Source organism: Heptranchias perlo, chromosome 3 (genome assembly GCF_035084215.1).
Source record: "Heptranchias perlo isolate sHepPer1 chromosome 3, sHepPer1.hap1, whole genome shotgun sequence".
NCBI classification, from domain to species: domain Eukaryota; kingdom Metazoa; phylum Chordata; class Chondrichthyes; order Hexanchiformes; family Hexanchidae; genus Heptranchias; species Heptranchias perlo.
In genome coordinates this window covers 141,927,405-141,999,493 of record NC_090327.1, presented here as the reverse complement: position 1 = coordinate 141,999,493, position 72,089 = coordinate 141,927,405, and positions in this window count along the sequence as shown.

The window sequence follows — 72,089 nt, the reverse complement described above, 5'->3', positions numbered from 1 at the left end:
TCCCTGTCGGGGTACACTTCAGCAGTCAAGGACATTCAGCCACCGATCTTCGGGTAAGCGTTCTCCAAGGCGGCCTTCGAGACACACGACAATGCAAAATCGTCGAGCAGAAATTGATAGCCAAGTTCCGCACCCATGAGGACGGCCTCAACCGGGATCTTGGGTTCATGTCACGCTACACGTAACCCCACCAGCAAAAAAAAGTTATCTGTTTTTAATACAACCGGGTCATTCTCTGTCTTTCTCTTCCTTTTGGATGTTTCTCTCTCTCTCCCTGTCTGTCTTTTGTTCTGACCGTTTGTGTATTCAGTGGTCCTGTCGGTAACATCTCTCTGTCTGAACACTTTGATTGCCTTGACAACGGGCCGTTGGAAAGATTATCTGTAATCACCAGGTATTGTTCTCTGACTATAAATGCGGCAACATTCCATGGAATCCGAATCCCACACTCACCTGACGAAGGAGAAAGCCTCCGAAAGCTTGTGATTTTCAAATTAAACAGTTGGACTATAACCTGGTGTTGTAAGATTCCTTACATTTGTCAACCCCAGTCCATCACCGGCATCTCCACACCAACATAATATGTGGTGAGTTGATCAGAAATTAAACATAAGTAAAAACCATGACAAACCCTCAAACACCCTTGTGCATCCCCTTCATGCTCACAACACGTTTGCCTTACGCTGCCTACTGCACATATGTGATGCATGTCCTGTGGCTGCAGCACAGGTAGTGGCAGGTTGAGTGAGGCTGACCGTGAAAGAGATGCATGAGAGGGTGAGTATGAGATAGAGCCATGAGAACAGCTGAGAGGAGCCGAGCGGAGGGAGCGTCCGATAAAAGGCGGGATTTCAGAGCGCTGAGAACAGCTGAGAGGAGCCGAGCCGAGCGGAGGGAGCGTCCGATAAAAGGCGGGATTTCAGAGCGCTGAGAACAGCTGAGAGGAGCCGAGCCGAGCGGAGGGAGCGTCCGATAAAAGGCGGGATTTCAGAGCGCTGAGAACAGCTGAGAGGAGCCGAGCCGAGCGGAGAGGAGCTGCGACCGAGTTCGAAGTGACGTCAGGAATCAGATCGGGACGCGACACAGGGGAGGCACCTGATTGGTGAGTAGGTTCAGGTGAGCATTTCTCCTTATCTACAGTAACTGAAGTAAAAGGAAAGGGAAGGTCTGCTGGTCTTATAGGAAGTAGCGTTTATTTTTTAGTGAATCAAGGTCCCTAGTGTAGTTAACATTCTCTAAATTGAGAACAATTTAAAGGAGTAAACTCCTTAAAGGGAGTGGTAAGTAGTTTTTCTTTCCTTTTTTTTTCTCTTGACATTGTAGTTGTTCTTAAGCTAATTTAAGGGTTAAGTCATGGCAGGAGATCCCAGCGCCGTGTCATGTTCCTCTTGTGGGATGTGGGAATTCAGGGCTCCTTCCTGTATCCCTGATTCCTTCACCTGCGGGAAGTGTGTCCAGCTGCAGCTATTGTTTGACCGCTTGACGGCTCTGGAGCTGCGGATGGACTCACTTTGGAGCATCCGCGATGCTGAGAAAGTCGTGGATAGCACGTTCAGTGAGTTGGTCACACCGCAGATAAAAATTACTGAGGGAGATAGTGAATGGGTGACCAACAGACAGAGGAAGAGTAGGAAGGCAGTGCAGGGGTCCCCTGCGGTCATCTCCCTCCAAAACAGGTATACCGTTTTGGATACTGTTGGCGGAGATGGCTCACCAGGGGAAGGTGGCAGTGGCCAGGTTCATGGCACCGTGGCTGGCTCTGCTGCACAGGAGGGCAGGAAAAAGAGTGGCAGAGCTATCGTGATAGGGGACTCGATTGTAAGGGGAATAGACAGGCGTTTCTGCGGACGCAACCGAGACTCCAGGATGGTATGTTGCCTCCCTGGTGCAAGGGTCAAGGATGTCTCGGAGCGGCTGCAGGACATTCTGGAGGGGGAGGGTGAACAGCCAGTTGTCGTGGTGCATATAGGCACCAACGATATAGGTAAAAAACAGGATGAGGTCCTACAAGCTGAATTTAGGGAGTTAGGAGTTAAACTAAAGAGTAGGACCTCAGGATTGCAACCAGTGCCACGGGCTAGTCAGAGTAGGAATGACAGGATAGCTAAGATGAATACGTGGCTTGAGAGATGGTGCAAGAGGGAGGGATTCAAATTCCTGGGCCATTGGAACCGGTTCTGGGGGAGGTGGGACCAGTACAAATTGGACGGTCTGCATCTGGGCAGGACTGGAACCAATGTCCTAGGGGGAGTGTTTGCTAGTGCTGTTGGGGAGGGTTTAAACTAATGTGGCAGGGGGATGGGAACCGATGCAGGAAGTCAGTGGGAAATAAAGTGGTGACAGAAACAAAAGGCAGTAAGGGAGAGTGTACAGAACATGACCGGACAGATGGTCTGAGAAAGCAGGGCAAAGACCAAGGGAAGACTAGATTAAACTGCATTTATTTCAATGCAAGAAGTCTGATGGGCAAGGCAGATGAACTCAGGGCATGGATGGGTACATGGGACTGGGATGTTATAGCTATTACTGAAACATGGCTAAGGGAGGGGCAGGACTGGCAGCTCAATGTTCCAGGGTACAGATGCTATAGGAAAGATAGAGCAGGAGGTAAGAGAGGAGGGGGAGTTGCGTTCTTGATTAGGGAGAACATCACGGCAGTAGTGAGAGGGGATATATCCGAGGGTTCGCCCACTGAGTCCATATGGGTAGAACTGAAAAATAAGAAGGGAGAGATCACTTTGATAGGATTGTACTACAGACCCCCAAATAGTCAACGGGAAATTGAGGAGCAAATATGTAAGGAGATTACAGACAGCTGCAAGAAAAATAGGGTGGTAATAGTAGGGGACTTTAACTTTCCCAACATTGACTGGGACAGCCATAGCATTAGGGGCTTGGATGGAGAGAAATTTGTTGAGTGTATTCAGGAGGAATTTCTCATTCAGTATGTGGATGGCCCGACGAGAGAGGGGGCAAAACTTGACCTCCTCTTGGGAAATAAGGAAGGGCAGGTGACAGAAGTGTTAGTGAGGGATCACTTTGGGACCAGTGATCATAATTCCATTAGTTTTAAGATAGCTATGGAGAAGGATAGGTCTGGCCCAAAAGTTAAAATTCTAAATTGGGGAAAGGCCAATTTTGATGGTATTAGACAGGAACTTTCAGAAGTTGATTGGGAGAGTCTGTTGGCAGGCAAAGGGACGTCTGGTAAGTGGGAGGCTTTCAAAAGTGTGTTAACCAGGGTTCAGTGTAAGCACATTCCTTATAAAGTGAAGGGCAAGGCTGGTAGAAGTAGGGAACCTTGGATGACTCGGGAGATTGAGGCACTAGTCAAAAATAAGAAGGAGGCATATGACATGCATAGGCAGCTGGGATCAAGTGGATCCCTTGAAGAGTATAGAGATTGCCGGAGTAGAGTTAAGAGAGAAATCAGGAGGGCAAAAAGGGGATATGAGATTGCTTTGGCAGATCAGGCAAAGGTGAATCCAAAGAGCTTCTACAAATACATAAAGGGCAAAAGGGTAACTAGGGAGAGAGTAGGGCCTCTTAAGGATCAACAAGGTCATCTATGTGCGGAACCACAAGAGATGGGTGAGATCCTGAATGAATATTTCACATCGGTATTTACGGTTGAGAAAGGCATGGATGTTAGGGAACTTGGGGAAATAAATAGTGATGTCTTGAGGAGTGTACATATTACAGAGAGGGAGGTGCTGGAAGTCTTAACGCGCATCAAGGTAGATAAATCTCCGGGACCTGATGAAATGTATCCCAGGACGTTATGGGAGGTTAGGGAGGAAATTGCGGGTCCCCTAGCAGAGATATTTGAATCATCCACCGCTACAGGTGAGGTGCCTGAAGATTGGAGGGTAGCAAATGTTGTGCCTTTGTTTAAGAAGGGCGGCAGGGAAAAGCCTGGGAACTACAGACCAGTGAGCCTGACATCTGTAGTGGGTAAGTTGTTAGAGGGTATTCTGAGGGACAGAATCTACAGGCATTTGGAGAGGCAGGGACTAATTAGGAACAGTCAGCATGGTTTTGTGAGAGGAAAATCATGTCTCACGAATTTGATTGAGTTTTTTGAAGGGGTAACCAAGAAGATAGATGAGGGCTGTGCAGTAGACGTGGTCTACATGGACTTCAGCAAAGCATTTGACAAGGTACCGCATGGTAGGTTGTTACATAAGGTTAAATCTCATGGGATCCAAGGTGAGGTAGCCAATTGGATACAAAATTGGCTTGACGACAGAAGACAGAGGGTGGTTGTCGAGGGTTGTTTTTCAAACTGGATGCCTGTGTCCAGCGGTGTGCCTCAGGGATCGGTGCTGGGTCCGCTGTTATTTGTTATTTATATTAATGATTTGGATGAGAATTTAGGAGGCATGGTTAGTAAGTTTGCAGATGACACCAAGATTGGTGGCATTGTGGACAGTGAAGAAGGTTATCTAGGATTGCAACGGGATCTTGATAAATTGGGCCAGTGGGCCGATGAATGGCAGATGGAGTTTAATTTAGATAAATGTGAGGTGATGCATTTTGGTAGATCGAATCGGGCCAGGACCTACTCCGTTAATGGTAGGGCGTTGGGGAGAGTTATAGAACAAAGAGATCTAGGAGTACAGATTCATAGCTCCTTGAAAGTGGAGTCACAGGTGGATAGGGTGGTGAAGAAGGCATTCAGCATGCTTGGTTTCATTGGTCAGAACATTGAATGCAGGAGTTGGGATGTCTTGTTGAAGTTGTACAGGGCATTGGTGAGGCCACACTTGGAGTACTGTGTACAGTTCTGGTCACCCTATTATAGAAAGGATATTATTAAACTAGAAAGAGTGCAGAAAAGATTTACTAGGATGCTACCGGGACTTGATGGTTTGACTTACAGGGAGAGGTTAGACAGACTGGGACTTTATTCCCTGGAGAGTAGGAGGTTAAGGGGTGATCTTATAGAAGTCTATAAAATAATGAGGGGCATAGATAAGGTCGATAGTCAAAATCTTTTCCCAAAGGTAGGGGAGTCCATAACGAGGGGGCACAGATTTAAGGTGAGAGGGGAGAGATACAAAAGGATCCAGAGGGGCAATTTTTTCACTCAAAGGGTGGTGAGTGTCTGGAACGAGCTGCCAGAGGCAGTAGTAGAGGCGGGTACAATTTTGTCTTTTAAAAAGCATTTGGACAGTTACATGGGGAAGATGGGTATCGAGGGATATGGGCCAAGTGCAGGCAATTGGGACTAGCTTAGTGGTATAAACTGGGCGATATGGACATGTTGGGCCGAAGGGCCTGTTTCCATGTTGTAACTTCTATGATTCTATGATTCTATGATTGTATGAGGATTGGGTTGAGTGGTAGTGGCGGGATGAGTACTGGCGAGGTGAGTAGGTGCAGGTAAGATGAGGATGAGCTTTGAGTGGGTGTGAGGGGTGATGTGACAGAGTAGTGTTGGCAGTGCAGAAGGAGATGTGGGGTGGGGGCGGTGATGTGGGAGACGGAGTATAGGGGAATGAGTCAGTGTACTCACTTGGGCTGACCTGCTGAGGTCATTGGAGCGCCTCCTGCACTGTATGCAGGTGGGCGATATGTTGGTGGTGCTGGTGACCTCCTCTGCCACCTCGAGCCAGGCCTTCCTGGTGGCAGAGGCAGGCCACTTCCTCCCGCCTGCCAGGGGGAAGATCTCTGTCCTCCCCCTCCTCCTCACCCCATCTATTGATACCTGGAGTGAGGCATCATTAAACTGGAAGCAGCCTTCCCCCTGGGCTGCTCCATGCTGTAATTTTTTCTATTTGTTGCAGCATCTGTCAGTGGAGGACTGCCCCTTTAAATAGAGCTCCTCCAGCTGACAGATCTTACTGCACATGCGCAGCCCACCCGACGCACAGATCAGCAGCGGGGAACCCGGAAGACCAGATCAGTGGATCCAATTAGGCTGCGATCGCGTGGGGGGCAGACTGATTTCGCCGGGCGCGTTACCCACGTGCCCAATAGCACCCCCCCCGCCGAGAACCCGCAGCCCTGGCAATATCGAGCCCACTATTTCCACTGGTTGGGGAGTCTAGGACTAGGGGACATGGACTGAAAATTAGAGCCAGGGCTTTTAGGAGTGATTTTAGGAAACACTTCTACACACAAAGGGTGGGAGAAGCTTATACTCTCGTGCACAGACGCCAGTTGATGCTCGTTTCAATTGTTAATTTTAAATCTGAGATTGATAGAATTTTGTTAACCAAATGTTTTAAGTGATATGGGGCTAAGGCGGGTCTATGGAGTTAGGTCACAGATCAGCTATGGTCTCGTTGAATGGTCGAACATTCTCGAGGGGCTAAATGGCCTTCACCTGATCCTATGGGCTCGTTTTTCGCACCCCCGAACGGGTGAGTTCTTGGCGGGTGGGCTCCGAAAATCGGGGATTCCCGGGGCTGGTCTGCAACCCGGCTCCAACCCGCCCACTTCCTGGTTCCTCAGTGATGCGCTTAGATGTGTGCGCAGCCCCCGCATGCGGGACTCCCGCCGGCAATTAAAACTGGCACGATGCCACTTAAAGTAATTAACTCGGTACTTCAGATCGTTTACAGACCTGATTGACCTGATATTTTAGGAGGGTTGGAATTTTCAAGTCAACTGGGACTGTTTCCCGTACTGATGGAAACACTCCCAGTTGAAATGGACGTGTTGCAGCCGTCAGCCTGTGTCAGCTGCAAAGGTCCATTTGACAGGTGGGGGATGGAGACCCTCACTCATTGCAGGAGGCCACTCTGTCACTTTGGACAAAGTTTGGCCTCCACCGCCCCCCTCCTAACAATAAAATTCACCAACTTGCACACTTACCCCGGGATCCAGAGACATGTACCTACATTGCGGACCCCCTCAGATGTACAGCTTCCAGATGGGGGCCGCCGTAGCTGCAGTCATGACCTCCTCGGAGGACGAGCAGCATCACCAGCCTCGCTGGCCACGCCGTCCACCTCTGAAACGTGGAGCTCCACAACACAGTGCAATGACACATCCACCTGTACAGGAGGGAGGGCAACCGCAGAGAGAGATGCGTCGCAGAGGGCACTACCCTCGCCACAGGGTCCACAGACCGAGGCTCAGCTTCCTGGACCTCTCTGAGCAGCAGTGCACACGGAGGCTCAGAGTCACTTGACATGTAGCCGTGGACATCTACAGCCTCCTTCATGCCGAGCTGCTCCCGGCTGGCCCGAGCACCATCTTCTTACCTGTTGCTGTCAAAGTCACCACTGCCCTCAACAACTTCTCCTCCGCATCCTTCCAGGGTACCACCGGGGACATCGCCGACGTCTCTCAGTCGTCTGCACAAAAGAGCCCTGAAAATACACCTATACCCACTCTGCAGTGACACAATGGGTGGCATCAGTTGTGGGTCTTCATAGTGATCCTCAGGAAAGGGCATAATTGCACAAACCAGACAGGATTCGCGAAGACATGGCAGTAGTGGTGCCAATATAATATGTAATTTGAGTTGATCAGAAATTAAATATAAGAAAAAACCATGACAAACCCTCAAACACCCTTGTGCATCCCCTTCATGCTCACGACACGTTTGCCTTACGCTTCCTACTGCACATATGTGATGCATGCCCTGTGGCTGCAGCACAGGTAGTGGCAGGTTGAGTGAGGCTGACCGTGAAAGAGATGCATGAGAGGGTGAGTATGAGATAGAGCCATGAGATTGTATGAGGATTGGGTTGAGTGGTAGTGGTGGGATGAGTACTGGCGAGGTGAGTAAGTGCAGGTAAGATGAGGATGAGGTTTGAGTGGGTATGAGGGGTGATGTGACAGAGTAGTGTTGGCTGTGCAGAAGGAGATGTGGGGTGGGGGCGGTGTTGTGGCAGATGGAGTGTAGGGGAATGAGTAAGTTTACTCACTTTGGCTGACCTACTTAGTTCATTGAAGCGCCTCCTGCACTCTATGCAGGTGGGCGATATGTTGGTGGTGCTGGTGACCTCCTCTGCCACCTCGAGCCAGGCCTTCCTGGTGACAGAAGCAGGCCGCTTCCTCCCGCCCGCCGGGGGGAAGATCTCTGTCCTCCCCCTCCTCCTCACCCCATCCAATAAGACCTGGAGTGAGGCATCATTAAACCTGGGAGCAGCCTTCCCCCTGGGATGCTTCATGCTGTAATTTTGCCTATTTTCTGCAGCATCAGTCAGTGGAGGACTGCCCCTTTAAATAGGGATCCTCCAGCTGACAGCCTGTGATGCGGCTGCGCAGTCTGCCCGATGCGCAGCTTTCCAGCGGGAAACCTGGAAGCCAAGGTAAGTACCTTCAATCAAGCTGCGATTGAGTGCGGAGCAGCCCGATTTCACTGGGGGGGTTACCCAGGCGCCCAGTCTGCCCCCCGCTGCCAACCCGCCTCCCTCCTAATATCAGGCCCAAAGTTACAGTAAATTGTTAAATTGAATATGATAAATAATGAACAGTGGATAAAGTTACAGTTTATTTTTAAATTGGGTGTAATAACTAGTACACAGTGGAAAGAGTTTACTGTTAATTGTTGGAGTTCAGAAGAATGAGAGGCGATCTTATTGAAACATATAAGATTGTGAAGGGGCTTGATCGGGTGGATGCGGTAAGGATGTTCCCAAGGATGGGTGAAACTAGAACTAGGGGGCATAATCTTAGAATAAGGGGCTGCTCTTTCAAAACTGAGATGAGGAGAAACTTCTTCACTCAGAGGGTAGTAGGTCTGTGGAATTTGCTGCCCCAGGAAGCTGTGGAAGCTACATCATTAAATAAATTTAAAACAGAAATAGACAGTTTCCTAGAAGTAAAGGGAATTAGGGGTTCCGGGGAGCAGGCAGGAAATTGGACGTGAATTTAAATTTGAGGTTAGGATCAGATCAGCCATGATCTTATTGAATGGCGGAGCAGGCTCGAGGGGCCGATTGGCCTACTCCTGCTCCTATTTCTTATGTTCTGAATATGACAACTAATGCACAGGGGAATTATGTTACTGTGAATTGTTAAATTGAATATAATAACTAATACACAGGGGAAGAAACTTACTGTTAATTGTTATATTTATTATTATAGCTAATACATAGGGAACGAAGTTACAGATAATTGTTAAATTGAGTGTGATAACTAATACACAGAGAATAATGTTATTGTTAATTGATAAATAGTATGTGATAAATAATACACATGGGATTAAAGTTACATTTAATTGTTGAATTGAATATGAAAACTAATACACAGGGAATAAAGTTACAGTTAACTGTTAAATTGAATAACAAAACTAATACACAGGGGATAAAGTTACAGTTAATTGTTAAATTGAAAATGATAACTAATGCACAGGGGAATAAAATTATTGTTAATTGTTTAGTTGAATCAGATAACTAATACATATGCGGTAAATTTAAAGTTAATTGTAAAATTGAAGATGATAATTAATACACAAGGGATAATGTTACTGTTAATTGTTAAATTAAATATGATAGTTAATACACAGAGAATAAAGTTACAGTTAATTGTTAAATTGAATATGATAACTAATATATAGGGGATAAAGTTACAGTTCATTGTTGAATTAAAGATGAAAACTATTACACAGGGGAATAAAGTTGGAGTTAATTGTTAACTTGAATATGATAGCTAATACACAGTGGAATAAAGTTACAGTTAATTGTTAAATTGAGTGTGATAACTAATACACAGGGAATAATATTATTGTTAATTGATAAATGGAATATGATAAATAATACACATGGGATTAAAGTAACATTTAATTGTTGAATTGAATATGAAAACTAATACACAGAGAATAAAATTCAAGTTAATTGTTAAATTGAATATGATAAATAATGAACAGTGGATAAAGTTACAGTTTATATTTAAATTGTGTGTAATAACTAGTACACAGTGGAAAAAAGTTGCCGTTAATTTTTAAATTGAATATGATAACTAATGCACGGGGGAATTAAGTTTCTGTGAATTGTTAAATTGAATATGATAACTATGCACAAGAGACAAAAGTTACATTTCATTTTTAAATTGAATATGATAACTGATACACAGGGAATAATGTTACATTTAATTGATTTTAATTGAATGTAATTACTGACACACAGGGAATAATGTTACATTTAATTGTTTTAAATTGAATGTAATTACTGATACAGAGGGGATAAAGTTGCAGTTAATTTTTAAATGGTGTATGATAACAAATATACAGGTGAAAAAGTTACAATTAATTGTTAAATTTAATATGATAACCAATACACAGGGGAATAAATTTGTAGTTAATTGGTAACTTGAATATGATAACTAATATAGAGTGGAATATAGTTACAGTTAATTGTTAAATTGAATATGATAACTAATAGACAGGGGAATAAATGTAATGTTAATTGTTATATATAATATGATAGCTAATACAGAGGGAACAAAGTTACAGTTAATTGTTAACTTGAATATGAAAACTAATACACTGGGAATAAAGTTACAGTTAATTGTTAAATTGAATATGATAACTAATACACGGGTATAATGTTTTTTTTTTCGTTCATGGGATGTGGGCGTCGCTGGCGAGGCCGGCATTTATTGCCCATCTCTAATTGCCCTTCAGAAGGTGGTGATGAGCCGCCTTCTTGAACCGCTGCAGTCCGTGTTTTGACGGTTCTCTCACAGTGCTGTTAGGAAGGGAGTTCCAGGATTTTGACCCAGCGACAATGAAGGAACGGCGATATATTTCCAAGTTGGGATGGTGTGTGACTTGGAGGGGAACGTGTAGGTGCTGTTGTTCCCATGTGCCTGCTGCCCTTGTCCTTCTCGGTGGTAGAGGTCGCGGGTTTGAGAGGTGCTGTCGAAGAAGCCTTGGCGAGTTGCTGCAGTGCATCCTGTGGATGGTGCACACTGCAGCCACAGTGCGCCGGTGGTGAAGGAAGTGAATGTTTATGGTGGTGAATGGGGTGCCAATCAAGCGGGCTGCTTTATCTTGGATGGTGTCGAGCTTCTTGAGTGTTGTTGGAGCTGCACTCATCCAAGCAAGTGGAGAGTATTCCATCACACTCCTGACTTGTGCCTTGTAGATGGTGGAAAGGCTTTGGGGAGTCAGGAGGTGAGTCACTCGCCGCAGAATACCCAGACTCTGACCTGCTCTCGTAGCCACAGTATTTATATGGCTGGTCCAGTTAAGTTTCTGGTCAATGGTGACCCCCAGGATGTTCATGGAGGGGGATTCGGCAATGGAAATGCCGTTGAATGTCAAAGGAAGGTGGTTAGACTCTCTCATATTGGAGATGGTCATTGCCTGGCACTTGTCTGGCGCGAATGTTACTTGCCACTTATGACCCCAAGCCTGGATGTTGTCCAGGTCTTGCTGCATGCGGGCTCGGACTGCTTCATTATTTGAGGGGTTGCGAATGGAACTGAACACTGTGCAATCATCAGAGAACATCCCCATTTCTGACCTTATGATGGAGGTACGGTCATTGATGAAGCAGCTGAAGTTGGTTGGGCCTAGGATACTGCCTTGTGGAACTCCTGCAGCAATGTCCTGGGGCTGAGATGATTGGCCTCCAACAACCACTACCATCTTCCTTTGCGCTAGGTATGACTCCAGCCACTGGAGAGTTTTCCCCCTGATTCCCATTAGTTACTGTTAATTGTTATATTTGATATGATAGCTAATACAGAGGGAACAAAGTTACAGTTAATTGTTAACTTGAATATGATAACTAATACACTGGGAATAAAGTTACAGTTAATTGTTAAATTGAATATGATAACTAATACACTGGGAATAAAGTTACAGTTAATTGTTAAATTGAATATGATAACTAATACAAAGGGGAATAAAGTTACTGTTAATTGTTATATTTAATATGATAGCTAATACAGAGGGAACAAGTTACAGTTAATTGTTAAATTGAATATGACAGCTAATCCACAGTGTATAAATTTACAGGTAATTATTGAACTGAATATGATAAGTAATACACATGCGATAAATTTACAGTTATTTTTTTTAATGGATGTGTTAACTAATACACAGGGGATAATGTTACAGTTCAATGTTAACTTGAATATGATTACTGATACACAGGGATATAAAGTTACAGTTAATTGTTAAATTGAATAAGATAACTAATACACATGGGATTAAAGTTACTGTTAATTGTTAACTAGAAGATGATAACTAATACACATGTGATAAATTTACAGTTAATTGATTCATTGAATATGATAACAAATCCAAAGGGAATAAAGTTACAGTTAATCATGAAATTGAATATGATAACTAATACACAATGAATAAAGTTACATTTAATTATAAAATTTAATGTGATAACTAATACACAGGGTAATAAAGATACTGTTGATTGTTGAATATTATAGCTAATCCAAAGGGAATAAAGTTACAGGCAATTGTTAAATTGATTATGATAACTAATACACAGTGGATTAAATTACAGTTAATTGTAAAATTTAATATGATAACTAACACATATAGGATAAAGTTACAGTCAGTTGTTAAATTGATTATGATAACTAATGGACAGTGGTAAAAGTTACTGTTAATTGTTAAATTGAATGTGATAACTAATACACCTGTGGAAAAGATACGGTTAATTTTGAAGCTGAATATTACAACCAATTCACAGTGGAATAAATTTATAGTTAATTGTTCAATTGAATATGATAACTAAAACACAGCGGGATAAAATGTCAATTAATCGTTAAATGGAATATGAAAACTAATACACAGGGTAATAATGTTACCATTAATTGTTCTGTTGAATATGATAATTAATAAACAGGGAATGAAATTATAGTTAATGTCTCAATTGAATATGAAAAAATACACATGGGATAATGTTACTATTTATTGTTCAATTGAATATGATAATTAATACACCGCGGAATAAAGATACTATTATTTGTTAAATTGAATATGATCACTCATACACAGGGGAATAAAGTTAGAGCTAATTGTTAACTTGAATATGATAACTAATACACAGCGGAATAAAGTTACAATTAATCGTTAAGTTTAATATGATAACTAATAAACAGGGCAATAAACTTACAATTAATTGTTCAATAAACTATGATAACTAATTTACAAGGGAATAAAGTTACTGTTAATTGTTAACTTGAATATTATAGGTAATAAACATGTTATAAACTTACAGTTAATTGTTTAATTGAATATGATTACTACACAGGGGAATAAAGTCACAATTAATAGTTAAATTTAATATGATAACTAATACAGGTGAGAATAAAGTTAAAATGAATTGCTCAATCGAATATGATAACTAATACAGAGGGGAATAAAGTTATGATTAATTGTTAAATTGAATATGAGAACTAATACACATGGGATAAATTTACATTTAATTGTTTAATTGAATATGATAACTAATACACATGGGATAAATTTACATTTAATTGTTTAATTGAATATGATAACTAATACACATGGGATAAATTTACATTTAATTGTTTAATTGAATATGATAACTAATACACTAGGGAATGAAGTTAAAGTTGATTGTTAAATTGAATATGGTAACTGATACACAAGGGAATAAAGTTATGGGTATTTGTTAAATTGAGTACGACAACTAATACATATGGGATAAATTTACAGTTAATTGTTTAATTGAATATGATAATTAATAGACCGGGGAATATAGTTACTGTTAATTGTTAACTTAAATCTGATGGCTAATACACAGGGAATAAAGTTACATTTAATTGTTAAATTGAATATGACAACTAATGCACATGGGATAAATTTACAATTAATTGTTTAATTGAACATGTTAGCTAATACACAGGGGAATAAAGTTGTGGTTAATTGTTAAATAGAATATGATAACTAATACACAGCAGAATAACCTTACAATTAATCGTTAAATTGAATAAGATAACTAATACACTGGGGAATGAAGTTACAGTTAATTGTTAATTTGAATATGATAACATACACAGGGGAATAAAGTTATGATTAATTGTTAAAATTAATATGACAAGTAATACACCTGGGATAATATCACAGTTAATTATTTAATTGAACATCATAACCAATACACAGGGGTATAAACTTAATAATAATTGTTTACTTGATAATACAGAGGGAATAAAGTGACAGTTAATTGTTAAATTGAATATGATAACTAATTATAGGGAATAAAGTTACAGTTAATTGTTAAATTGAAGATGATAACTAATACACAGGGTGTAAAGTTACAGTTAATTTTTAAGTTGGGTATGATAACTAGTGCACAGGTGAAAAATATGGCAACCAATTCACAGTAGAGTAAAGTTACAGTTAATTGTTAAGTTGAATATGATAACTAATCCACAGCAGATAAAGTTAATGATAATTGCTTAATTAAACATGATCACTAAAACACAGGGGTTGAAGTTACAGTTAATGGAATATGAAAATGAATACACATGTGATAAACATTAAGTTATTTGTTAAATTGAAGATGATAACTAACAGAGAGGGGAAGAAAGTTACAGTTAATTGTTGAATTGAATATGATAACTGATACACAGGGGAATTAAGCTACAATTAATTGTTAAATTGAATATGACAACTAGTAAACATTGGTTAAACTTACAGCAAATTGTTAAATTGAATATGATCATCAATTCACAGTTGAATAAATTTACAGTTAATTGTTAAGTTGTCTATAATAACCAATACACAGGGGATAATGTTACTGTTAATTGTCAAATTGAATATGATAAATAAAGTACAGCAGAATAAAGTTACAGTTAATTGTTCAATTGAAAATGATTTCCAATGCACAAGGGAATAAACTTACTGTTAATTGAAAAATTGAATATGATAATGAATACACATGTGATAAATTTCCAGTTAATTGTTTAATTGAATGTGATAACTAATGCAATTGGAATAAAGTTGCAGTTAATTTTTAAATTGAATATGATAACTAATACACAGAAGGCAAAGTTACAGTTAGTTGTTAAATTGAATATGATAATTAATAAACAGGGAATAAAGTTACAGTTAATAGTTAAATTGAATATGATAATTAATGGACAGTGGATAAAGTTACAGTTCATTGTTAAATTCAATATGATAACTAATACACAGGGGAATAAAGATACAATTAATTGTTAAATTGAATATAAAAACTAATACACTAGGGATAAAGTTACAAAAAATTGTTATATTGAATCTTATAACTAATACACAGTGTGATATAGTTATAATTAATCATTCAATTGAAAATGACAACTAATACACAGGGGAATGAAGTTAAAGTTATTTTTTCAATTGAATATGATGACTAATGCACAGGGAATAAAGTTACAGTTAATTGTTAAATTGAATGTGTAAACTAATATATAGGGACTAAAGTTATAGTTAATTGTGAAATTTAATATGAGAATGAATACACCAGGGATTAAATTACTTTAATTATTAACTTGAATATGAGAACTAATACACAGTGGAGTAAAGTTACAGTTAATTGTTAAATTGAATAGGATAACTAATACACAGGGAATAAAGTTACAGTTAATTATTAAATTGAATATGATAACTAATCCACAGGGATAAAGTTACAGTTAATTGTTAAATGCAAGATGATAACTGTAACACAGGGAATTGTGTTATAGTTAATTTTTCAATTGAATATGGTAATTAATGCACAGGTGGAAAAGTTACAGTTATTTGTTAAATTGAATATGAGCAACAATTCACAGTAGTATAACAGTACCCTGTTCTATCCTTTCTTGATCCAAAGTGGATGACCTCACATTTGTCTACATTGAATTCCATTTGCCACAGTTTTGCCCATTCACCTAATCTATCAATATCACTTTGTAATTTTATGTTTTCATCTACACTGCTTACAATGCCACCAATCTTTGTGTCATTGGCAAAGTTAGATATGAGACTTCCTATGCCTTCATCTAAGTCGTTAATAAATATTGTGAATAATTGAGGCCCCAAGACAGATCCCTTCGGGACTCCACTGGTCACATCCTGCCAATGATAGCACCTATCCATTATCCCTACTCTCTGTCTCCTTTCACTCAGCCATCTTCTGAACCAAGTCCGTACTTTTCCCTCGATTCCATGGGCTTCTATCTTAGCTAACAGTCTCTTATGTGGGACCTTATCAAATGCCTTCTGGAAGTCCATATAAATAACATCCATTGACCTTCCCCTGTCCACTACTTTAGTGACCTCTTCAAAAAATTCAATCAGGTTTGTCAGGCACGACCTACCTTTCACAAATCCATGCTGGCTCTCTCTGATTAACTGAAAATTCTCGAGGTGTTCAGTCACCCTATCCTTAATTATAGACTCCAGCATTTTCCCCACAACGGATGTTATGCTAACTGGTCTGTAATTCCCTGGTTTCCCTCTCTCTCCTTTCTTAAAAAGCGGAGTGACATGTGCAATTTTCCAATCCAGAGGGACAGTTCCTGAATCTGAAGAACTTTGAAAGATTATAGTTAGGGCATCTGCAATGTGCTCACCTTCTTCCTTTAAGTTTTAAGTTCGATATGATATCTAGTACACAGGTGAAAAAATTACAATTTATAGTTAAATTGAATATGATATCCAATTCACAGGTGAAAAAATTACAATTTATAGTTAAATTGAATATGATATCCAACTTAGTTAATTTTAAAATTGAATTTGATAACTAATATACATGGGATGAAGTTACAGTTAATTATTAAATTGAATATGATAGCTAGTACACAGGAGTATAAAGTTACTGTTAATTGTTAACTTGAATATGATAACTAATTCACAGTGGAATAAAGTTACAATTAAACGTTAAATTTAATATGATAACTAATACACAGTGGAACAAAGTTAAAATTAATAGTTACATCGAATATGATAACTAATAAATAGGGAATAAAGTTACAGTTAATTGTTAAATTGCATATGATAGCTAATCCACAGGGAATAAAGTTACAATTGATTGTTAAATTGAATATGAGAACTAATACACATGGGATAAATTTACAGTTAATTGTTTAATTGAATATGATAACTAATACTCAGCAGAATAAATTTACTGTTAATTGTTAACATGAATATGATAGTAAAACAAAGGGAATAAAGTTACATTTAATTGTTAATTTGAAGATGAGAACCAATACACATGGGATGAATTTACATTTAATTGTTTAATTGAATATGATAATTAATACACAGGGGAATAAAGTAACATTAAATTGCTAAATTGAATATGGTAGCTCATACATAGGGAATAAAGTTACAGTTAATCGTGAAATTGAATATGATAACTAATACACAGGGGAATAAAGTTACTGTTAATTGTTAAATTAAATGTAATAACTAATCCACATGGTATAAAGATACAACTAATTGTTAAATTGAATATGATAGCTAATACACATGGGACAATTTTACATTTAATTGTTTAATTGACTATGATAACTAATACACAGGTGAATAAAGTTACAGTTAATTGTGAAATTGAATATGATAACTAATACTGAGGGAATAATGCGACAATAAATTGTTAAATTGCATATGATAGCTAATCCACAGGGGATAAACTTAGCACTGAATGTTAAATTGAATATGATAACCAATACACATGCGATAAATTTCCATTTAATTGTTTAATTGAATGTGATAGCTAATACACAGCAGAAAAAAGTTACTGTTAATTGTTAACTTGAATATGATAGTAAAACAAAGGGTATAAAGGAACATTTAACTTCTGAATTGAATATGATTACCAATACACAGGAGAGAAAAATTACTGTTAAATGTTAAATTGAATAAAATAATTAATACACATGTGTATAAAGTTCGTGTTAATTGTTAAAATGAATAAGACAGCTAATCCACAGGGTATAAAGTTACAGTTAATTGTTAAATTGAATATGATAACTAAACACATGGGATAAATTTACATGTCATTGTTTAATTGAATATGATAACTAATACACAGGGGAATATAGTTGCTGTCAATAGTTAACTTGAATATGACAGCTAAAATAAAGGGAATAAAGTTACATTTAATTGTTAAATTGAATATGATAACAAATACATAGGGAATAAAGTTACAGTTAATTGTGAAATTGAATATCATAACTATTGCCCAGGGGAATAAAGTTCCTGTTAGTTGTTAAATTGAGGATTATAACTAATACACATGGGATGAAGTTACAGTTAATTATTGAATTGAATATGATAGCTAATACACATGGAATAAATTTACAGTTAATTGTTTAATTGAATATGTTAACTAATACACAGGGGAATAAAGTTAGTGTCAATTATTCAATTGAATATGATAACTGTAACACAAGGAATAATGTTACTGTTAATTGTTAAATTGAATATGATAACTAATTATAGGGAATAAAGTTAGAGTTAATTGTTAAATTGAATATGATAACTAATACAAAGGGGATAATGTTAATTTTAATTGTTAAATTGAATATGACAGCTAATACACAGGGAATAAAGTTATAGTTAATTGTTAAATTGAATATGATAACTAATACAAAGGGGATAATGTTAATTTTAATTGTTAAATTGAATACGACAGCTAATACACAGGGAATAAAGTTATAATTAATTGTTCAGTGAAATATGATAACTAATATATCAGGGATAAATATATAGTTCATTGTTGCATTGAAGATGAAAACTTATACACACGGGAATAAAGTTCCATTAAATTGTGAAATTGAGTATGATAACTAATACACTGTAGATCAAGTTATAGTTAATTGTTAAATTGCGTATGATGGCTAATACCGTGGGGAATAAAGTTAGAGTTAATTGTTAACTTGAATAGGATAACTAATTCATAGTGGAATAAAGTTACAATTAAACATTAAATTTAATATGGTAACTAATACATAGTGGAACAAAGTTAAAATTAATAGTTACATTGAATATTATAACTAATAAATAGGGAATAAAGTTGCAGTTAATTGTTAAAATGAATATGATAAATAATACAGAGGGCAATAAAGTTACTTTTAATTGTTAACTTGAATATGTTAACTAATACACGTGATAAATTTACAGTTAATTGTTCAATTTAATATGATAACTAATACACAGGCAATGAACTTACAGATAATTGTTACATTCAATATGATAGCTAATACACAAGGGAATAAAGTTAATGTTAATTGTTAAATTGCATATGATAGCTAATAAACGGGGAATAAAGTTACAACTGATTGCTAAATTGAATATGAGAACTAATACACATGGGATAAATTTACAGTTAACTGTTTAATTGAATATGATAACTAATACACAGGCAAATAAAGTTACTGTTAATTGTTAACAGGAATATGATAGCTGAAACAAAGGGAAAACAGTTACATTTAATTGTTAAATTGAAAATGAGAACTAATACACATGGGATAAATTTAGATTTAATTGTTTAATTGAGTATGATAACTAATACACGGGAATAAAGTAACTTTAAATTGCTAAGTTGAATGTGGTAGCTCATACAAAGGGAATAAAGTTACAGTTAATCGTGAAATTGAATATGACAACTAATAGACGGGAATAAAGTTACTGTTAATTGTTAAAATGAATATGATAACTAATACACAGGGGAATAAAGCTTTGACTAATTGTTCAATTGAATATGATACCTATTACAGAGCAGAATAAAGTTACTGTTAATTGTTTAAGTGAATATGCTAACTAATACACAGGGGAATAAAGTTTGTGTTAATTGTTAACTTGAAAATGATAACTAATACACGTGTGATAAATTTACAGTTAATTGTTTTTATGAATATGATTATTAATACACAGGAATAAAGTTACTTTTAAATGTTAAATTGAATATGATAGCGAATACATTTGAAATAAAGTAACAGTTAATTGTGCAGTTGAACATGCTAACTAATGCACAGGGGTATAAAATTACTGTTAATTGTTAAATTGAATATGATAGCTAATCCACGTGGAATAAATTTACAGTTAATTATTAACTTGAATATGATAACTAATACACAGGGGAATAAAGTCAATGTTAATCGTTAACTTTAATGTGATAGCTAACACAGAGGGTATAAATTTATAGTTAATTGTTAATTGAATATGATAAATAATACACAGGGAATAAATTCACAATAAATTGTTAAATTGAATTTGATAACTAATACACAGGAGAATAAAGTTACTGGTAATTGTTAAATTGAATATGATAGCTAATACACTGGGAATAAAGTTAATTTAATTGTTAAATTGCATATGATAACTGATACACAGGTGAATAAAGTTACTTTTAATTGTTAAATTTATTATGATAGCTAATACATAGGGAATAAAGTTACAGTTAATTGTGAAATTGAATATGATAACTAATACACATGGGATAAATTTACATTTAATTGTTTAATGGAATATGATAACTAATACACAGGAGAATATAGTTACTGTTAATTGTTAACCTGAGTATGATAGCTAATACACAGGGAATAACGTTGCATTTAATTGTTAAATTCCATACGATAGCTAATACACAGCGGAATAAAATTAGAGTTAATTGTTAACTTGAATATGACAACTAATACACAGCGGAATAAAGATACAATTAAACGTTAAATTAAATTTGATAATGAATACACAGTGGAACAAAGTTACAATTAATTGTTCCATCAAATATGATAACTAATAAATAGGGAATAAAGTTTCAGTTAATTGTGAAATTGAATATGATAACTAATACACAGGGGATAAAGTTGCTGTCAATCGTTAAATTGAATATGATAACTAATTCACAGGGGAATAAAATTACTGTTAATTGTTCCATTGAATATGATAACTAATACACCGTGGATAAAGTTACAATTAAATATTAATTTGACTATAATAACTAATACACAGCGGGAATAAAGTTACAGTTAATCGTTAAATTGAAGATGATAACGAATATACAGCGGGTAAAGGTACTGTTAATTTTTAAGTTGGATATGATATCTCGTACACAACGTGAAAAACTTACATTTAATAGTTAACTTGAATTTGATAACTAATACACAAGGGATGAAGTTACAGTTAATTATTAAATTGAATATGACAGCTAATTCATATGGAATAAATTAACAGTTAATTGTTCAATCGAATATGATAACTAATACGCAGACGATAAGTATACAGTCAATTGTTTATTTGAATATGTTATCTAATACACAGGGGAATAAAGTTACAATTAAATGTTCTATTGAATATGATAACTAATACACAGGGAATCAATTTTTATTTAATTGTTGAATTGAATATGATAAAAAACACAGAGGAGATAATTTTACTATTAATGTTTAATTGAATATGATAAATAATGCACAGGGAATAAAGTTACAGTTAATTGTTAAATTGAATATGACAACTAATACACATGGGAATAAAGTTACAGTTACTTGTGAAATTGATCATGAAAACTAATAAACAGGGGAATAAAGTTGCAATTAATTGTTAATTTGAAGATTATAACCAATACACAATGGATGAAGTTAATGTTAATTGTTAAATTGACTATGATTACTAATTATAAGGAATAAAGTTACAGTTAATTGTTCAATTAAATATGATAACTAACACACAGGGGATAATGTTACTGTTAATTGTTAAATAGAATATGATTGCTAATACAGAGGGAATAAAGTTACAGTTAATTGTTAAGTTGAATATGATAACTAATATATAGGGGATAAAGTTATAGTTCATTGTTGAATTGACGATGAAAACTTATACACCCAGCAATAAAGTTAAAATTAAAAAAGTTCCATTGACTATGATAATTAATACACAGGGAATCAATTTATATTTAATTGTTGCTTTGAATATGATAAAAAATACACAGGGGATAATGTTACTATTAATTGTTGAATTGTATATGATAAATAATGCACAGGGAATAAAGTTGCAGTTAATTGTTAAATTGCATATGACAACTAATATACATGGGAATAAGCTTACAGTTAATTGTGAAATTGATCATAAAAACTAATACTATGGGGATCAAGTTACAGTTAATTGTTAAATTGAATATGATAACTAATACAGAGCAGAATATAGTTACAGTTAATTTTGAAATTGAATATGATAACTTATAAATAGGGAATAAAGTTACAGTTAATTGTTAAATTGAATATGATAACTAACACAGGGGAATATAGTTACTTTTAATTGTTAACTTGAATATGATAACTAATGCACATATGATGAATTTACAGTTAAATGTTTAATTTAATATGATAACTAATACACAGACGAATAAAGTTACAGTTGACTGTTAATTTGAAAATGATAACTAATACACAATGGATAAATGTACCTTTAATTGTTTAATTGAATACGATAACTAATACACAGGGGATTAAAGTTACATTAATTGTTCAATCGAATATGATAAAAATAGACTAGGGAATAAAGTTAGAGTTAATTGTTAAATTGAATATGACAACTAATACTCATGGGATAAATTTACCGTTAATTGTTAACTTGAAAATGATAACTAATACACATTTGATAAATTTATAGTTAATTTTCAAACAGAATATGATAAATAATACACAGGGGAATAAAGATACTGTTAATTTTTAAATTGAATATGATAACTAGTACACATGTGATAAATTTACATTTTTAAAATTGAATATGATAACTAATACACAGGGGAATAAAGTTACGGTTAACTGTTAAGTTGAATATTATAACTAATACACCAATGAATAAAGATAGCCTTAATTGTTAACTTGAATATGATAACTAACACACAGCAGAATAATCTTACAATTAATCGTAAAATTGAATATGATAACTAGTACACAGGGGAATAAAGTTACAATTAATTTTTCAATCGAATATTATAACAACACGCTAGGGAATAAAGTTACAGTTAATTGTTAAATTGAATATGATAACTAATACACATGGGATAAATTTACATTTAATTGTTTAATTGAATATGATAACTAATACACAGGGGAATAAAGTTACAATTAATTGTTCATTCTAATATGATAACTAATATACTAGGGAATAAATTTTCAATTAATTGTTAAATTGAATAAGATAACTGATACACAGGGCAATAAAGTTATGATTAATTGTTCAATTGATTATGTTAACTAAAACACAGTGGAATAAAGTTACAGTTAATCGCTAAGTTGAATATGATAACTAATACACAGGGGAATAAAGTTACAATTAATTATTAATTTGATTATAATTAATACACAGCAGCAAAAAATTACAGTTAATCATTAAATTGATGATAATAATGAATACACTGGGTAAAGTTACTGTTAATTTTTAAGTTGGGTATGATTTCCAGTACACAGGTGAAAATTGTAGTTTATAGTTAAATTGAATTTGATAACTAGTACACAAGGGATGAAGTTGCAGTTAATTATTAAATTGAATATGATAGCTAATACACATGGAATAAATGTACAGTTAATTGTTTAATTGAATATGATAACTAATAGACAGGGGCATAAAGTTACCGTTAATTGTTAAGTTGAAAATGATAACTAATACACATGTGATAAATTTACAGTTAATTGTTTAATTGAATATGATAACTAATTCACGGGGGAATGAAGTTACTTTTAATTCTTACATTGAATATGATAGCTAAAACATGGGGAATAAAGTAACAGTTAATTGTTAAATAAATATGATAACTACCACACAGGGGAATAAAGTTACTGTAATTTGTTAAATTGAATATGATAGCTAATCCATAGGGTATAAAGTTACAGTTAATTGTTAAATTGAATATGATAACTAAACACATGGGATAAATTTACAATTAATTGTTCAATTGAATATGATAACTGATACACAGGGGAATAAAGTTACAGTTAATTTTGAAATTGAACATGATAACTAATACACAGGGAATAAAGTCACAGTATACTGTTCAATTGAGTATGATAACTAACACACATGGGACAAAGCTACAATTAATTGTTCAATTGAATATGATTACAAATACAGTGGGGAAAAAGTTACAATTAAGTGTTAAATCAAAGACTATAACTAATGCACAGGGAATAAAGTTACAGTTAATTTTAAATTTGGGTATGCTATCTGGTACACAGGTCAAAAAGTTACAGTTAATTGTTAAACTGAATGTGTTAACTAACACACTGGGGATAAAGTTACAGTGAATTGTTAAATTGAATATGATAACTAATACGCAGTGAAATAAAGTAACTGTTAATTGTTAAATTGAATATGATAACTAATACAAATGGAATAAAGTTCCAGTTAGTTGTTAAATTGAATACAATAACTAATACCCAGGGCAATAAAGTTACAGTTAATTGTTAAATTAAATATGAAAATTAATACAGAGGGGATAAAGTTACAGTTCATTGTTAAATTGAATATGATAACTAATACAGAGGGTAATAAAGTTACAGTTAATTTTAAAATTGAATGATAACTGATACACAGGGGAATAAAGTTATGATTAATTGTTATATTGAATATGACAAATAAAACACATGGATTAAATTTACAGTTAATTGTATAATTGAATATGATAACTAATACAAAGTGGAATGAAGTTACACTTAACTATTAACTTGAATATGATAGCCATTACACAGGGAATAAAGTTACAGTTAATTGTTAAATTGAATATGATAACTGATACACAGGGGAATTAAGTTATGATTAATTGTTCAAATGAATATGTGAACTAATACACATGAGATAAATTTACAGTTAATTGTTTAATTGAATAAGATAACTAATATACAGGGGAATGAAGTTACTGTTAATTGTTAACTTGAATATGATAGCTCATACTCAGGAAATAAAGTTACAGTTAATTGTTAAATTGTATATGATATTTAATACACAACAGAATAAGATTACACTTAATTATTAAATTGAACGTGATAACTAATATACAGGGGATAATGTTATTGTTAATTGATAAATTGAATATGATAAATAATAGAGGTTCAAAGTTATGGTTAAATGTTAAATTGAATATGATAACTAATACACAGGGGAACAAAGTTACAGTTAATTGTTAACTTGAATATGATAACTAATATGCAGGAGAATAAAGTTACAATTCTATTGATTATGATAACTAATACACAGGGGATAATGTTACTGTTAATTTTTAAATTGAATATGACAAATAATTCAAATGGGAATGAATTTACAGTTAACTGTTAAATTGAACATGGAAACTAATGCACAGGAATAAAGTTGCAGTTAATTGTTAAAAGTAATATGATAACTAATACACGGGATAAAAATTACAGTTAATGGTTCAATTGAATAGGATAACTCATACACAGCGGTTAAATTTCAATGAAATATTAAATTGGCTATGATAACTAATACTCAGTGGAATAAAGTTACAGTTAGTCGTTAATTTGAAGATGATAACTAACACAGAGTGGAAGAAAGTTACCGTTAATTGTTGAATTGAATATGATAATTGATACACAGGGGAATTAAGCTACCGTTATTTGTTAAATTGATATGAAAAATAATAAACATTGAATAAACTTACAGCTATTTGTTAAATTGAAGAGGCTAAATAATACACATGGGTTAAAGTTACTGTTAAGTGTTAAATTGAATATGATAACTAATACACGGGGGATAATGTTATAGTTATTTTTTAAATTGGGTATGATAACTAGTACACAGTTGAAAAAGTTACAGTTAAATTGTTAAATTCAATATCATAACTAATACACAATTTGACTAATAACTGTAACTTTTTCACCTCTGCATTAATTATCATATTCAATTCAACAATTAACTGTAACTAGTCAAATTGAATATGACAACCAATTCACAGTAGAATAACGTTACAGTTAATTGTTAAGTTGCATATGATAACTAATACAAAGGATATAAAGTTAGCGTTAATCATTAAATTGAATATGATAACTAACACACAAATGATAAATTTACAGTTCCTTGTTAAATTGAATAAGATAACTAATACACAGGGGAATAAAGTTACAGTTAATTGTTCAATTGAATATGTTGACTAATGCACAGGGAATAAAGTTTCAGTTAATTTTTAAATTGAATATGATAAATAATACACAGAGAATAAAGTTACTTTAAAATGTAAACTTGAATATGAAAACTAATAGGTTGGGGATCAAATTACAGTTAATTTCTCACAGTAGTGTAAATTTACAGTTATTTGTTAAGTTGAATATGATAAATAATACACAGGAGATAAAGATACAGTTAAATGTTAAACTGAATATGATAACTAATAAAAGGCATAAAGTTCAATTTCCTTGTTAAATTGAATATGATAACCAATACACAGGGGAATAAAGTTACAATAAATTGTTTAATTGAATATGATAAATAATGCACAGGGGAATAAAGTTACAGTGAATTGTTCAATCAAATATGATAACTAATACACTAGGAAATAAATTTACAATTAATTGTGAAATTGAGTATGATAACTTATACATAGCGGAATAAAGTTATGATTAATTGTTAACTTGAATATGACAACAAATACACAAATGGGATAAATTTACAGTTAATTGTTTAATAGAATATGATAACTAATACACAGGGGAATAAAGTTACTGTTAATTGTTAAACTGAATATTATGGCTAATCCACAGGGAATAAAGTTACATGTAATTGTTAATTTGAATATGATAACTAATACACAGCAGAATAAACTTACAATTAATTGTTAAATTGAATATGATTACTAATACACAGGGGAATATAGTTATAATTAATTGTCCAATCGAATATGATAACTCATACACTAGGGAATAAAGCTACAGTTAATTGTTAAATTTAATATGATAACTGATGCACAGGGGAATAAAGTTACAGTTAATTGTTAAGTTGAATATGATAACTAATACATAGGGGAAAAGTTACAGATAATTGTTAAATTGAATATGATAACTAATACACAGGGGATAATGTTACTGTTAATTGTTAAAATGAATATGACAACTAATGCACATGGGAATAAAGTTGCAGTTAATTGTTAAATTGAACATGAAAACTAATGGCCCGGAAATAAAGTTACAATTAACAGTTAAACTGAAGATCATAACCACCGCACAGGGGATAAAGTTACTGCTAATTGTTAAATTGAATATGATAACCAATTCACAGTGGAATAAACTTACAATTAATTGTTAAATTGAATTTCATAACTAATACACAAGGAATGAAGTTACATTTAATTATTAAATTGAATATGTTAACAGACAACAAGGCGAAAAAGTTATAGTTATTTGTTAAATTGAATATGACAACCAATTCACAGTTGAATAAAGTTACAGTTAATTGTTCAGTTTAATATGAAATCTAATGCACAGCAGATAAAGTTACTGTTAATTGTTTAATTGAATATGAATACTAATAAACAGGGCTTGAAGTTACAGTTAATTGTTATGTTGATTATGATAACTAATACACATGTGATAAACTTACAGTTATTTGTTAAATTGAAGATGATAACTAATACAGAGAGGAAGAAAGTTACAGTTAATTGTAAAATTGAATATGATAATTAATACTTAGGGGAATAAGGTTACAGTTATTTTTTAAATTGAATGTGATAACTGATATACAGTGGATAATGTTATTCTTAATTGATCAATTGAACATGATAACTAATACACAGGGGAATAAATTTACAATTAATTTTGCCATTGAGTATGACAACTAATACACAGGGAATAATTTTTTTATAGTTAATTGTTGAATTGAATATGACAACGAATACACCGTGGATAAAGACACTGATAATTGTTTAATTGAATCTGATAACTAATACACATGTGACAAACTTATAGTTATTTGTTAAATTGAAGATGATAAGTAATACAGAGGGGAAGAAAGTTGCAGTTAATTGTTGAATTGAATATGATAACTGTTACACACAGGAATTAAGCTACAATTAATTGTTAAATTAAGTATGAAAACTAATGAACATTGGATAAACTTACAGTTAATTGTAAAATTGAAGATGATAACTAACACACATGTCCGAAAGTTACTGTTAATTGTTAAATTGAATATGATAACAAATGCACATGGGATAAAGTTGCAGGTAATTGTTAAATTGAATCTGATGACTAATACACATGGGATAAATTTACTGTTAATTGTATAATTGAAGATGATAACAAATACACAGGGGAATAAAGTTACAATTAATTGTTAAATTGAATATGAAAACTAATACACTGGGAATAAAGTTAGAGTTAATCGTTAAATTGATTATGAAAACTAATAAACAGTGGAAAAAATTCAGTTCATTGTTAAATTCAATATGATAGATAATACACAGGGGATAAAGTTACAATTATTTTTTTCAATTGAATATGATCATTAATATTCAGCAAATAAAGTCACAGTTAATTATTAAATTGAATTTGATAATTAATACAGAGGGAATGAAGTTACAGATAATTGGTAAATTGACTAGGATCACTTATACACTGGGGAATAAAGTTACAGTTAATTGAAAAATTGAATATGATAACAAATACACAGTGGAAATATGTTATAATTAATTGAGAAATTGAATATGATAACTAATACACAGGTGAATAATTTATGGTTAATTGTTACATTGAATATGATAATCAATACACAGTAGCATAAAGTTACAGTTAATTGTTAAGTTGTACTTGATAACCAATTCACAGGGGATAATGTTACTGTTAATTGTTAAATTGAATATGATACATAATATACAGGTGATAAAGTGACAGTTAATTGTTAAATTGAGTATGAGCACCAATTCACAGTAGAATAAAGTTACAGTTAATTGTTAAGTTATATATGATAACCAATACACAGGGGATAATATTACTGTTAATTGTTAACTTGAATATGACAACTAATAGACATGGATAAAGTTACTGTTAATTGTTAACTTGAATATGATAACTAATGCACATGGGATATCGTTGCAGTTAATTATTAAATTGAATATGATAACTAATACACTGAAGAAAAAGTTGCAGTTAGTGTTAAATTGAATATGATAAGTAATAAGCAGGGGAATAAAGTTACAGATAATAGTTAAATTGAATATGATAATTAATGGACAGTGGATAAAGTTACTGTTCATCGTTAAATTGAATATGATAACTAATACACAGAGGAATAAAGATACATTTAGTTTTTAAATTGAATATAAAAACTAATACACTGGGTATAAAGTTACAGAAAATTGTTACCTTGAATCTGATAACTAATACACAGCATGATATAGTTATAGTTGATCATTCAATTGAAAATGATAACTAATATACAGGGGAATAAAGTTACAGTTAATTGTTCAATTGCATATGATGACTAATGCACAGGGCCTAAAATTACAGTCAATTGTTAAATTGAATATGAAAACTAATACACTGTGGATCAAACTACAGTTAATTGTTAAATTGAATATGATAACTAATACACAGGGAATAAAGTTACAGTTAATTGTTAAATTGAATAGCATAACTAATACACAGGGGGATAATGTTTAATTAATTGTTTAATTGAAGATGATAACTAATACACATTGGATAAATTTACAGTTAATTGTTAAATAGAAGATGATAACTAATCCACAGGGCAATAAAGTTAGAGTTAATTGTTAAATTGAATATGATAACTAATACACGGCAATAAAGTTTACAATTAATTGTTGAACTAATATACTGGAGAATAAAGTTACATTTGATTGTTAAATTGAATATGATAACTAATACACAGGAGATCAAGTTACAATTAAATATTAAATTGACTATGATAAGTAATACAGAGCAGAATAAAGTTACATTTAATCGTTAAATTGAATGTGATAAATCATACTCATGGAATAAAGTTACGGTTAATTGTTGAATTTAATATGATACAGGGGAATAAAGTTGCAGTTAATTATTAAATTGAATATGATAACTAATACACAGGAGATAAAGTTACAGTTAATTGTTAAATTGAATATGATAAATAATAGAAAGTGGATAAAGTTACAGTTCATTGGGGATCAAGATGAACAATTAGTAAAAGGTAACAATTAAAGAAAGGAGAAGCGAAACCGACCAAATAGTTTTTGAACTATCCTTTCGGATTTCATCTTAGTTTCTCCGTTAAGTTGGAGGCGTACAACTGGAAATACTTTCCGTAACATCATAAAGATAATTAGAATACAAATTTAACAAAGTAGATATTAATCTTATTTATGAATGTTATGTGTTTGTAAAATCTGAAATTATTTTACCATTCTTCAAGTTAAAAGGGAAGTTATGAATATGTGCTCTACATTTAAACGTAAGTGGATAAACGAACAAAACGGTGTAATTTTTGTTTAACAACACAAAGAGCTGCTTTTACACGTTACATATCGAAATTTATTTATTTATGAACTGCCATTTGCGAAATGATCGAATGTAGTTATTTCTATATCTGTGCCGATAAGGAAATCCCCACTGGACCATTTCCAGGAACCAGTCAAATACTTTAATTAGTTTGTCAAACCTAAAACACCCGCTGGGATTGCCTGATTGAAAATTTCAATGGAACATAGGAACAGGAGTAGGCCATTCAGCCCCTCATGCCTGCTCCGCCATTTGATAAGATCATGGCTGATCTGTGATCTAACTCCATATACCTGCCTTTGGCCCATATCACTTAATAACTTTCATTGCCAAAAAGCTATCTATCTCAGATTTAAATTTAGTAATTGAGCTAGTATCAATTGCTGTTTGCGGAAGAGAGTTCCAAACTTCTACAACCCTTTGTGTGTAGAAATGTTTTCTAATCTCGCTCCTGAAAGGTCTGGCTCTAATTTTTAGACTGTGCCCCCTACTCCTAGAAGCCCAAACAGCGGAAATAGTTTTTTCTCTATCCACCCTATCTGTTCCCCTTAATATCTTATAAACTTTGATCAGATCACCCCTTAACCTTCTAAACTCTAGAGAATACAACCCCAATTTGTGTAATCTCTCCTCGTAACTTAACCCTTGAAGTCCGGGTATCATTCTAGTAAACCTACGCTGCACTCTCTCCAAGGCCAATATGTCCTTCCGAAGGTGCGGTGCCCAGAACTGCTCACAGTACTCCAGGTGCGGTCTAACCAGGGTTTTCTATAGCTGCAGCATAACTTCTGCCCCCTTGTACTCCAGTCCTCTAAATATAAATGCCAGCATTCCAATAGCCTTATTGATTATTTTCTGCACCTGTTCATGACACTTCAATGATCGATGTACCTGAACCCCGAGGTCCCTTTGGAGATCCATTTTTTAAAAATCGAGCCTGTCACTAATTATTTGAACAAAAATACCCGCTGGGGTTTCGGGGTTGTTACTGATGTATTTATATCACTCACTATCCCATTTTGAACGAGGTGAAGTTACAAATTTAACGATAAGAATCTGGGTTGGAGAAGGAACAGTTTAAAGTGTCAGATTAATTACACTGATTCCACAAGCACTGCACACCACATCTCTTAAACACTGTTACCTGTTTTTATATAAAACTGGACAGGGTATGAACAGGAAATTACAGAAAAAAGCACGTTAATGTAACAAAGTTAATTTAGTTATTATTATACAAACATTGAACAGCCCATCACTAAAACATTGTCCCGATATAAAATCAGTCGGCAGGACCCTGACCCAGCCGTGAAAATGCTGTGGCCCTAATGTAATTCAAGCAATCAGCTTTTGGATCTGGAGTCAGACGCTACCGTTCTGTGACCAAGCCCACAACAAGCAGGATCCATGGGAGGGAGATCGGTACCGACCGCGACCGGTACTGCCGGAGTGTGAGAGGTTGGAAGCAACAGCAGTCAGATCGACTCAACATTAGCGCAGGATTCCCGCTCTCTGATCCAGCCGCTGCCGGTCCCAGCCTGAACCATGTCTGGGAGCCGTCTGCCGCTCTCTCTATACTGAACGGGACCGATCTAGGAACCGTTCACACACAGGATCAAGAATCCTACTCCTGACAAATTCACTTCTTTCACAGTTGTTTAGGTTCAATGAATTGGGATTTAATTCAATCCTCATCTGCCCTCCGCTCTGTCAGTTCAGGACTTTATTTAAACCGATACTTGGAGCTCTGCTTTACAGGGTGCCGCCTGTTTAAATATTTCTCAATCCCACCACATACGAACATACGAATTAAGAGCAGGAGTAGGCCATTCGGCCCCTCGAGCCTGCCCTGCCATTTGATAAGATCGTGGCTGATCTGATTGTGACCTTAACCCTACTTTCCCATCTACCTACTATAACCTATGACTCCCTTGTTAATCAGGAATCTATCTAACTCAGCTTTAAAAATACTCAATGACCCTGCCTCCACCGCTCTCTGGGGAAGGGAGTTCCACAGACTCACGAACCTCTGAGAGAAAAAAAATTCTCCTCATCTCGGACTTAAATGGGAGACCCCTTATTTTTAATCTGTGGCCCCTAGTTCTAGTCTCTCCCACAAGGGGAAACATCCTCTCAGCATCTACCCCTTCTGGTCCCCTCAGAATCTTATATGTTTCAATAAGATCACCTCTCATTCTTCTAAACTCCAGTGTATAGAGGCCCAACTTGCCCATCTCCCATTATTAACACTTTTTGCTGCTAATACAAAGCAGCGGTCCTGTTAAATTGAACAAAAGTTGCACCAGATTCCTGGAGTGAAAAACACTGAACATTTTTTAAAAAAATTGTACGGCAAACGTTTCCGTAGTGTAGCGGTTTATCACGTTCGCGTCACACGCTGAAGGTCCCCAGGCGGAAACATTTTATTTCTTGGAAGCTGCAGATGAACCCCCCCAAGAACGAGTTTCTTCTCCTGTGTAAAGGGGGCGACAATCGGCTGTTCCACTTGAATTTAACAACGGCAGCACCAGAATCCTGGTGTTGCCGTTGTTAAATATAAAGCCTGAAAACATATAGCCTGAAAAGTGTTTCACACAAAACAAAAATATTATTCAACTTTTGAGTGACACTTGGGAACCATTTAACTTTTAGTCTGCAACAGAACGTCATACGTTGATTTATGGCGATCTTTTCGTAGAGTTTAATTGGTTTCATGTAATTAGTTAAATTGGTGAGAATGCCGAATCATAATCTGTACAGACAGTTCACCAAACCCGTTTACTTTAATCATTTGCCCCACCCAGCTGGGGAAAAAAAACTGTGTGAGAGGCCCTTTCCTGTGAAAGGATGTCCTGTCCTCTGTGGTGAAACTAATATCTACAAGTGATGAACTGAAGCGAATTGCGTTGGAAGCAAGTCTGGAAAATTCGCAATGCAGCCGCATGGGAATTCCAAATCCACTCTCCGTGGAGGAAAAGAAGTGACAGAAGCAGAAGGAGATGTCACCTCAAAGATTTGGACCCAGCCCCGCTACATGAGATTTTAAATGTTGCCAGTCTTTAACTGTAGCTCACAGTGTCAGAAGTCACTATTATCATTAGCCTTGCACTGCATCTCCTCAATAGCCCCAAGATATCGGAGCACCGCTTTCTTCAAACTGAATCCCAGTACGGAAACATACACGATTTCAAAGCTACGCAAGGTGTGTGAGATTAGGAGAGTGCGAGTGGGGATCATGGAAATTATAGGCAGTGAGATCATCTCCTGAACAATGAGATATTCCGCATAGAAAAGAAGCAGGGAGATGAGATCTTTGTGTCTATTTATTCGGGCATGTGCAATGTCCATCCCCTCTCAATGGGCAGCACCGTTCCTTCTCTCTCTCTCTCTCTGCTGTCCAGGTCAGGGTGGGTTTCATGAATTCGCTGCGTTTGCATCGAACATCTAATTCACCTGGCAGCTGGAGGAGCAGCGGAAGCAGGAGGGAAAGAAGAGTCAGATACCGGAGAAGACACGTGAAACGGGCAGAATCTTGTGTTTGCCAGTTGCTTCAAATAATCCACGGCAGCCCTGCGTCACCTCGCAGCTTTCCCAGGAGCTGCATCGATTCGGTCAGTGCGGGCGTGCATTTAGTGAATGGAAACAGAGACAGCAGCAGCTTGTGGTGGAATTTGACCTCACTTTCCATTTCAGGTCAGGCCGACCCGCGCTCGGTGATGTCACTGCCTCAACAAGTACTTCATGACCTCACAGAAAACGTCACTTTGTGCGGGCAGCTTGTCAGGGCAGGACTGCGCTGAGTTGAGGCACTGAGGATAATCAATCAGTGAAACTAATACTTCAAACACAAGATATTATTCAGTCACACATTTTGATACGTCAGGCTCTCTATGCTTGAATTATTGTTTCATTCATTGGAACATAGGAACGGGAGCAGGCCATTCAGCCCCTCGAGCCTTGGGGCTAATATATCCTTGTTGAGGTGGGGTGTCCAGACGGAATGCAGTGCTCCAGATGGAATCACACCAGAGCTCCGTACAGCTGTAACATGACTCCCAACACTTTGTATTCCAGCCCTCTTAAGGTAAAGTGGAGAGTGAGAGCGAAATGGAGAAAGATTGAGAGAGAGCAAGAGAGAGAGAGAGAGAGCATTCTGTATTGGACAAAATGTCGCTGCCTCTATCTTTCGAATCATTTGTTCTACCGTGACAGAAGATAGGAAGCAGCGTTTGTGTAATGTGAAATACGCTAACCCGCAATGGGCTGTGTAGCGCAATGGATAACGCGTTGGACTTCTAGTTTAAGAGGTCGAGAAATCATTCAAAGGGTTTGGTGTTTAAGACGCTGGGAAGTGAAATTTTGCAGCAAAACCGCAATCGTATCATTAATGTCCGTCAAAAATGCGAAACTGCCCCCGACACTTCCTCTTATACAATTGGTTCGATTCCCACCCGAATTTATGATTATTAATCAACTCCGAGCTGGATTGGCGAAGCACTCTCGAGAAGAGGATCATCATCTGCAAAATTAATCTGCTGGAATTCCAGCTCTGCCGGACGGCATGTTCCATCAGACAGGTTTCCAACTGGACACATGCAGCCTGCTGCCGTATTGGTGCTTCAGGGATAGAATTCTTGCTTGCAGTAATTCTATTCCTGTAAAAGCAGCTCCCGAAGTGCAGGATGGAAAGTATCCTGGCTGAGCTCTCTAAGGCGCTGGTTTAAAGCTCCAGTCAAATCCCACAATTTGGAAATTGATCAAAATCGCAATCTGTGGCTCCAATTCCGCAGCCTCCTTCCTGTAAACAAGGAATACTAAACATCTCACCTGTTATTGCAACACGGCAGGCCAGAGGAGTCACATGGCAATACAAATAAGTAGGTGCATTTTGGAATACATCAGTTGTACCTTCAACACCGGTCGAAATGCTCAGAGAGGGATCGAAGCCGCGACCCGAGATCCATGGGGTCAGAAGCGAATAGACTTTTTTTTATTCCTTCATGGGATGTGGGCGTCGCTGGCGAGGCCGGCATTTATTGCCCATCCCTAATTGCCCCTTGAGAAGGTGGTGGTGAGCCGCCTTCTTGAACCGCTGCAGTCCGTGTGGTGAAGGTTCTCCCACAGTGCTGTTAGGAAGGGAGTTCCAGGATTTTGACCCAGCGACAATGAAGGAACGGCGATATATTTCCAAGTAGGGATGGTGTGTGACTTGGAGGGGAACGTGCAGGTGGTGTTGTTCCCATGTGCCTGCTGCCCTTGTCCTTCTAGGTGGTAGAGGTTGTGGGTTTGGAAGGTGCTGTCGAAGAAGCCTTGGCGAGTTGCTGCAGTGCATCCTGTGGATGGTGCACACTGCAGCCACTCTGCACCGGTGGTGAAGGGAGTGAATGTTTAGGGTGGTGGATGGGGTGCCAATCAAGCGGGCTGCTTTGTCTTGGATGGTGTCGAGCTTCTTGAGTGTTGTTGGAGCAGCACTCATCCAGGCAAGTGGAGAGTATTCCATCACACTCCTGACTTGTGCCTTGTAGATGGTGGAAAGGCTTTGGGGAGTCAGGAGGTGAGTCACTCGCCGCAGAATACCCAGCCTCTGACCTGCTCTTGTGGCCACAGTATTTATATGGCTGGTCCAGTTAAGTTTCTGGTCAATGGTGACCCCCAGGATGTTGATGGTGGGGGATTCGGCGATGGTAATGCCGTTGAATGTCAAGGAGCTGTGGTTAGATTCTCTCTTGTTGGAGATGTTCATTGCCTGGCACTTATCTGGTGCGAATATTACTTGCCACTTATCAGCCCAAGCCTGGATGTTGTCCAGGTCTTGCTGTATGCGGGCTCGGACTGCTTCATTATCTGAGGGGTTGCGAATGGAACTGAACACTCTGCAATCATCAGCGAACATCCCCATTTCTGACCTTATGATGGAGGGAAGGTCATTGATGAAGCAGCTGAAGATGGTTGGGCCTCGGACACTGCCCTGAGGAACTCCTGCAGCAATGTCCTGGGGCTGAAATGAAGCTGGAATTCTCCGCTCTGATTCCCTCCTCTTAAAATGAAGGAGACTCAAAATGAAGAAAAAGTGCCGAAACCCTGGATGGAACTCAGGACTGATCTATTTCGGCCCCAAATTAAGTGAGATTTTGTGTCACCCGCTTGGAAGTAAAAATCACTCCGGGTGGAATTGGCCCTCCCGCTCATTCCTCACTTCGGGGGAAAGGGACCCGACCAGATCTCGGATCTCAGATTATGTTATGTTCTACTGATGATATCTTAATATTATCTTGTGTTTGGCCATTTTAACCAGGCCCGTGGTCAAATTCTTCCATTATCCCTTTTCCCACATTGCTGCTTTCTGTTTCACTCTTTCCAGCTTTCAATCCAGAAGGGGGCGGGAATCACCTTCAAACCCTCCGCACACAGACCCCCGTCTGTCACCCCGTGTGATCCAAGAGAAAATTCAATAAATTACGCTATTTATAAACACTGAATGCTGACACACCAGGGGAGATCTCACAATGTTTTGACACGGAGTGAAATACACTGAAGCGTTATGAAAAGTTACCACACATAGCACGTGTATCTGTCTCTCTCTGTCATCCCCGGCCTGAGACACACAAAGCAGGATGGGCTCAGGTTGCTTCCCCGGCCTTAGCTAAGTTAGATCATCTCACCCGGAGAGACACTAAGCCCCACATAGAACAAGAGAAGCCCAGGCTCAGTCTCAGGCCTGTGCTGAGCTACCTGTTCTCAACCGGAGTGGTTGAGAACAACACAGAGCACAAAGGAAGATATTTCCTCCAACTAAACATTAGGAAGACCGGAGCCGTTGTCTTTGGTCCCCACTGCAAACTGCGTTCCCTAGTCTAATCCCTGGCCACTGTCTGAGGCTGAACCAGACAGTTCGCAACCTTGGCGTCCTATTTGACCGAGATGAACTTCCGTCCACATATCCGCTCCATCATTAAGACGGGCTACTTCCACTTCTGTAACATTGCCCATCTCGGCCCCTGCCTCAGCTCATCTGCTGCTGAAACCCTCATCCACGCCTTTGTTACCTCCAGACTGGATTATTCCAATATTCTCCTGGCTGGCCTTCCATCTTCCACCCTCAATAAACTTGAGCTCATGCCAATCTCTACTGCCCGTATCCTAACTTCCACCAAGTCCCGTTCTCCCATCACCCCTGTGCTCGTTGACCTATATTGGTTCCCGGTGGGGGAACGCCTGGATTTTTAACTACTCATCCTTGTTTCCAAATCACTTCATGGCCCTACCCCTCCCTATCTCTGTAACCTCCTCCAGCCCTATAACCCTCAGAGATCTCTGCGCTCCTCCAATTCTGGCCTCTTGTGCATCCCCGATTTTAATTACTCCACCATTGGCGGCCGTGCCTTCAGCTGTCTAAGCCTGAAACTCTGGAATTCCCTCCCTAAACCTCTCCGCCTCTCCCTCTTCCTTTAAGACGCTCCTTAAAACCCACCTCTATTGAACACGCATATGGTCACCTGTCTAATATCTCCTTAAGTGGCTCGGCTTGAAATTTTGTTTGATAACGCTCCTGTGAAACACCTTGGGACGTTTTACTACGTTAAAGGTGCTATATAAATGCAAGTTTTTGTTGTTGAAGGGCTCAGACTCCATCCCCAACCTGTGGTATGTTAGTTCATCTCACCCAGTGTGGTACTGAGCCACGCAGAGCAGGAATGGGCCCAGGTTCTATTCCTGGGCTGTGTTGTTATTTGATCTCACCTGGTGTGGTGCTCAGACCTTCACACAGCAGGAAGGGTCAGGTTCGATTCTCAGCTTTATTCAGCCTGTGCTAAGTTAGCTGATCGCACCTGGAGCGTTGCTGCTCTCCACACAGAGCAGGTCATTCCCAAGCTCCTCCACCGACTGCACTTCAAAAGTACTTCATTGGCTAGAAAGCACTCTGGGATCTCCTGAGTTTATGAAGGGTGCTACATAAATGCAAGTCTAAGAGCCTCTTGTAGTTGCCGATACGTTCAGCTGCCTCCCTGCAATAACAGACAAGGAAACATGCTCCCACCCTAGTTAGCTCAGTCGGTCATGCTTAAGATTCTTAAACTCACGGTCGTGGGCTCGAGCCCTGCGTAGTGGTTTGCATTTAATTTTTATGCTGATCCCCAGCTCTGAATTTCCAGTACAGAGAGTTTAAAGAGTGTTTGATATAAATGAGATTCAAGGACAGTATCATAAATGCCCTCCTTGATTCTGGACCTTGATCTCTCTCCAATCGCTCGCTGCTACAGATTGAACATTATTTCATTTCACCTGCAACTCGGGATCAGTGCAGATCAAAGGGCCTTCGGCCCGTCTCTTCCTTCACAACCCACCAGTGCTGAGAAAACAACGGAGAATTATACACACAAAAAGTGTTCTGTACCTTTTTATAAACACTTCATTGTATTTCAATCCGTGTCCAAGACTGTGAGGTCTCCCCCGGTGAGTCAGCTTTCTGTATTTATAAACACCTCAATCTATTTCACCACGTGTCCAACACTGTGATGTCTCCCATGGTGTATCAGCTTTTTGTGTTTATAAAGAGTGTAATTAATTGAATGGTCCCTTTGATCACACGAGGCGGTAGACGGGGGTCTGAGCGCAGAGGGTTTGAGGGTGAACTCTGATTCCCACCTCCTTCAGGATTGAAAGGAGGAAAGAATCAATGAGACAGAGATAGAGAACCGATGTGGGAGACGGGATGATAGAAGAATTTGTTCATGAATCTTATTAAAATTGGCCAAAACACAAAATAATATTAAGATATCAGCATAGAATGATACAGCACAGAAGGCGGCCACTCGGCCCATCGTGCCTTTGCTGACTCTTTGAAAGAGCTGTTCAATTAGTCCCACTCCCCTGCTCTTTCCCCATAGCCCTGCAAATTTTGCCCCTTCAAGTATTTATCCAATCCCCTTTTGAAAATTATTATTGGCTCTGTTTCCACCGCCCTTTCAGGCAGCGCATTCCAGATCATAACAACTCGCTGCGTTAAAATATTCTCCTCTTCTCGCCTCTGGTTCTTTTGCCAATTACCTTAAATCTGTGTCCTCTGGTTACCGACCCTCCTGCCAGTGGAAACAATCTCTTTTATTTACTCTATCAAAACACTTCATGCTTTTTGAACACCTCTACTAAATCTCCCTTTAACCTTCTCTGTTCTAAGGAGAACAGCCCAGTTTCTCCATTCTCCCCTCGTAACTTAAGTCCTGCATCCCGGGTACTATTCTAGTAAATCTCTTCTGCACCCTCTCTAAGGCCTTGACGCCTTCCTAAAGTGTGGTGCCAGAATTAGAAACAATACTCCAGTTGGGGCTTAACCAGTGTTTTAAAAAGTTTAGCATAACTTCCCTGTTTTTGTGCTCTATGTCTCCGTTCATAAAGCCAAGGATCCCGCATGCCTTTTTAACAGCCTTCTCAACTTGTCCCGCCATTTGCAAAGATTTGTGTACGTACAACGACAAGTCTTTCTGTTGCTGCACGCGCTTTAAAATTGCACCATTTAGTTTATATTGCCTCTCCTCATTCTTCCTACCAAATTCATCACACCACAATTCCCTGCGTTAAATCGCATCTGCCATGTGTCTGCCCATTTCACCTATCTGTCTATGTCCTCCTGAAGTCTGTTACTTTCCTCCTCATTTCCGAGTTTCATTTTCGAGTTTCGTGTTATCTGCAAACATTCAAATTATGCCATGTACACCCAAGTCCTGGTCATTAATATTTATCAAATAGAGCAGTGTCCTAATACCGACCTGGAACACCAGTCTGAAAAACAACCGTTCACTTCCCTCCAGTCTGAAAAACAACCGTTCACCACTATTCTCTGCTTTCTGTTCCTTCGCAAATGTTGTATCCACGCTGCTGCCCCTTTAATTCCATGAGCGTCAATTTTGCTAACAAGTCTATTGTGTGACACTTTACCAAACACCTTTTGAAAGTCCATCTACACAACATCAACCCACTACTCTCATCAACCCTCTCCGTTACTTCATCAAAGAACTCAATCAAGTTAGTCAAACACAATTTGCCTTTAACAAATTGCCATTTATTAACCCATATCTTTCCAAATGACAATTAATTTTGTAATAACCTGAGGTCTGATATTTAGTCGGGTCCCACTGCCCCGAAGTGAGGAATGAGCGGGAGGGGCAATTTCACCCGGGGTTAGATTTTCTTCCAAGAGGATGACACAAAGGGCATTTTTGCTGTGGGGCCGAAATAGCGCAGTTGGGACAGCGTTAGACTGAACATCTAATGGTCCCTCATTCACTCCCGGGTATTTGCAATTTTTGTTTATTTTGTATATCATAAGGGGAGAGAATCAGAGGGGAGATTTTCCTCTCCTGACCCCGCGACTCTCAGACTAACGGGAGTGAAATCACACCTGACCCTCAGCCTGAACACGGAGACCTGCTCACCTCATGTTTACGGTGAATTCATCTTCTCTTAACCTTGTCTTAATGTAACGTTCACTGACTGGAAGTTTCAGGTTGAGAATATGTTCCTGTTATATTAACGCGGTTGGAGCCGCGGAGCAGACGAGGGGGTCTGTTCAACCGGGAGGGTTGGAAGGGGCGGAGTGACGGTGGGAATGAGATGGGCAGTGAGGGGGGCCACGGTCGATAGAGTGTAAATAATTGAGGTACGAACAGACTGGAAACATGGAGCAAGTGAGGAAAAGCCGGGTGGAAATAAATGAATGAACGGCCGGTTAGTTCAGTGGGATGGAGCGCGGTGTTTATAACTCACCGGCCGTGGGCTCGATCTCTCTCTGGATAAGAGGGGATTTTACAAAGTTTGTTCATTTATCCCGTCATTCGTTATTTAAATATAATATAAGGAAAAAGACGAGCAGAATAAAACACAGAGAAATAAAGACTGATTCAAATTGATGTTAATGTTTGGAAGTTGAAAAGAGCAGAGGATGTGAGTTTTATTATCGACCAGTGAGATGAAAACATCGCTCTCTTCGGCTTTTGTTGGTCGATTTCTTGATAAACCTGGGAATTGAACAAGCTGAGCCTGTGCGGCGAGACAACAGCTGCCACCCTGCAACAACAAAGAGGAGTAAGGCCGCTAGTCCCGGCTAGCTCAATCAGTAGAGTATGCGATTCTTAACCTCAGGCTCGTGTGTCCGAGCCCCACGTTCTGTGGTTTTTAAAAATTTTATGTTGCTTTAAGGTGACTCAGCTCAGGGACAACGAAGTATCAAATTTTGAAATGGGTATCATTCGAAACAAAAAGCTCAGTGACTTTGTGCGTGCATTCGTTCATCTGTAAACTTCGGATCTTAAAAGTGAAAAGTTAAAACCCCAAAACCAGTATGTCTCATTCGCGGATTGAACGGAACTAACCAGCCATGCACCCGTCTGTAGTTGTTGGCTCTAAACCAGCGTTGGGTGGCTCGTGTTTTACTTCTCACACTGAGTTATTTCACAAACATTGAACAAACCACATCCTGTTTCTATATAAAAATGGTGAGGATGTAAATCGAAAGTAACATAAAAGGAGCATTTTTAACCCTCAAACTTAATTCTGATCATTATTATTGCACAAACTCCATAAAATCCACCCCTTAAACAATATCCCAATGTAAAACCAGCCCCGGGGGCCTCAGCCGCTATTAAATTACAAGGCATCCAACGTGACTCGAACACCCAGCATTCCGGCACGCTACCGTTCTTCCACGAAACCCATAGCAAGCGGATCGCGACAGATACATAGGAGAGAGATCGGTGCGGAGCGCCACCGGGGCTCTCAGAATGTCAGAGGCGGAAACAGCAGCCTCAACACCAGCGCAGGATTCCCGCTCTCTAATCCAGCCGCTGACGGCGGAGAGCTGTGGGCCTTGTCCTGAGCCGTGTCTGGGAGCCGCCTGTCGGTCTCTCTTTACTGAACGGGGCCGATTCTGGTGCAGCTCACACACAGGCTCAGGAATCCTACTTCTGACAGAGTCACTTCTTCAAACGTTGTTTACATTCAGTGAATTGGGATTTAATTCAATCCCCTTCTGCCCTCTGCTCTGTCAGTTCAGGACTTTATTCAAACCGATACTTGGAGCCAGTTGCTTCAAATGATCCACGGCAGCCCTGCGTCGCCTGGTAGCTTTCCCAGGGGCTGCATCCATTCGGCCCGTGCGGGCGCGTATTCAGTAAATGGAAGCAGAGACATCAGCAGCTTGTGGTGGAATTTCACCTCACTTTCCATTTCAGGCGCAGGCCTACCCTCAATCCGTGATTTCACGGCCTGAACAAGTCTTTCATTTCCTCACAGAAAATGACACATTGTTCGAGCAGCTTGTCCTGACTGGACTGGGGCACTGAATTAATGAAATCGGTACTTTAAACAGGAAACATTATTCCCTCACACATCCTGATTGATTAGGGTCTCTATCCTTTAATTATTGATTCATTTATTGGAATATAGGAACAGGAGAAGGCCATTCAGCACCTCCAGTCTTGCGGGTAATAGATCCTTCCTGAGGCGCGGTGCCTACAACGGAATGCAGTATTCCGCATGGAGTCTCACCACCGCTCTGTACAGCTGTAACAAAAGTTCCACCGCTTTGTATTCCAGCCTCCTTGCTATAAAGGAGGAGAGCGAGAGCGCAAGAGAGAGGAAAAGGGAGATAGAGACGGCGCTTTGACAACCTCTCGCTGTGTCGATTTCTCAGGAATTGATTTGAGCTCCCACTGAGCAGTCGAACCATTTGTTCCACTTTGACGGAACGGCTCTGTGTATAACATACAGCGGATTTTACTGCTGCTTTAAATCCACAAACTATAATCACCATAAATGACCAAAGTCTCAGATCAGTTAGAATTGAATTGCTGTTGTTGAGGGGAGTTTGTATATTGGAAGGAGTTTATACATTTACAGCTCCAGGTAAACCTGCAAACTTCGCTCACCTGTAGGTGACGTCACCAGGAGGTGTCTACCTTTATGCTTCTGGTCTTCTGGACTGTGATTGAACCGTGCCAAAAGTTTCCTATAATTAGTGAGGAAGGAAGGTATGAGTGTAAATATCAGATATCAACGTGGACGTTTCACGAACACCATGGGAACCAGGTGCGTCGCTCATTTCAGTTATTTGTCCAGCAGGAAGCAGAAATCAGTCCCTTCAACTGTACTCGCCCGAAGGAAAAGGAAACAAACTAACCGGCTCGGCCCTTTGTTCTGGCTTCTTCTGCTGGTTTACTTCAACTCACCGAGAAAGTGAAGGGGAGAGAGAGACTGAGAGATTGGATTGGCGTATTCACTTTGTAATCTATTATAATTTGTAATAATTTTAGGAGACGGTTCCATCCCAACTGTCCTTTTCCTGACATTCTCATTAATACTAAGATGTGCTTTAGATGAGTTTTTACTAATTGCGGACAAAAGCTGAAGATCGAAAACGGTTCTGAAACCAACTTCGCTTCACAAACTTTGGTGGAAATGGGTTGCTGGTTGTAAGTAAGATGTTGTAAAATCAGCCCTGCACAGCAGTATCCTCAAAACGTGTTTTGGCCACGTTCGCAGGTCAAACATCTTACATTAAATATAACAAATATACAAATAGGTCACAAGTGTTAATATTAACATGTAATGATACAAGAACATAAGAACATAAGAAATGGGAGCACGAAGAGGCCATCCGGCCCCTCGAGCCTGTTTCGCCATTCAACAAGATCATGGCTGATCTTCTACCTCAACTCCATTTTCCTGCACTATCCCCATATCCCTTGATGCCTTTAATATCTAGAAATCTATCGATCTCTGTTTTGAATGTACTCAATGACGGAGCCTCCACAGCCCTCTGGGGTTGAGAATTCCAAAGATTCACCAACCTCTGAGTGAAGAAAATTCTCCTCATCTCAGAACTAAATGGCCTGTCCTTTATTCTGAGACTGTGATCCCTGGTTCTAGACTCCCCAGCCAGGGGAAACATCCTCCCTGCATCTACCCTGTCGATCCCTGTAAGAATTTTGTATGTTTCAATTAGATCACCTCTCATTCTTCTAAACTCCAGAGAATACAGGCCTGGTCTACTCAATCTCTCCTCATACGACAATCCCGCCATCCCAGGAACCAGTCTGGTGAACCTTCGTTGTGCTCCCTCGAAAGCAAGTATATCCTTTCTTAGTTAAGGAGACCAAAATTGTACACAATACTCCAGGTGCAGTCTCACCAACACCCTATATAATTGCAGTAAGACATCTTTACTCCTGTACTCAAATCCACTTGTAATAAAGGCAAACATACCATTTGCCTTCCTAATTGCTTGCTGTACCTGCATTTTAGCTTTCAGTGATTCATGTACAGGGATACCCAGATCCCTTTGTGCATGAATATTCCCCATTCTCTCACCATTTAAAAAATACACTGCATTTCTGATTTTCCTACCAAAGTGGACAACTTCGCGTTTTCCACGTTATATTCCATCTGCCATGTTCTTGTCCACTCAGTTAGCCTTTCTATATTCCCTTAAAGCCTCTTTACATCCTTCTCACAACTCACATTCCCACCGAATTTTGTGTCATCAGCAAACTTGGAAATGTTACATTTAGTTCCCTCATCCAAATCATTGATATAGATTGTGAATAGCTGGGGCCCAAGCACCGATCCATGTGGTACCCCACTAGTCACATTCTTTTTTTATTCATTCATGGGATGTGGGCGTTGCTGGCGAGGCCGGCATTTATTGTCCATCCCTAATTGCCCTTGAGAAGGTGGTGGTGAGCCGCCTTCTTGAACCGCTGTTCTCCCACCGTGCTGTTAGGAAGGGAGTTCCAAGATTTTGACCCAGCGACGATGAAGGAACGGCGATATATTTCCAAGTCGGGATGGTGTGTGACTTGGAGGGGAACGTGCAGGTGGTGTTGATCGCATGTGCCTGTTGCCCTTGTCCTTCTAGGTGGTAGAGGTCGCGGGTTTGGGAGTTGCTGTCGAAGAAGCATTAGCGAGTTGCTGCAGTGCATCCTGTGTATGGTCCACACTGCAGCCACAGTGTGCCGGTGGTGAAGGGAGTGAATGTTTAGGGTGGTGGATGGGGTACCAATCAAGCGGGCTGCTTTATCTTGGATGGTGTCGAGCTTCTTGAGTGTTGTTGGAGCTGCACTCATCCAGGCAAGTGGAGAGTATTCCATCACACTCCTGACTTGTGCCTTGTAGATGGTGGAAAGGCTTTGGGGAGTCAGGAGGTGAGTCACTTGCCGCAGAATACCCAGTCTCTGACCTGCTCTTGTAGCCACGGTATTTATATGGCTGGTCCAGTTAAGTTTCTGGTCAATGGTGACCCCCAGGATGTTGATGGTGGGGTTTCGGCGATGGTAATGCCGTTGAATGTCAAGGGGAGGTGGTTAGACTCTCTCTTGTTGGAGATGGTCATTGCCTGCCACTTGTCTGGCACGAATGTTACTTGCCACTTATGAGCCCAAGCCTTGATGTTGTCCAGGTCTTGCTGCATGCGGCCTCGGACTGCTTCATTATTTGAGGGGTTGCGAATGGAACTGAACACTGTGCAATCATCAGCGAACATCCCCATTTCTGACCTTATGATGGAGGGAAACTCGCTCCTGCTATTGCAACAGAGTCGGCCAGGGGAATGCCAGTGGCCACATGAGAACACTAAAAAGTAGATGCGTTATGGAACATGTCATTGGTACCTTGAACTCCGGTCGAAATCTTCAGAAGTAAAAGGTTCGATTGCTTTAGGTGAGGGTCGAATTCACAACCTCGGCAATAAATGGTCTCTATCACTGGGTGACTGATTCTTTCATCACACATACATTTAAGGGCAATGTGAGTTTGATGTTCAGAAACAATACTACACAGATTTTCACTCATGCAAGCGTCACACCCTTTATTTTGGAGAAGTAAACTGATGGTAAGACTGCTATTACAGTGCCCGCTGAAAGTGGCTCAATGTACCAAGGGTTGTGTTTCTGTGGCGTAATTGGTTAGCGTGTTCGGCTGTTTATTAGTAAGGGTTGGTGGTTTATGTTCACCCAGAGAGAAAAGGGTAACTTTGAACTTGACATTTACTCTCTCGCATTTCTAGATTTCTAATGTGTATCTTGTCTGCAGGAAAATGTGCCGTAATCATTACTCGCTGAGCACGGCTGATATTCATCCATTTACTCTGCGGTCGGATAGCAAACACAGGAAAAATCGATGTTGGTTCCACGGAAATCAGAATTCTTCATGACAGACAAGGTCCGAAGGGAGGACTCACTGGTTGTCGGAGAGCTGGCTCGCTGTGACATGGATAGTTCTGCAGTGAGCTTCACCATGTTTCTATAACGAATGCCAGTCCCTTTATTTTGGAGAAGTAAAATGATATTCAGATTCCGATAGGTTTCAGTTGATTTGTGATAGATCATTAAAGGATCCTGCAGCGCTGCGTCCGTTAACACCAGCAGTTCTAAGCGGCATTTTCCTGGATGACAAGGGAAATAGGAGATAAAGTAAAACAGAAAAAGGAAATTCCATGACAAACGTGATGTAGAGAATACAGTCGAAAACCAGGCAGAATACTAAGAGTGCAGGGGGATATGCTTTTTCACTTTGTAATCGATTATCCTTTGTACTGATTTTAAAAGACGGTACCATCCCAACTGTCCTGTGCTTGATGCTAAGATGTGCTTTAAATGAGTTTCCACTAATTGCACATTGAGGATAAAAGCTGAACACCGAAAACTGCTCTGAAACCAGCTTCGCTTCACAGCCTTTGATGGAGATGGGTTGCTGGTGGTAAGTAAAGAAGTTTGTAAAATCAGCCCTCGAGAGCAGTTTCTACAAAATGTGCTCCAGACGCATTCTATCAGAGGTTGGTCTGCAGAATGAAGGAGGACTGCCGCACTGCGATTCTAGAATTCTTTCCTTGTTGGCTACGGGACCATTACAAATACTGCTCTGCGTTATTGTGTTTATTAAATTCAAAAATTAGTAAATATCGCTAAGGAATCTAAAAGCCTTATCGGGATTCCAACCCAAAGATGTCAGGTTTATAAGACAAGCACTTTTACCCGTTAAGTCTCGATGCTAAATCATGCTACAAAATCGCCACTTCCTCTCACTGATATCTATCAGTGTACCTGTCACTGTCTGCTGGAGTTTCAGGCCATTTTTTACTCATCCATTTCTCTTGTCTATTTCCCTGTGTTTATCCCTCAACCAAAATCACTAAAAAAAAATTAGCTGGTCGTTATCTCATATGTGCATATTGGCTGCTGTGTTTTCTACATAACAAGAGTGGCTCCACTTCAAAAGTAATTCATTGGTTGTAAAATGCTTTGGGAGTCCTGAGGCCGTGAAAGGTGCTACATAAATGCAAAACATTCTTCAAATTCTCCCTCTGACACCAGGACACTAATGAGCCAAATTTTATAGCAAGATATTGTTTATTAAACATTGAGTTTAACAACTTTAGACTATAACCACCGCTCCCATTTTTTCGGTTAGCATGCCTCAGGAAGGATGTATTGGTCTTGGAGGGGGTGCAGCGCAGATTCACCAGAATGATACCGGGGCTAAAAGGGTTAAATTGTGAGGACACGTTGCATAGACTAGGCTTGTAGTCCCTTGAATATGGAAGATTAAGGGGCGATCTAATTGAGATGTTTAAAATGTTAGAATAATTCTATACAGTAGATACAGAGAAACTATTTTTTCTGGTGGGGGAATTAAGAACGAGGAGATGTAATGTTAAAATTAGAGCCAGGCCATTTGGGAGGGAAATCAGGAAGCACTTTTTCACACAAATGGACCATGGTTGCAATAGTGCCACTGGGAGTGGAGGAGGTGTAGGTTGGTACTTGATCCCCTCTGGGTGCACAGGGGGAGACAGGGAGTAGGGATAATGAATATGTGCTCAAATGGCAGAATGTGACGAGTGGTGCCCCCAGGGATCTGTACTAGGGCCTCAGCTTTTCATTATATTTACAAATGACTTAGATGAAGGACTAGAGAGTCGAATATGCAAATATGGCCGAGTTTGATGGCGCAGTGTAGATGGGAGCAGAATGTTGCAATGGAACATTGATAGGTTAAGTGAATGGGCAAAACTGTGGCAGATGGAGTTCAACGTTGAGGTATGTGGGGTTACTCACTCTGGACCTAAGAAAGAAAGATCAGAACATTCCCTAAATGGTGAGAATCTAGGAACTGTGGAGGAGCAGAGCTTTTTAGGGATTCGAGTACAGAAATCACTAAAAGCTAGCGGACAGGTACAAAATTAATGTAAAAAGCTAATGGAAAGTTGGCCTTTATCTCAAGTGGGCTGGAATACAAAACAATTGTTTAAATCTTATGTTAGACCCCATTTAGAGTACTGCGTTCAGGCCTCGGCGCCGAAGGATATATTGGCCTTGGAGGAGGTGCAGTGTTGATTCACCAGAATGATATTTGGGCTAAAAGGGTTAAATTATGAGGACACATTTCATAGAATGGACTTGTATTCACTTGAGTAGAGAAGATTAAGCGGTAATCTAATTGAGATGCTTAAATGATAGAGAGAAACTATTTCCTCTGGTGGGGGAGTCCAGAACAAGGTGGCAATAAGCTTGAAATTAGTTCAGGGGTGATGTCTGGAAGCATTTCTTCACACAAAGATTAGTGGGAATCTGGAATGTTCTCCCCCAAACCGCTGTTGAGGCTTGGTCAATTGAAAATTTCAGAACTGAGATTGATAGATTTTTGATAGGGAAGGGTATTAAGGGTTTACAGAACCAAGGCGGGGAAATGAAGTTAAGATACAGATGTTCTAGTTAAACCACGGAGCCAAACTGGTGAAAAATGTCACTTCCTCTCATTAATATCTAACAGCCGTCTGTCAGCCTGTGGCGTTTCACGACTTCTTGCCCTCGTCCATTTCACCCGCTTATTTCCCAGTGTGACACCGAATTTGCCTGTAATTCTCGTTGTGTTTATCTTTGTGTGTCCGTCCGTGGGTTGACACAAGAACCAATATGTGCCCTTGTGTTTATTTGTCACATGAAATAAATGAAGGGCTCACACAACAGTTTTCGCTCTGGCAGTGGGGAACCAATGAGCCAAACGTTATAACAAGGTAGTGTTTCTTTAATTCATTCTCGGGATGTGCTCGTCGCTGGCAAGGCCAGCATTTATTGCCCATCCCTAGTTGCCCTTGAGAATGTGATGATGAGCCGCCTTCTTGAATCCCCGCAGTCTGTGCGGTGACGGTTCTCCCACACTGCTGTTAGCTGTCGAGTTCCAGGATTTTGACCCAGTGACGATGAAGGAACGGTGATATATGTCCAGGTCACGAAGGTGTGTGACTTTCAGGGGAACTTGGAGGTGATGGTTATCCCGGGTACCGGTTGACTTTTTTCCATCAATGGTTGGTGGAGGTCGTGGGTTTGGGAGGTGGTGTGGAAGAAACCTTGGCGAGTTGCTGCAGTGCAACCTACAGATTGTACACACTGCAGACACGGTGCACCAGTGGTAGAGGCAGTGGATGGACTGCCGATTAAGCGGTGAGCTTTATCCTGTATGGTGATGAGATCCTTGACCAGAACTACACACATCCACGCAACTGGAGAGGATTCCATCGCACTCCTGACTTGTTCCTTGTAGATAGTTGAGAGATTTTGGGGAGTCAGGATGTGAGCCATTCACTTCAGGATGCCCAGCATCTGACCTCGTCTACTAGCCACGACATTTATGTGGATGGTTCAGTAGAAATTCTGGTTAATGGTGACCCCCGGGATGTTGATAGTGTGGTCTCGGCGATAGTAATGCCATTCAACGTCAAGAAATGATCATCGGGCTCTCCCTTGTTGAAAAGGGTCATTGTCTGGAACTTCAATGGCGCGAATATAACTTGCCGTTTATCAATCCAAACTGGGATATTGTCCCGGTCTTGCTGCATGCGGGCTGCTTCATTGTTTGACGAATTGCAAATGGAGCTGAACACATTGCAATAATCAGCAAACATCCCAACTTCTGATTTCATTATGGAGGGAAGGTCAGTGATGAAGCAGCTGGAGATAGTTGGACCTAGAACGCAACCATGAGGAACTCCTGCAGAGATGTCCTGAGATGATTGGACTCCAACAACCACAACCATCGTCTTTTATGATAGGTTTGACTCCAACCATTGGAACCTTTTCACACTGGTTCCATTTGATTTCAGTTTTACTAGGGCTCCAGGGTTTCACATTTGGTCAAATGCTACCTTGATATAAAGGGCAGTCACCCCCACCTCACTTCTGGAATTCAGCTCTCGATAGCATTGTTTATGGCTTCATCCATCATTTTACTAATTGCGACTAGGCTGATAGGGCAGTAATTGGCCGGGTTGTATTTGTCCTGCTTTTTGTGGACAGGACACACCTAGGCAATTTTCCACATTATTGGGTAGATGCCAGAGTTGCAGCTGTACTGGTACAGCTTGGCTATATTTGCACCTAGTTCTGGAGCTCTGGTCTTCAGCACTACAGTCAAGATGTTGTCTGGACTCGTAGACTTTCTGTTTCTGGTACAGTCAGTCGTTTCTTGATATCACGTGGAATGAATCGAGTTGGTTGAAGACTGGTTTCTTTAATGGCCAGGACCTCAGCAGGAGGCCGAATAGTGTAATTCACTTGGCACTTCTGACTGAAGATGGATTCAAACTCTAAAGGCTTATCATTTGCACTCACATGCTGGGTTATGCTATCGTTGCAGATGGAGGTGTTCATGGAGCCTCGTCCTCCCGTTAGCTGCTTAATTGTCCATCACCATACGTAACTGCATGTGACAGATCTGCAGAGCTTTGACCTGATCCATTATTTGTCGGATAATTTAGGTCCGTCTATAGTGGGATGCTTCTCTATTTTACATGTATGTAGTCCCGTATTGTAGTTTCACCAGGTTGGCTCCTGATTTTCACGTACGTCTGGTTCTGCTTCCTTTATAGCTCATTGAAACAGGATTGATCATCTGGCTTGATGTTGATGGACGAGCGAGATCTATGCCGGACCATGAGGTTACCGATTGTGCTGGAATACAATTCTGCTACAGCTGAGGACCCACAGTGCCTCATTGATGCTCAGTTTTGAGCTGCTAGATCTATTCTTAATCTATCCCATTTAGCACGGTGGTAGTTCCACACGATAGGATGGAAGGTGTCCTCAGTGTGAAGATGGATTTGGTCTCCAAGAGGACTGTGCGGTGGTCACTCTCACCAATAATATCGTGGGCAGATATATCTGTGACGGGTGGATTGGTGAGGATGAGGTGAAGTAGATTATTCCATCGTGTTGGTTCTCTCACCACCTGCTGCAAGTCCAGCCTGGCAGTAATTTCCTTAAGGACTCAGCCAGCTCGATTAGTCTTGGTGATGGACATTGAAGTCCCCCATACAGAGTACATTCTGTGCCCTTGCTACCACAGTGCTTCCTCCAAGTGGTGTTCAACATGGAGGAGTGTTGATTCATGGGATGAGGGAGGTTGGCAGGTGGTAATCAGCAAGAACTTTCCCTGACCATGTTTGACCTGAAGTCCTGAAACTTCATGGGGGCCATAGCCAATGTTGAATACTCCAAGAAACACTCCCATCCGACTGTTTACAGTGGTGTTCCCAACTGGGAGCTTGGGACTTTGTGTGGTAGGTATGATTCAGTAAGTATGACAATAAGGTGATGAGATATGGCAGAGAGAAAGTTAATATCGATTGTGGATGAATGGAAATGTACAGAGCAGGATAGATATCAACACAATTGTGCACAGGCTGTTATAAAATCAAATAGAACTTTGGAAAGCATAGCAACAGATATAACATATAAATCAAGAGAGATCATTTTTAAACTGTATTTCGTCCTGCTGAGACCACATCTGGAATATTGCGTGCAGTTCTGGTTTCCTTATTTTGAAAGGGATATTCAGTTATGGGAGGGGGTCAATAGAAGGGCTACACGGTTAATCCCAGAATTTAAGGTTAATACCAGAATTCATTTTCTCTCTTGAAAAGAGAAGAATGTGAGCGGATATGACAGAAGTGTTTAAAATTAAGAAAGGTTTGGACAAACTTGAGCCCAGTAAGCGTGTCTGTTGTGTAGAGAATTGAAAACATAAGGGGCCATTCTTTCAAATTAAGACAATAAAAAACGTAACACAGGAGGATTTTTGTTACTAGCAGGATGCTAACTAAGTGAAACAGATTGCGACAGGACTGGTATAACAATAAAACTGAATAAGTTTCAAGAAGGAACAAAACAGGTTATTGTCAACAAATGGGATTCATGGATATTGGAAATGCATCAATAGATAGAGTGGATAGGTGGGCCGAAGGTCGTCTCCTGCCTGACACTCTTACTGTGTTACTATGTTGCTATGTTCCGGTAGCTGTGTTACTATGTTGCTATGTTATGGCCTTACTCTGTTACTATGTTGCTATGTTCCGGTAGCTGTGTTACTATGTTGCTATGTTATGGCCTTACTGTGTTACTATGTTGCTATGTTCCGGTAGCTGTGTTACTATGTTGCTATGTTATGGCCTTACTGTGTTACTGTGTTGCTTTGTTACTGTGTTACTGTGTTGCTATGTTACTGTATTACTATACTGGCATATTTCAATGTAAGTGTCTTACTATGTTACTTTCTTACTATGTTACATTAGTGACACGTTGAAGACAGTCTTTATTAGGTTTTCTTCGCATCCTGCTGCCAGGGGCTCTAACTTTGCCTTTTCGAGACTGGGGATGTAATTCATTCCTCGGTTACTATTTTTTTAAGCCAACTGTACCTTCTTAATTAGACGAATGTCTTTCGTGTTTACAAGATTACTGCTGACATAGCTGACACTCTATCTTCTAGCTCAGAAAAATGTCAGTAAATTTGTACATTACTGCAACTTGATGCTTTTGTTATTTTTTTTACTGCGACACTGCTGCCAACAATTGCTAATTTACGTTGTTGATGAGCTGTAATTTATGACTGGGCGAGAGATACCATAGATTGTAACTGATTACGGTTTATGAGACTTTGGTCTGTAATGTGCGTGTAGATTCCTGCCTGTAACTTTAACCTCTTACGTCTAATATTATCCACCAGCAGTGATATTGTTGCTTTATAAAGTAACTATTGTAATATGCATAGTATCCATCGACGGGGGACAAGTTGCTCCTCAGATATAACTCATGAAGTAGGCGAAACTATAAAGAACCTGCAGTAGGGTTGCAGGAGGCAGTAAACTACAGCAGAGAGGGTCTGTGTAAAGGGACCCTCGCGGTATTACGGATTGATGGTGTATGTCTTTCCAGATATAGTCCGTGCAGCCGAGGTCCATGAACACAGATGGTAATAAATCGCCGATGGCGGAATAGTTGTCATTGGGGATGTTCTATATTTGTTTAATTTTATTCTAAATGTATGATTACTGTCAACGATTCCCCGCAATCTGTATCTGCTTTAAGTTTACAAAACGCTCCTTTCATTAATTAAACAATTTCTGCTTCGCTTCAAAACAACACGATTACAGAGACTGAGCGGAGATGGGCTCGGATAACATGTGACAAAAAATTGAAATCTAGGTATGAAAATCTTCCGTTCTCCCCATTATTTAATGATCTTAGAAATGAGAGTGAAGGGATATTTCAGCCCATTCTTCAGCTCCTCTCTAAACTTACTCTGGGTCATGCCATAAATAGAAGTGTTTGTGCAGCAACTCAGGAGCTGAAGCATGAACCCAAGTTCTTGCATCATGAGTAACATTCGATCATTATCGAGCATGTTCAGTATAACAATTCGAGAATACATTGTACACACCACGAGCAGAGCCCACAGAAGGATAAAATTCCCCGATATCACAAGAAGTAAAGTGATGGATTTTCTTCTGTTCTTTGTCTCTGGATCGCTGTCACTCTCCCCACTGCTCTGGACCCGGAGTCTCTTGCGAATTCTGATAGTCACTAAAATGTGTCTGACAGTTAAAGCATTGAGCATCAGAATCAGAATAAATGGTACACACGGGGTAAAAATGTAATGGAGGAATTCAATTGCTGTCCATACTGGTGAAAGCATAATACTGAGCCTAATAACGCAGAACCAGGGTACTTTCTGAAGTATATAGCTCCTTTTAAACATAAAGTACCAGAAAATGTTCTTTAGACTGAACAACACAGTCACGATCCCAATAACCACAGCCGCCGTTCTCTCGGTGCAATATTTAGTTTTCAGCTTATGGCAACAAATGGCCACAAATCGATCGAAGGTGAAAGCGACAGTGAACCAGACGGAACAGTCTGTGGCTGCATAGAGCAGGACCGCGTGGATATTACACACGGGAATATCGAACAGAAAATGAAACTTAAAATAATAAAGAATGGGAATCTGCCTGAGTATCAGATCGAAGATAACGACCAGTAGATCCGCCGCTGCCATTCCCACCAGGTAACGAGTGACACATTTGGAGAGACCGCACTTTCCCCGAGATAGGATCACAATCGTTACTAAGTTCACTGTCAGGAAAGGGAAAAACAGGGAAATTATACATCAGGCTGGAAGCAGAAATAACAGTGCGGTGGATCAGTGGGTGTAATTTACTGACTTCTCAATACACCCGTGATGGAATCCAGGGTGACAGAACTTTATGATACAGATAAAGTTTGAAGTCAAATGTCAGTAATGATTTGAGAAGTCCATGCATGAACAGACTGGGTAAATAAGCAGGAAAAATAAAATGGTTTTGTTCATTCAGAAATGTCCAGTAATAAAATGAGGCGCCGCCTGATCAACAGAGAGTAAACACACTGACCGGTGCCGTGCAAAACCGAAGAGATCACAAGGTCCCCGCGTCAATTCCCGGCCCAGTCAATTGGAATCAGTGACCTGGGGTGTAGCGGGTGTGATCCCCCCGGGTCCTTCTCCTGATCAGTGAACTGGGATATGGTGGGTGATTCCCCCAGGGTCCTAATCAGTGATCGTGGGATATGGTGGGTATTTTTTCCTGGGTCCTGATCACTGTCCCTAGGATATGGTGGGTGATTTCCCCTGGGTCCTGATCACTGAACCTGGGATATGGTGGGTGGTTGTCCCTGGGTCCTGATCAGTGACCCAGGGATATGGTCGGTGTGATTCCCCCTGGGCCCTGATCTCTGACCCTGGGATATGGTCGTGATCCTGATCAGTGTCCTTGGGCTATGGTTGTGGTGATTCCTTGTATCCTGCTCCTGATCAGTGAACCTGGGATATGGTAGGGATGATTCCTTTGGTCCTGCTCCTGATCACTGTGCAGTGTCAACTGTTGGTGCAGTGTCTGTTTGAATGTCCAACGAATAAAAGCCTTGGTCAACCATGATCGGTGCCACGGTAGAATGACCTTCTACACCTTCTACATCTGCTACCTGGCCACACACTTTAAGAATGGGAACATGAGAGGGGCACTGGACCCTGCAACCGAAACCTAGCAAGGACCAAACCGGACGGTCTGTAAAATGGACATCCATTACGAATTCACCTTGTTCCCGTCGGGTGGGTTAGGTTAATATCGGGATTGAAGTTAAATGCGGAGTTAGAGAACAATAGAGAATTTAAAACATGAATTAGATACTTCCAAATAGACAGCAACAATGAGATGGACCGGAACAGGAGGCAGCAAAAATCATTCCCAGAGAATATCCTTCCAACTAAAGAGAAGATAAACACCATAAACAAAGGAAGAAGTACGGCCATAATGAAAGACTGGGAACGGTCATTCGGTCTTCGGTTACTCCAGCAAACGGCTGACACAGAGAGGAAAGGCTGAACCATCACTTTCTGTGCAGCAAACATCTGGGATATGAAACCGCAGTGGCAAAATGGACGAAAGGTCACTATTCTGAAATCATCTGTGGCACATGATGGTACCTGACTTGAGAAAACACATCAACGACACAACACCTTCTGGGGAGGAGCGGGGAGAAACTGTTTTTAAAAATCATTATTGGAAATAATGCCGGAATTTTTTCTTTTTCTCCCCGGCCAGAAATGAGCGTATCTGATCGTCCGTCCTTTTTACACCATGCCCGATTTTTGTCAACGATTACTCGGTCACTTTTAACTTTCGGTGAAGAGGTAAACCAGACGATATCCGATGGGCCGATATTTCTACACCCCACCGAATTTCCCTTTCCATTGAAAGCAATGAATAGGAAAATCGGGAGATGTGTGTAATGTGCGGCCCATCTTATAGCGGGGATTTTACACAATGACCAAGTTGAAATTATCTCCATGTCTTTCTATCTGTCTGTGTCCATCTCTCTGTCTAATAATTGATTTAATGGGAGCCTTCCACTTACATTACAAAGCTATAGGGATGGACAGTCACTTTCAACAGGTGGAGAATATAATTAACAATGTGATCTACCACCTTGAGTTAAGAAGGTATCTGAATACCGATAAAGATAGAGGGAACTTCTAACGGAGTGAATTGTTAACAGGGTGCGAACTTTCAATTGGGAATTTGCTGAGTATGGGAATTAGGTGCAGAGGGGGAAGGAGGTGCTGAATGAATTAAACCAAAGAATTGTAGACGAGGATTGAGCAAAGCATAACGGGAGCAGTGCGAGGAATCAAAATAAGGCATGGGGGGAACGCCGGGTGTAAATCAGTAAGAATTTAGTTCATTGGTTAGTGTTTTAGTGGCTATTGTGGTTATTAGTGGTTATTGGGGATAAATGGAGCGGAAGTCCGAAACCAGAAGGAGCGGGACCAGTGGCCGCGAGCAGAGCACAAAAAGCTAAGACCAACTCAAACAAAGGCAGAAATTTGAAAGAATGACATAGAATGGTTACAGCAAAGAAGGAGGCCATTCGGCTGATCGAACTCATGCCGGCTTTTTGTAAGAGCAATCCAGTTAGTTCCACTCCCCCGCTCTTTCCCCACAGCCCAGAGGACAGCAGGTGGTGGCTGGTTGGTAAGTAATACATTTGTTTGCTCTCTAAGCTAGGGGAGTGGTTTAAACTAGAAACTCGGAGCCGATGGCTTGGTAATACATTATTAAATTAATAACTTAAACTAGATAAATTAATTAGTTGAAAAAACTAAAAATAAACCAAGAGACTTAATGACATAAGCATTTTAATTAAGCAAGTAAATAAAACAAGGTTTGATAGAGATGGCAGTGCAGGTTGTGTGCTGTAACTGCAGCATGTGGGAGTTTGTGGAGACCAGTGAGATCCCGAGTGACCACATCTGCAGTAAATGTCTGCAACTCGAGGAACTTCAGCGCAGAGTTGTTGAACTAGAGTCCGAGGTGCAAACATTGCGATGCATCAGGGAGGGGGAGAGTTACCTGAACACTTGACCTAGGATGCAGTCATACCCCTTAGGATAGGGCATGGTTTAGATTTGGTTAGTGGTCAGAGACAGGAGGATGTGACTGCGAGTCAGGCAGGTCGGGACCCAGGATGCAGTGGTGAAGGAGCCTCAGCCTCTCACCTTGTCCAACAGATACGAGGTACTTGCTACCTGTGTGGATGAGACAAAGACTGCTGGAGGATAGACAATTTTACCACAGCACTGTGGTACAGGAAGCCATTCAAGTGGGGAGAGCAAGCAAGAATGTGGTAGTGTTAGGGGATAGTGCAGTCCGGGGGATAGACACCCCACTCTGCAGCCATGACTGGGAGTCCAGAAGGTTGTGTTATCTGCCCGGTGCCGGGGTTAATGACATCTCCTCATGGCTGGTGAAGTACTTGGAGAAGGAGGGGGAGGATCCAGTTGTCGTGATCCACGTAGGAGCCTACGACATAGGTACAACTAGGAATGAGGTTTTGCTGAGAGAGTTTGATGAGCTAGTGTCCAAATTCAAAAGCAGAAGCTCAAAGATAATAATCACTACGTGAGCCAGACTCAAATTGGTACATGGACAAACAGATTAGACAGTTAAATGCGTGACTGAAAGTTTGCTGTGGGAAACAGTGGTTTCAATTCATGGGGCACTGGCGCCAGTGCTGGGGAAAGATGGAACTGTTCCTGTGGGATTGGTTGGAACCAGTGTCCTGACGAATCGAATAACTAGGGCTGTAGTTACGGCTTTAAGCTAATAAGGAGGAGGGAGGTCGTGTCCAGGTAACGGTAAATTTATAAGCCTAAAGAGAAAAATAGAGGCTGTGGAACAGAGTAGCGATTTGGTTAAAGACAAGCAGAATGTGTCAGGATGGGTCAGAAATATTAACAAAGTCAATAGGGCATTAGTGGTTAAGGTCACACTAGGAAAAAAATTAAGAAGTAATAATTAAAAGCGCCATACCTGAATACACGAAGCATTTGTAACAGGATAGATGAGTTCATGGCACAAATTGAGATGAATGGATTTGATTTAGTATCCATACTGAGGCGTGGTTGCAGACTGACCAAGGTTGGGAACGAAATGTTCCAGGGCACTTGACCTTTAGAAAAAATAGGCAAAATACAAAAGGAGTGGGGGTAGCCCTGATAATAAAAGATGTGTTAAAGGCAGCAGTGAGAAAGGATCTTGGCTCAGAAAATCAGGATGTGGAGTCAGTATGGGTGGAGCTAAGAAATAACAAGGCACAGGAAACACTGGCGGGAGCAGTTTAGAGGCACCCTAACAGTAGTTATAGTGTTGGACAGAGTATATATCAGGAAATTAGACAAGCATGTAACAAGGGTAATGCAATAATTGTGCTGGACGATGGTGTACTTGGATTTCCAGAAGGCTTTTGACAAGGTGGCACATCAAATGATACTTCACAAAATAAGAGCTCATGGTGTAGGGGGTAACATATTAGCATGGATAAAGGATTGGTTAGCTAACAGGAAACAGAGAGTAGGCATAAATGGGTCATTTTCAGGTTGGCAAGATGTAATGAGTGGAGTGCCACAGGGATCAGTGCTGGGGCCTCAACTATTTACAATCTATATCAATGACTTGGATGAAGGGACCGAATGTATGGTTGCTAAATTTGATGATGACACAAAGGTAGGAAGGAAAGTAAGTTGTGAAGAGGACATAAGGAGTCTGCAAAGGGATATCGATAGGTTAAGTGAGTGGGCAAAAATTTGGCAGATGCATTATAAAGTGGGAAAATGTGAACTTGTCCACTTTGGCAGGAGGAACAGAAAAGCAGTATATTATATAATTGGGAGAGATTGCAGAACCCTGAGGTACAGAGGGATCTGGGTGTCCTAGTACATGAAACACAAGAAGTTAGCATACAGGTGCAGCAAGTGATTAGGAAGGCAAATGGAATGTTGTCGTTTATTGCAAGGGGAATGGAATATAAAAGTAGAGATGTTTTCCTACAGTTGTACAGGGCATTGGTGAGACCACATCTAGAATACTGTGTGCAGATTTGGCCTCCCAAGGCGGCCTTCGAGACACACGACAACGCAAAATCGTCGAGCAGAAATTGATAGCCAAGTTCCGCACCCATGAGGACGGCCTCAACCGGGATCTTGGGTTCATGTCACGCTACACGTTACCCCACCAGCGAACAAATGTTATCTGTTTTTAATATAATGGATCATTTGCTGGCTCTCTCTGCCTTCCGGATGTTTCTGCCTCTCTCTGTTTTTTTTCTCTGTTTTTTTTTCCCTGTTTGTTTTTTTGTTGAATGTGTATTCGGGGGTTCTGCAGGTGACACCTCTCTGTCTGAACACGGTGATTGCCTTGGCAACGGGCAGTTGCAGGGGCAGTCTGTAAACACCATGTATTGTTCTATATGTATAAATGCGTAGGCTTCAAGGAGATCCTGAAACATTTGCCTGAGGAAGGAGGAAGTCTCCGAAAGCTTGTGAATTTAAAATAAAATTGCTGGACTATAACTTGGTGTTGTAAAATTGTTTACAATTATTTAAGAAAGGGCATAATTGCTTTAGCAGCAGTCCAGAGAAGGTTCACTCGACTGATTCCTGGGATGAGGAGGTTATCTTATGAAGAAAGATTGGACAAGTTGGGCCTGTATATACTGGAGTTTAGAAGAATGAGAGGTGATCTTATTGAAACATATAAGATCCTGAGGGGACTAGAAGGGGTAGATACTGAGAGGATGTTTCCCCTTGTGGGAGAGACTAGAACTAGGGGCCACAGATTAAAAATAAGGGGTCTCCCATTTAAGACGGAGGTGAGGAGAATATTTTCCACTCAGAGGGTGGTGAGTCTGTGGAACTCCCTTCCCCAGAGAGCGGAGGAGGCAGGGTCATTGAATATTTTTAAAGCTGAGTTAGATAGTTTCCTGATTAACAAGGGAGGCATAGGTTATAGTAGGTAGATGGGAAAGTAGGGTTAAGGTCACAATCAGATCAGCCATGATCTTATCAAATGGCAGAGCAGGTTCGAGGGGCCGAATGGTCTATTCCTGCTCTTAATTTATATGTCCGTATGGACTTTAATCTTCATATAGAATGGGCAAACCAAATTGGCAAAAGTATTTTGGAGGACGAGTTCATGGAATGTATTCGAGACATTTTCAAGAATAATATGTCGATGAACCAACTAGGGAACAGGCTATTTTAGATCCATTATTTAATGAGACAGGGTTAATTAGAAATCGTATAGTTAAGGGAACTCTGGAGAAGAGTGATCATAAGATGATAGAATTTCATGTTGAGTTTGAGAGAGATGTAGTTAAATCCGAAACTAGGGTCTTAAATTAAAACAAAGCCAGTTACGTAGGTATGCGAGAAAAGTTGGCAAAGGGAGATTGGGAAATTAGATTAAAAGATATGATGGTAGATAAGCAATGGCGAACATTTAAATAAATAATTCACAATTCTCAACCAATATTCATTCTGTTGAGGAATAAAAACTCCACGGGAAAAGTGATCCAATCGTCTCAAACTAGAATCCTAAGGAGGAAAATTGGATAGGGCCCGTTTTTGGGCGGGAGTAACACGATTCGCTTTTACCCCACGCCCAATGGTCCCTGCGCAGGCAGGACTAGATTTTCGTCAGGCCTGAGGACTCACCTGCAAGCTGCGTTGGAAATCAGCGATGAACGAGGATTCCGTGCAATTCGCGCTTTCCACCAGCAGGGGGAGCTCCAATCTCTTAAAGGCAGGCTGTCTGTTGGAAAGCTCTTAAAGGTAGCTGGTACCTGTTATTTGCTGAATATAACAGCCTGCTGTCTGCATGGAGTCAGAATGGAGATCAGACATCGCACATGTAAAGCACAGATGCAGGTCCCATCCCTATTTTTACACACTGATGAGTTATGTTAAAACATTGAATAAAGGTTGTGCACCACTAAATCCCACATCCTCCAATCTGCATGCCAGACCTCACCAATCTGCCAACCTGAGACTCCGTGCACCAAGGCTCTCTGCTGATGCACCAGAGGCCTTGGTGCAACAGGTGGACAGAAGGAGAGACATCCTATATCCATCGGGGGAGGGGGGACCAAGAGGCCCTCCATGCATACACCCAAAAGTTAATGGGAGGCAGTAGGGGATGAAGTACAGAAAGGAGTTCAATGCTTTGGCATGAGTAGTTAAGGTGAGTGAGGTCAACTGTCAAGTGGCATCTCTTACCAACTGCACTGCCAGCTTCATCCGTTGCTCCACGCACTACACCTCCCATCACCCACCTACCAAACAACTCTTTCTGTCAATATTCAACCCACTCACCCGTACATATTACCACTGTTGCAAGCCGCACCCACCCACAACTCACAGGCCACACACACTGGCAGCTATTCAACCATAATAGGCACATCACCCAGACACATGTCCCGCTTTCTTGCAGGAGAAGCTGGCACCTACCAGGAGGCAGCAAGTGGTGGTGGCCTTTAGCTTCTCGAGCCTGTTCCGCCATTCGATCAGATCAGGATGGACCTGTGACCTAACTCCATATACCCGCCTTAGCCCCATGTCCCTTAATACCCTTGGTTCACAGAAATCTATCAATCTCAGATTTAGAATTCTCAATTGAGCTACCTTCAACTGCCATTTGCAGAAGAGCGTTCCAACTTCTCCCACCATTTGCACGTAAAAGCATTTCCTACCTTCACTCCTGCACGTCCTGGCTCTAAATGTTAGGCTGTGTCCCCGCATCCTAGTATTCAAGTGTAGGCGACCACCACAAACAGTTACAAATGTTTCGGCAGCCAGAAGCAATAATCCAGCCGCTAACCTATAAATCCTGCATGGTTCCTTTAAATAGAGCTGGTGGGGGGTCCTCCAGGCACTCTAAGACACGTTCAGATGGTCGGGGTTAAGACTGTGCGTTGATTTTAGCATTAAGTGCCAAAATGGTGTCTATCAATTTAAATCAGCGTTGCACACAGATTGAAGCCATTTTCTCCCTACTTTACATGATTCTAGCGTTCGTTATCTGCGCCTACGCTATCTCCTATACCAAGATGGCGTCTGGCGCTGGAAACGTGCGTGTGTATCCAAGATGCCATCTTGGATGTCGAAGAGGCCGTGTAGCACCAAAACATTTGCATTTTTTTCCTTTCAAGTACTTATCCAGTTCCCTTTTGAAAGCCATGATTGAATCTGTCTTCACCACCGCCTCAGACAGTGCATTCCAGATCCTAACCACTCGCTGCATAAATTAGTTTTCCCTCATGTCACCTTTGGTTCTTTTGCCAATCACCTTAAATCTACATCCTCCGATTCTTGATCATTCCACTAATGGGAACAGTTTCTTTCTATCTACTCTGTCTAGACCCTTCATGATTTCAAATACTTCTTTCAAACCTCCTCTCAACTATCTCTGTCTAAAGGAGAGCCACCTCAGCTTCTCTAGTCTATCCACGTAACTAAAGTCCATCATCTGGGAATCACTCTTGTAAATATTTTCTGCACCCTCTCTGAGGCCATTACATCTTTCCTAAAGTGCAGATCCCAGAACTGGACACAATACGTTTGTTGTGGTCGAACCAGTATTTTATAAAGGTCCGTCATGACTTCCTTGCTTTTGTGCTCTATGCCTCTATTTATAAAGCTGAGGATCCCGTATGCTTTTTAAACCACTTGTTCAATCTGCCCTGCCACTTTCAACGATTTGTGCAGATATTCCCCCGGATCTCTCTGTTCCCGTGCCCTGAACACCCAGGTCCAAGTCATTAATATATATCAAGAAAAGCAATGGTCCTAGTATCGACCTCTGGGGAACACCACTGTACATCTCCCTCCAGTCCAAAAAAACAACCGTTTATCTGTACTCTCTGCTTCCTGTTACTTAGCCAATTTTGTATCCATGCTGCTACTGCCCCTTTTATTCCATGGGTTTGAATCTTGATGACAAGCCTATAATGTGGCACTTTATCAAACGCCTTTTAAAGTCCATATTTACCATCAGCTGCATTGCCCTCACCTACCCTCTCTGTTACCTCATCAAAAAACTCAATCAGGTTAGTTACACATAATTTGCCTTTAACAATTCCGTGCTGCCTTTCCCCAATCAATCCACACTCATCCAAGTGACTGTTAATTCTGTCCCGGATTATCGTTTCCAAAAGTTTCCCCACCACCGGGGTTAAGCTGACTAGCCTATAGTTGCTGGGTTTACCCTTACACCCTTTTTTGAACAACTAGGGAAGTTAAGAATAGTATTAGATTAAAAGAAAAGGTTGCCAAATGTTGCCAAAAAGAGTAGCAAGCCTGAGGATTGAGAGAATATTGGAAATCAGCAAAGGATGTCTAAAAATTGAAATTGAGAATAAACTAGCAAGAAATATAAAAAAACAGTTTGTAAGAGCTTCTACAAATATGTAAAAAGGAAGAGATTAGCGAAAGCAAATGTGTGTCCTTTAGAGGTAGAGACAGAAGATATTATAATGGAGAATAAGGAAATGGCAGAAACGTTGAACAAATATATTGTAACTATCTTCACAGTAGAAGACACAAAAAAAAGGGAATCGTGGGGAACCAAGGGCCTACTTAGACTGAAGAACTTAAAGTACTTAAAGAAAAGTACTTGAGCAGTTAACGGGACAAAAAGCCGACAAATCCCCTCGCCCTGAAGGCCTACATCTTTGGATTTTAAAAAAGGTGGCTGCAGATAAGGTGGATGTTGGTTTTGATCTTCCAGAATTCCCTAGTTTCTAGAATGGTCCCCGTGGATTGGAAGGTAGAAAATGTAACACCGCTATTCAAGAAAGGAGGCGGGGGGGAGAAACAGGCCAGTTAGCCTGTTATCAGTAGTCAGGAAAATGCTACAATCTATTATTAAGGGCATAGTAACAGGTCACTTAGAAAATCATAAGATGCAGACTCAACACGGTTACAAGAAAGGGAAATGGTGTTTGACAAATCTATTAGAGTTTTTTGAGGATGTAACCAGTAGGGTTGATAAGGGGGAACCAGCAGATGTATTACATTTGGATTTTCAAAAGCCATTCGATAAGGTGGCACACAAGAACTTGTTACACAATATTAGGGCTCAAGGGTTTGGGGGTAATATATTAACATGGATTGAGGATTGGTTAATGGAGAGAAAACAGAAAGTTCGAATAAAGGGGTCATTTTCGGGTTGGCAGGCTGTAACTAGTGGGGTGCCGCAAGGATCAGTGCTTGGGCCTCAGCTGTTTACAGTATATATCAATGACTCAGATGAGGGGACCGAGTGTAATATACCTAAGTTTGCTGCTGTTAAAAAGTTGGTACGAAAGCAAGCTGTGAGGAGGACACACAGAGTCTGCAAAGGGATATTGACAGGTTTAAGTTAGTGGGCAAGAAGGTGGCAGATGGCGTATAATGTGGGGAAATGTGAGGTTATTCAGTTTGGTAGGAAGGACAGAAAAACAGATTACTTTTAAAAGGTGAGAGACAAAAAAATGTTGGTGTTCAAATGGATTTGCGTGTGTTTGTGCACAAATCACAGAAAGTGAACATGCAGGTACAGCAAGCAATTAGGAAGGAAAATGGTATGTTAGCTTTTATTGCAAGGGGGTTGGAGTATAAGAGTAAGGAGGTCTTGCTGCAATTATATAGGGCACTGGTGAGACCACACCTGGAGTACTGTGTACAGTTTTGGTCTCCTTACCTAAGGAAGGATATACTTGTCTTAGACGGGGTGCAACAAAGGTTCAGTAGATTGATTCCTGGGATGAGAGGGTTGTCCTATGAGGAGAGATTGAGTAGAATGGGCCCATATTCTCAGTAGTTTAGAAGAATGAGAGGTGATCTCATTGAAACGTATAAAATTGTTAGAGAGCTTGACAGGGTAGATGCTGAGAGGCTGTTTCCCATGGCTGGAGAGTCTGGAACTAGGGGGCATCATCTCAAGATAAGGGGTCAAACGTTTAGGACCGAGATGAGGAAAAATTCCTCCATTCAGAGGGTTGTGAATCTTTGGAATTCTCTACCCCAGAGGGCTGTGGATGCTGAGTCGTTGAATATATTCAAGACTGAGATCGATAGATTTTTGGACACTAAGGGAATTAAGGGATATGGGGATCGGGCGGGAAAGTGGAGTTGAGGTAAAAGGTTCTCCATGACCTTATTGAATGGTGGAGCAGGCTCGAGGGCCCGTACGGCCTGCTCCTATTTCTTATGTTCTCATGCTCTTATGAATGGAAGTGGAACAATGTAAACTGACACTTTTCACCTGTGAGTGAGAACTGAATATGTTTCCATTTGATCCAGGGAATATAAATCGAGAAAATAATAAAGGAATGTACTGTTCACATCACTCCATTTACAAACAATCGGAATTAAAAGCACTTGGAATTATTTGTCGCCAATTGCAACTCTGTAACATCAACTATATCCAGTAGTTATAAAAATTCTCCTTAAAACCAAGAACATACTTCTGATTTGATTTGATACGTTCTTTGCCGTCTAAACATTATGCATCTGCTGGGGGGAGCATACGGAGGATAATCAGTGCGGGGGACAGACCGCTCGCCAATAGTAGAACCCGCCTGATTCCCATTCCTTTAAAATCAGTGAAAGGAAACTCCGGCTGGTTCTGTAGAGAGCGCGCGATCCTCCCCGCCACCCTTTGATCCCACTGCCCACCCCAGCCGCTGCTTATCGACCAGCCAGGAAAGATTAAAATCTACCCCCAGGACTCAGTGCAGACAACAGACTGCAAGCTATTCAACAAAGTTAATCACGCAGTGACATTATCGAAGGAATAATCTACATCCATTCACACAGCAAGAGGAATAAACTCAATACAATGAATTGTTGGATATGGAGACTTACATTATAAATATAGTGTTACAGTTAAACATGGTTTACAAATAAGGATATGTTTACTTACAAGGAACAACAGCAGCAGCTGGAATTTGACAGTGAAAGAAAAGAACAGGAATACGGTTAAAATTATTGCAGAATTAGTACCTGGATATGGAGACTTACCAGGGACACCAATAACAGCGAGGGCGGGATAATAAATCTCCTGTATATTTAAAAGTATCCGATATACCTCGTGTACTATTGAATAACTCCGATCCATTCTTTGAACTTCTGATCTCGCTGAAGAACAAGCTCCAGCTGACACTTTGGTTTAACACATTGAGAGGAGGCCCTTATGTAAAGCGGGAGATATCTCCATTGACAAAATTAGGGTCCAGGGAGACTGACATTTAACACAGTCACTGAACAAACAGATTCATTTTATCTCCCCAAAGACCAGAGTAGAAAAAAACTATGGAAAATCCTCAGGCTGATAGTATTGGGTGAAGTGAGAACAGTTTTATTTACAGATTTCAGATTACTTCTGTGATACAATGTGGTTCTGTAATTTCTATCCAATTCTCAGGGTGGACTTTAAACTCAGTCATCGAAACCAACCCATATGAGTGAACCCCGGGGATATTCTTTACTCACTTCTGGAGATCCCTTGCAATATTGTTTTATTTCCATAGCCCTTGCGATGCTCACACGTCTCCGCTCCCTTAAGTCCAAGGGTCGCAGACTTCAAAGTTTATGGCGGACCACATAAAGCATTATCGGGTCCGGCTCTTCTCTGCCTAAACGGCTCATTGTTCCAGGATCATCCTGGAATGCAAAGATAACCCCGGCTTCTCTTCACCACTACAAACCGTCTTCTTAAACCCCTCTCCCCTGCCCCCTCCACCCTCACCTCCAACGAAAAGTGCGAGGAGCTCATGGACTCCTTTGTCACGAAGATTGAGACCTGTTCAGCTGCCTCTGCCGCTTCCCTCCCTTCCCCTAGCCCACCGAGCCAAAATTTTCCTAATGGTCCCCCCACCCCATCCATGAACCCGCATCTTTCTCTAGTATCTCTCCTATCTTCCCTCAGGCCTTCTGTAAGCTCCTCCTGACCATGAGACCCTCCTCCTGCTCCCTCGACCCCATTCCCACCAAACTGCTGATCAGCCAACTTCCCACCCTGGTCCCCATATTAGCTGATGTTGTAAACAGTTCCCTCGCCTCAGATACTGTCCTTCCCCCTTCAAATCTCCCGTCATCACCCCCTCCTCAAAAAACCCACCCTTGACCCCCCTACCGCCTCATTTCCAACCTCCCTTTCCTCTCCAAAATATTTAAACGTGTTGTCTCCTCCCAAATCCGTGCCCACCTTTTCTGCAACTCCATGTTTGAATCCCTCCAATCAGCTTTCCACCCCTTCCACAGTATTGAAACAGCCCTTATCAAAGTCAGAAATGACATCCTATGTGACTGTGACTATCCTTCCTCATCCTTCTCGACCTGTCTGCAGCCTTTGACACGATTGACCATACCATCCACCACCAATGCCTCTCCTCCGTAGTCCAGCTGGGTGGGACTGCACTCGCCTGGTTCCATTCTTATCTCTCCAATCTTAGCCAGGGAATCAACTGCAATGGCTTCACTTCCCGCTCCCGCACCGTTACCTCTGAAGTCCCCAAGGATCTATCCTTGCACCCCCTCCTATTTCTTATCTAAATGGTACCCCTCAGTGACATCATCCTAAAACACATCAGATTCCACATGTACGCTGACCACACCCAGCTCTACATCACCATCACCTCTCTCTACACCCCCACTGGCTCTCATTTGTCACATTGCTTGTCCGACATCCAGTACTGGATGAGCAATAATTTCCTCCAACTAAACATTGGGAAGACCAAAGCCATTGTCTTCGGTACCCGCCATAAACTCCATTCCCTACGCACCGATTCTGTCACTCTCCCTGGCCACTGTCTGAGGCTGAACCAGACAGTTCGCAACCTTGGCGTCCTATTTGACCCTGAGGTGAACTTCTGAGCACATATCTGCTCCATCACCAAGACCGCCTGTTTCCACCTCCATAACATCGTCCGCCTCTGCCATCGCCTCAGCTCATCTGCTGCTGAAATCCTCAACCATGCCTTTGATGCCTCTGACTATTCCAATGCTCTCCCGTCAGGCCTCATCTTCCTCTCTCCATAAACTTGAGCTCATTTAAAACTCTGCTGCACTTATCCTAACTCGCACCAAGTCCCGTTCTCCCATTATCCCTGTGCTCGCTGATTTACATTGGCTCCTGGTACGTGAATGCTTTGATTTTAATAATCTCATCCTGGTTTCTCCCCTGCCTATCTCTGTAACCTTCTCCATCCCTACAACCCTCAGAGATATCTGCACTCCTCTAATTCTGGCCTCTTGCACATCGCCGATTTTAATCGCTCCACCATTGGTGGCCGTGCTTTCAGCTGTGTAGGTCCTAAGCTCTGGAATTCCCTCCCGAAACCTCTCCGTCTCTCTACCTCTCTCTCCTCCTTTAAGACACTCCTTAAAACCTATCTCATTGACCAAGCTTTTTGTCACCTGTCCTAATATCTCCTTATGTGGCTCGGTGACAAATTTTGTTTGATAATCGCTCCTGTGAAGCGCCTCGAGACGTTTTACTACGATAAAGGCGTTATAAAATGTAAGTTGTTGCGATCAACTTGTTGCAATTTAACGTCAACAGCTGAAAACTAAATATTACACAGAGAAAATGGAGGCTGTGCTTCTGGGAACAGTCAGTGCACTCATAAAAGAAACACTTTCTGGTGCTTTGAGACAGTCAGTGTTCAGGTTTCACAGGCATCTAGGGTAATTTGAATCCGTCCTTTCAACTTTAGATCCACGTGTCCCACTTGTTGGGATTCTGCTGATCAATGCTTTAACCGTCAGACACAATTTAGTGGCCAGCCGAGCCCGCCGGAGACTCCGGGGCCCCAGCGTTGGGGAGAGTCGCAGTTACCCAGCGATGGAGAGCCGACGGAAACCCATCATTTTACTGTTTGTTATATTGGAAACCCTGCTGGTACAAATGTCCTTCAGGGAAGGAAACCTGCAGTCCTTACCCGGTCTGACATAAACCTGATCTGGGTGACTCTTAACGGCCCTCTGAAATGGCCTAAGAAGCCGATCTAATGTTTGAAACTGCTACAAAGAATAAGAAGAATAAAACTGAATAGGGCACTGAGCTGCAACAGAGACATCGGATCGGGACACAGCAGAGCACGCCCAGCATAGTCGAGCCTGCAAAGTCTTCCTCACTAACATATGGGGATTGATTGAACATTTTACATTGGCCGGCTCATTGGTGTAAGGGCATGATTCTCGCTTCGGAGTTTGGCTATTTGATATGCGAGAGGTCCCGGTTTCAATGTTCGGCTTAGCCCAGCTATTTTATGATTGTAAGACAAAAATCACCAATTGGCTTCTCCCATCTTTTCAGCTTTGCAGAAGGTCGGATTGACCTATCTCCAGAACATGTTTGAGTACCAGAGAACAGAATGCACAGGGTTTGTGAAACAACGCACTTGGAGCAAATGAAGACAATGATTCAAGAAGGTATGCAGATTGAAGCTGGCATGTGAATTTATCCCAATTCAGGCCATCTCATGGACACAGAATATGAAAAGGCTCGGGAATGCATGGACTGGGAATCACACATGGACTTCCCGCGTGGTACGCAAAATTTCTACCAATGCACCACCAATGCACGCATGGCCATTGGAAACCAAAATAGAACATGCTCTCTGGCAGCGATCCCATGTTAACGCTACGCACTCTGCTCTAAAACTGAGCAGCATCTGTCGCGTGGCCGAGATGTTAAGGCTTTGGATGCAGTTCACATCTTCACTGCTTTCCTTCCTCAGTAGCTGCATCAAGAAACTTCTCATCCTCAGAGATTAAAATCTCCACCTCAGCTCATCTTGTCGAATCTCCTTTGAGTTCGCTGCACGCCTGTCCTCTCTTACCCTCTCCCTCCAAATAAACTCGTCCACCAATATTCACGGCCACCCCCTCGACCTTGCCATCTCACGCGGCCTCTCTATTCCCACGGTGTCAATCACGGATAAGGCCATCTCTGATCACTTCCTTATGTCCCTCTCAACCCGCATCCCCTTCCCCCTCCCAACCCCACTTCCTTCTGTGTCCGCCCCTGGAATAAAATTCCGCCAATTCACTTGCAAAGTCACTTTTAAATTATCAACTGTCTAGCCTTTGGCCCTCCATTCATCACGATATTTCTGCAACTATCGATTTGCTCAATTACACCCTCACCTCTACCTTTTTTATTGCCTTTGCTTATCTTTTAAAACCCTTACTCTCTCTCAACCTGGTCGTTCCCCGTGGTACGGTCCCCATCTCCACTCTCAAAAGTCCAAGAGATGCAGACTTATGTCAGAAAACTGGTTTAACCGTTATGGATGGGCCACATGAAGCACTATCGGGTCCGGCTCTCCTCTGCCAAAACTGCTCACTATTTCAGGATCACTCTGAGATGCAAAGATAACCATCAGTTTCTCTTCTCCACTACAAACCGTCTTCTTAAACCCGTCTCCCCTCTCCCCTCCACCCTCACCTATAACAACGTGTGAGAAGCTCATGGCAGTCTTTGTCACCAAGATTGAGACCACCCATTCAGCAGCCTTTGCAGCTTCCCTCCTTTCCCCTAGCCCACCAAGTCAATCTTCCCCCCAGGTTCTCCCTGACCTAGTCCTGAGCTGGTATCTTTCTTTAGTTTCTCTCCTATCTTCTGTCATTACATCTCCGTGCTCATCTGCGCCCATTTTCCTGCAACTCCATGTTTGAATCCATCCAATCAGGTTTCCGCCCCTGCCGCAGTACTGAAACGGCTCTTATCAAAGTCACAAATGACATCCTATGAAACTTAGACCGTGGTAAACTATCCCTCCTCATCCTGCTCTACCTGTCTGCAGCCATTGACACGGTTGTCCACACCATCCTCCTCCAACGCCTCTCCTTCGCCATCCAGCTGCGTGGGACTGTCATCGCCTGATCTATTCCTATCTATCCCGGCGTAGCCAGAGAATCTCCTGGGTTCTAATCCCACCGCTGCTACAATTTGTGTCGGTGCTTATTTTGGCCTCTCTTGGCCGTTGATAAATGGCGCCCTGACCGTATATAATGGTTAGTAGTCTGCATTGTGGTCGCAGCAATATCGGTACCAATGTGAGTCACGGCTTGTTTTGTTTACATTTACCTTCTGCCACACATGCTAATAGAAGGCAGCAAGAAATCAATCTTTACTACATTAAAAATAACGTTGATTGCGGAAACCGATTCACTATTTTTCCATCCGAGCACTCTCACATGCTTGTGCTTGACGCTTCGAAATTCAAAAGCGCCTCATCTCCCAGCTTTTTCCTCCTTCCACAATTGATAGTTCTCCTTTACTTTCGTGCCTCCATTTCATTGACATTTTACTGCGGCCTTATTTACTCTAACATTGACTTTCACGTTCTTATTTATGCCTTTAACTTTTCTCAGCCTCGACCGCTGTGCCTCGGGGGAACATGTCCCATTCTCACCCAATGTTCAATTATATCTTGAAACCAGGTGATACATTTAGATCTGCGTGACCGTTCAACAGACAAGCA